Genomic DNA, 72,089 nt, shown 5'->3' with positions numbered 1-72,089 from the left:
CTGGCACCAATGCATCTATCTGTCCTGGAACCATGACAATACTTAGTGGGTAAAAGAGCTTTCAACTAATCCTGGCAGTCTAAGTCTGATCCCTGGCATGCACTGAGTGGAAAGAGAGAACCAGCCCCTGCAAGCTCTCCCCTGACTTACACACAAGCACACATATGTGCATACATGTACACATGCACATATAAATAAATGTAATTTTCAAAAAAATTAGGTTTCTCTTTATTTTACAAATATGTATGTTTTACCTGTATGCATGTTTGTGCACCATGTGTGTGCCTATTGCCTGAGGAGGCCAGAAGAAATTAGTTGTCCTGGAACTGGAGTTCCAGATGATTGTGAGCTGCCATGTGGATGCTGGGATTCAAACCTGGATTCTCTAGAAGAGTAACAAATGCTCTTAACCATTGAGCCATTCTTCCCAGCTCCATTAATGAAAGAGAGAGAGAGAGAGAGAGAGAGAGAGAGAGAGAGAGAGAGAGAGAGAGAGAGAAATTTGATCTCTCCCTGCTTTACAAGAAAACCACATTCTGCCACCAAGGCTGACAACCTGAGTACAATACCAAAACCCTGTGTGGTGAAAGGAAAAAAACTGACTCCAGTAAATTGTCCTCTGACCTCAACACACACATGTATAGTCAAGAATGTTTGCTAGCAAACGCGCGCGCGCGCGCACACACACACATACACACACTAAAGCAAAGAAGATAAATCTAATAAACACGATAAGCAAAAGGCTCCCATTTGTTTTTTAAAAGAGAACACAGAAAGTCTCTGGTAGACTTCATATATCTCCTTGACTAGAACAGGACCCAGTGGACACTCTTGACTGCAAGGGAAGCTGGGAAAATGAAATGAAGATTGTCATCATTTTGTGCCTGGGGTGGTGAAAACTGTTGCCTTGAACAATCTCTGAATTAGTGCAGAAAGTAGGGACAGATGTGCCATGAACAGTGCTCTGCTCCAACGCTGACTTCTCCAAAAGTGTCTGAATGACAGCACCTAGACTAATACTCCAACAGCCCCATATTCCTGGACAGTGGGCTATTTCCTACAGTACAGTACAGTAATGAAATCGTCATAGTCCACCGTCCTAATTATACTGTCTTTGCAGGCTGAAATGCTAAATATGTCATTTTGGGCGTAGAGTCCTATTCCTGAGGGCAGTCAATAGTTCCCCACAGGCTTCCTGACACCAGGGATTGCTTCTCTTATTTTTCTTCATCAGTCTTACATTGTGGGGAGAAAAAAAAGACCTTGCTTTCATTTGCATTTTTATTACTTTTTAGTCATCATGTTTATTCAAGGTATTTTTTTCCTTTTGGTTGTGATTCAGAAATGGAAATGATTTCAGCCTTTGGGGAATGACTGAGATACAGTGTTCTGCTCCTGTGCTGCAAGGGTTAACCAACTAAAGCTAGTCAAAAGCATGAAGTCTATTGATTAATAATAGTGTCTCTGTGCAAGCAGGCGCCCAGAGTGTGTCAGGGCAGTTTGACCCAGCTTGTCAGCATTGTTTATTGATAACAATGAGATTAAAGAGTTGCACCTGGGCTTGAAGCACTGCCCCCCCCACTCCCGCTCCCCCCACACTTGCCTCTCCTTCCTCAGAGATGGAGATCTGCTGGTTTCACAGCAGGAATCTGCTTTATATGACCAGCAATACACAGAAACAACCTCGGCAAAGCCTTCATTTGAATCTTCCACTTCCAAAGGATGCTCTCCACACATCAGTGGGTCCTAATCCAGGAGACATCTGGCCAGGCCTTTACAGATAACGAGTCTGGGAAGGGCACCCCCCACCCTCACGCGCATCTGGCCCCTCCAGACCCCCCGCTGGGAGTTGTCTGCTGTGATGCCTAGCCTGACTTTCTTACCATAATGTGCCCTTTCTTTGTATAGATATTTGAGGGGTTGTGAACATGGAGCTTGGGGGGGAGGGATCATTCTGACTTTTTGGTGCAAGGATTGAAGCCTTGTGTATGCTAAGCACAAGCTATGTCTGCAAGCTACACCTCCTGCCCTGAAGTCTGTTTAGGCACCAGTGCAGAGCAGCCAGATTCGGGTTCTGTAAAAGCTACGTGACTGGCAACCGGGAAAAAAGGCATATTGTCTGCTAGATGAGTTTCTTTCAAAGACGCTATTAAATAAGACAGACAAACCATATTATTAACTGAATTCCCATCATACATTGCCTTTGTGCATTGCAATGACATTTTATTCAGGTTGTTTTGGTCTCAAATTATACCAGTTTAAACATTTTGACCTTTGGTTTTGTATAATTTGCATCTGTTTTGTATATTTTCCCATTCTCTTACATTGACCTTTGTGTGACAATGTGATTCTTTCAAATATCACCGAATTGACTATTCTAATGTAATCCCTAAGATGTTATTTTTAAATATATTACATGCATTTTTAATATAAATTGCATTTATATTTATCATCAAAACTACTACACTGAGTTCACTATGTTTTATCCTTTTAGTACTTTAAATGATTCCCTGACCTTTCATTTGATGAATTTTTTTCTGCTATTTGTGGTTTTTCTTTGTTTTTATCAATCATCTTCATTACTTGGGAGGCCTTCTGAGTATGGTCATTAAGCATTCTGAACCTGGGAAGAACATATACAAGATTTACAACTCTGTGCCTGTGTTTTGTGAGTGCATGTGTGCGTGTATGTGTGTATGTGTGTGCATGCGTGCGTGCGTGCATGTGTGTGCGTGTGTAAAGGCAGGTATGCATATGCCATGATGACCCCTTCAGGTAGGTGTCTATCCCCACCTTCTACCCTATTTGAGACAAGTGCACCTCTCTCTCCCTCCTCTCTCTCTCTTCAATTTTCAAAGACTTACTGATCAATAGAACAAACTCCAAAGAATCAACATGATATACATTTAAATGAGAATTATTTCTTGGTTAAGTGGCTTTTGAAATCCCTGAATTATAGCAGTTTCGTGGTGAAATCTGTAGTTTGGAAGTTGGAACCTTCTTCAGTTTGCTGTAGTCTACATTCACCAAGCAGAACTTAAATTGCTCATAGGGACCCAGTTTGTTCCAAGGGTCTTATTCTTCCTATCCCAAGTGACATCTGGATTGAACAATGCCACATAGTGTGCTGCTCCAGTACCTCCATCTCTAACAAATACAATGAGGGGCATCAAGCTCGGATGCTTCTTGGCCCAACTGATAGTCTAGAATAGCATGTTTGCAGAAGAGGCCAATATCCACAGACAGTAGAACAAGGCCAAGAGTGCAAGCCAAACAGTTTCTGTAGAGGCCGTATCTCGTGTTCGTCACTCCATATGCATTTGGCTTTATGTGGGTTCTGGAGATTTGAATTCAGGTCCTTATACTTTCATAGAAAGTGCTCCACCCACAAAGGCAACTCTACAGCTCCAGCTGGTTGGTTTTTAAAAACAGCATTGCCGTGCAGTCCAAGTTTCCCTTCATCTTGCAATCTTCTGCCTCAGCCTCCTTCAGTACTGGGATAATAGAGATATGACTCCACTCTAATTAAAAGTTCTTTGATAGCAAAAAAGCTATAAAAACCTACTATATCATGGTGAAATATCTCAGGAACCAACATAAAGAAGTTTCCAGCAGTTACCAGTGCAGCGAAAGGAACATTAGTGGACATAACTGGAGTGGGTCAAGACACAACCAAGTTAGAATCTGCGAGTTGATAATATTACCAAAAAAGGAACCTTTATTGTTTACTTTTTAAAAAACTAACACCATCGCTTTATTTTGGGGAAGTTTATGACACTGCTAAATAAAATATTTAATCAGAACAACAGTATTCTTTGATGCTGGCAATCGAACCTAGGGCCTCACATGCTGAAGCACAAATCTACCATTGCACTATACCCCGGCCTCGAGCAACAACAATTAATTTTTAAAGCATCCACCAGCCTATATTGCCTGCTTGTCAGCATTTAAAAATTGAAATAATACCCTTTAGTTCTTTGCTATTCAGCCAAGTTGACTTCCTATTTTCTTCCCTCTCTCTTCGTTAATAAAGTTTTAGATTTAGATATGGATGAATTATTTGAACTCTTAAAACTGCCTTTGTAATTTTCACATGACTTCCCCAAGTTTTGGACATTTTTTGATCCTTCATTGTTGTAGCTGATTTTTGCTGGATTCTTTTCAAGACTTGTGAACCAATGTTGGTTTTTAACCCTGGCAACAGGGACAAGTAAAGGACTCAGGAGATCTGACTACCTAAGCTTCCTCGTGGCTCTGAGTTAAGTTAGTCTTGTCACCTCCCTGGCCTTTGGCTTCTCATCAGTAGGACACGAATAGGGTTTGAGTTGAGAGTAGGTGACTCTATACGTGTACAAACACTTGCCATCAATGCCTGTCACACATATGTGTCTAAAACAGGCAAGCTATTATGAAATTGTGAAAGATAATTTGACAGGCCTTACAAATCAGCACCAGACATCTTTCTCCCTAAAGATGTGACTCTGTTTTCTTCTGGAAACTTCTACTGCAGAGAAGTACATGAAAGCGACTGTGACTTTCGAGCAGAGTATTTGGTGTGTTGGAGCCCACCTGCCTTTGTTTGCATGATAGCTCCCTGACTCACTAGCCATGTGACATTAGATCAGCTGTTGGTCCTTTCTCATTCTGACTGTCATCCCTGGATCCCACACAGTGAAAGGTGAGAACCAATTTCCCCAAATTTGCCTTTGACCGCCTCATGTATTTTATGGTGTGCATTCATACACACACATACATAAATAAAATTTAAAAAGTGGCGCGTGTGTGTAGGCCAGAGCACAACTTGCAAGAGTCGCTTCTTCTGCCATGTATGTCCTGGAGATTGAACTCAGGCTGGCAGGCTTGATGGCAAGCACTGAACCATCCCACTGGTCCATTAAAAAAATTTTTTAATGGTAGTGAAATGTAGCTGCGCATAGGCAGTCGGGTTGCCCTGGAGTGGCAAGCCTTTTATTCTGGAGATACCATCTTCCGAAGCTGAGAGCTCTCTTCTTTGTAAACTGCCATTGTTCCTGCTCGGAGCTGGAACAGCAAGTGCCCCTATCTATGCAGGTGCCAGCTCTGCGTTCTCGGTATCGCTCATCTCTTTCATAATCATCTCTCCTCTGCCTCTGAAGGCTGCAGCTCCTCTGGGCTTAGCCTTGGGCAAAAGTATTCATCACAAGGGTGGTGGTGGACTCCTTGTGCTGGGCCCAACATTCCTGGGCCTCTGTGGCATAGGAGAGGAAGCAGAGCCGCCCCAGGCCACCTGGGGGAAGGGGCTCTGGCCTTTTCCTGGCTCCCATTGTCTCTGTAGCAGCAGCCTGGCAGGTAAGTGCAATGTGTGACTCACCAGTGACAAGACTCCATGTTAGGTCTGGTGGGAGAGAAGCCAGACTCTGCCAGATCCCAGAACCCTGAGCTGCTCAGAGCAGCAGCAACCTGGGGTCTTTCTGTGAGAGCTGGCTACAAGGACAGACCCACCCTCAGGCCCAGACCCAGCCTGTGTGTTCAAAGAAGCGTGTTCAGAGTCCCACGACTGTGTGAGCATCGAATTGTGCGATGCTCTGCTCCAGAGCACAGGCTCTGCCTGACTTTCTGTTCCTAATCCTTGTTTTTCTACCCAGCCAGTTATCTCCCGGTAAAATCTCCAAGTGCCTCAGCAGATCTCTCTCTCTCTCTCTCTCTCTCTCTCTCTCTCTCTCTCTCTCTCTCTCTCTCTCTCTCTCTCTCTCTCTCTCTCTCTCTCTCCCACCCTCCCTCCCTCCCTCCCTCCCTCCCTCTCTCTCTCTCTCTCTCTAATTTTCATGTGAAATTCTCCCTAACATAGTGCTACTATCAAAAGCCGATCGGTTGCCAGGCACCTAGGAGACTTGTATGCACAATTCAGACTTCATTGGAACTTTACCTCTCTTTGAGTACCACCCAGGGCTTGCCCCACATTCATAAGGATTCCCAAACTCAGCAGAGCTCTGAATGGCTTCTGTTTGTTCTGTACAGGAGAATCATAGACTTGAATATCTTCCCAGATTTAATACACAAGTCACTTTGTTCCTACTGGCTCAGCCTGGTCTACTTTTCTTCTCCAGTATGTGGTCAATATTACCCAAGAAGTAGTCATGGTCACTGCTAAGCATCGGCCTAACTGATCTCATCTTAAACACACCATGATTCCCTGAGGCAGGTTCCAAGATTTTCACTTAGCAGATGAGAAAACTCAGGTTGAAGTAATGAGATGTTTCTTTTTAGTACGGTACTAATTTTTGTTGTCTTTTTTTAGACAGGGTTTCTCTGTGTAACAGCCCTGGCTGTCTTGGAACTCACTCTGTAGACCAGGCTGGCCTTGAACTCACAGAGATCCACCTGCCTTTGCCTCCAGAATCCTGGGATTAAAAGTGTGTACCACAACTGCTTGGCCTAGGAGAATACTATTTTTACAGTAAAAGAAAAATCACTTGTGGAATGATGGGTAATGGGGAGATACGTTACACTGTTTTGTGTACTGTGTTACTCCCCTTTCTGTTCCTGTCACAAACACTTGGATAATCCACTTAGAAAACAAAATGACATTGCTTCATGGCTTCAGAGGCAGCTGTCCAGGACCACACAGTTACTCTGCTTTGGGGCCCATGAGGAGACAGTTCACCATGCCAAGAAAGCGACTTGCAGCCAGGAAGTAAACAAGGGAAAAGGGGGAAGAGAGCAGAGTTCCACAAGTCCTGTTGAGGGGAGACCCCAATAACCTACCTTCCCTCACTAGGCCCCAATGCTGAAAGGCTTCATCAGCTCCCAAGGACCCCAGGCTGTGGAGCAAACTTTACCTTTGGATAATATTCCAGGCCCAAACTAAAACTCCTATGTGGCTAAATATAACTTTGAGCCTCTGATGGCCCTGCCTCAACCTTCTTAGTGCTAGGATTACAGGCATGGTTTATGTGGTGCTAGAGATCAAAGCCAGGACCTCATGCATATTAGGAAAATACTCCACCAGCTGAGCTACAGTCTCAGCCCCAGCAATCTTAAAGACAGGATTTCACTCTGTAGCCCTGGAACTGGCTATGTAGACCAGGCTGGCCTTGAACTCACAACGATCCATCCGCCTGCCTCTTTCTCTCTAGTGCGGAGATTAAAGGTGTGCATCACCATATCCATCCTCAGCTATGAATCAGTTTTGACTTTTTTTCCGTCTTGAAAAGTGAATAGTTTTCAGGATTTTTTCTGAGTCTTCCAAGTTTTTCCCAGTTCCACGTTGATGGGCACCACTTCCAGCCCACATTTTGGCTGCCAATGCACTTTCCCTTAATTGTTAAGTCCTCGGAGTCTGGTGGCAACATGCACTTTTCATCTTGTCTAGTCCTGTGATGGGACACTACTACTTCTTGTAGTCTAGACTCTCACTTCCCACAAAGTTCATCATTGGGATGATCTAAAAGCTATCGAGCGGGCGGGCTGGACAGATGCTCATCAGTTAAGAGCACTTTTTGCTCTTGTAGAGAAGCCTGGGTTCAGGTCCCAGCACCCACGTGGTGGCTCACAACCATGTGTAACTCCAGTTCCAGGGCATCTGATGCCCCTTTCTGACCTCTGCAGGCACCTGGCGTACACATATGGGCAGAGAAAACCCTGACACATTAAATGGATAAAATCAACCAAACTAAGAAAAAGAGAAAAAGGTATAGGTGCAACAAGAGACACATCTCACAGTGTGACTTCTGGAATGTTCAGTCTAAATGTTCAGTCCTCTGCCCAGGGAAGGCCCAAGTCTGAAACAGAGCACAGTAGTTGGAGCAAGAATGACACACCTTACAAAGCCTTCCCCCCACTCTTTCCTTTTATGATGTATTCTTAAGGTGAAGCATGGATTTCTTTTTCTACCTAACTCCATTTGCCTTCGTATTCAAGGCTGCTGAGGATTTCCTATTGTTTTCTGTCAATCTCACTATTTTGATGGGCTTTTAATATTTTCCTCTAAGGTCATGGATTATTTTAGTGAAAGTTATGAAGTGTTACTGGGAGGTGTAAAAGCCAATTTTCCTCATTTCCTCTTTTAACAAAGTCATCTGTAGCTCCATGGATTATTCATGAATATGTTTTGTTGTTGCTTGTCATCTGATCCCATAGTTCTGGTGAGAAATCCATCATTCCCAGAGCAATTCAAATGCATCTCCACTGGCATTTACCCATGCAGTTCCCTTTGGCACACATTCCCTTCATGTTTGTCTTTTAGCAATTCAAGAACACAAAGTTTCAACCACACTGCCTTGTCTCAAGCCAGAGGACACTGACTTCATATTTTTTGACACAAGGTTTCATTCTGTTGGCCTGACTAGCTTAGAACTTTCTATGTACACCATGCTGACCCTGAATTCACAGAGATCTGATAGACTCGCTGCCAGAGTGCTGGGATTAAAGGGTATATGCCACCACATCCAGCTTGACTCCATTTTTTAGTACAACGAAGTTAACCTCAATGTAATAATATGAATTTACTTTTGGCACAGGTTCTTGCTGTGTATCCCAGGATAGGCTCAAAGTGGCAACGACCCTGCCTCAGATTCTTAAATGCTGGGACTACGGATGTATACCACCATACTAAGTTCCACTATGTATGGAATTTTATAAAGAATATATTCCTCTTGAAGGCCCTGGGGGCACACTTTTAATCTCAGCACTTGGGAGGTAGAGGAAGGCAGATCTCTGTGTTGAAGGTCAGCCTGGTCCACAGAGTGAGTTTCCAGTTCAGCCAGAGCTACATAGTGAGACCTTGTCTCAGAAAACAAAAACAAACAAAAGAATAAACTTCTCACAAATTCAAATCCATGTGTTATCAGTTCAATGCAAGTAAACTGTTTCTAGTATTTTTCTATCATTTGAAAATTTTACCAAAATTATTGTAATCTGTAAACTTCCTGTTCCTGTAAATGTTGCCAGGAAGATAAGTTTTAAAACTTGCCGAAATTGTGCTGGGGGTGGTGGTGTACAACTTGAATCTCTGAAGAGCCAGGCAGAGTTCCAGAACAGCCAGAGCCACACAGAGGAACCCTGTCTTAAAAATAAAGCCAAAAGAACCAGCCCAAATACCTTTTTTTTAAACATTTTTTATTTTATTTGAGAGAGGGTCTCTATGTTGCTCTGGCTGTTCTAGAACTCGCTCTGTAAACCAGGCTGGCCTGGAACTCACAGAGATCTGCCTGCCTCTGCCTCCTAAGAACTGGGATTAAAGGCTTGCACCACCATTGCCTAGCTATTTTATTTTTAACTAATTGTTAAACTTTTTATATTGAGTTAATTTTGCTGTCTCTAATTTTCTGTATTTGAAAAACCTTGTCAGCCTAAATTTTGTCAAGATATAAATCTTGACAAAATAGAACAAACGGTAATGGTGCTACCATACCTGCAAGGGAGGGTGGCTCACTTAGAGTGGGTACGGGACACACACCCAGACACCAAGTTCTCAACCCCAGAGGGACAAGCAGTGGGCGACTGTCAAAAAGGCAGACAGTAAGCAGCTGCTGCAACTGCATGCAAGCAAGCAGCACACAGCTGTTTTGCATAGTGGATTTTTGAGGAGGAAAGTGGGGGGGTCTGTGCTATGGTGAGTTGGTAAATCCCGATTGAACATGTTAGCCAAATACTGAATTTTGATTGTTGGACCTTGGTGTTTTGCCTCAGGAATGAGTCAGTGGCCAAATAATGGACTAGACCCTGAGGGCTAGCTTTAGGAACGTAATCTAACAGTTTAGCAAGGTAGGGAAGGGTAAAAGGTAAAACCTGGCAGTACCATGTTTGCCATGCAGTGATCTGTTGGATAGCCCTACAATACCTCTATCCATCTGGCCCTACCTGCAACTGTCCACTTGAGGGTTGCCTCAGCCCACAGCTCTGGCCCAAAGTGCTGTGGTGTTACAGTTGGAGGAAAAGTATCCTAGCTTCCTACTCTCTCTGATGGGATGATGTTAACGTATGTTCTACACTGACTTCTAGTTCCCAGGGAGGGAGGACTGAATCCAATTACACCCAGAAAATAATACATGATAATATAATTACAGACTCCATTCCTATCCTGTAGTCATTTTAGAATAAATAATTTGCAGGTTGGTCAGATGGATCAGCAAGTAAAGGTATCCCCTCTCCAAAGCTGGTCTGAGTTAGCGCTCCAGAACCAACATGGTCGAGAGAACTGACTCCTAATAGCTGTCCTCTGTCCTACACACACACACACACACACACACACACACACACACACACACACACACACACACACACTGGCAATAAGCCCATACACAGAGATAATCAATACGTAACATTTTAAACGTTATTTCTATGTGTGCACATGCACATGCTGGTGTACATGGCTGTGAGCATTCATGTAGGGCAGAAGAGGATATCAGGTATTGCCTTCTGCCTATTCTTTTTTTTTTTAATTTTATTTTCCAGTTTAAATTTGGATAAGAAACAAGGTTGCTTCACAAGTCAGTTCCAGGTCCCTCTCCCATTCCCTCCCTTCCTCCCGAGCCCTTCCCCCCCCCCCCCCGCCCCGTTATCCCCTCATTTCCCCAGGGAGGGTGAGGCCCTCCATGGGGGTGTGCATAGTCTGTCATTTCATATAGGGCAGGGCCTAGACCCTTCCCCAAGAGTTTGGGTGAGAGTGCACCTCACATTGTTCTATGGGAGTCCAAAGTCCGTGTGTATACTTGGGATGGGTACTGATCTGCTGCCCAAGGCTCAATAGATTCCCTAGGCCTCCTCACTGACACCCAGATTCAGGGGGTCTTGAACAGTCTCATGCTGGATTCCCAGGCTGATGCCTGGGATTCAAGAGTTAACCTTTGTCTGGTCAGCTGTTTCTGGGGGTTAAACCAGCCCAGTCTTAATCCCTTTGATCATCAGTCCTCCCTCTCTGTTACTGGCTTTCTTGAGTTCAGCTCAGTACTTAACCAAGGGAGTCTGCCTCTTCTTCGATCAGCCACTAAATAAAGTTTCTCTTTCCCAGACTCTCTGGCCATAGGATTGAAGGCTGGCACTCCCCAGATCTATGTCTAAAATCCATATATGAGAGAGTACATGCCATGTTTCTCTTTTTGTGACTGGGTTACCTCACTCAGGATGGTTTCTTCTAGTGTCGTCCATTTGCCTGCGAATCTCATGATTCCCTTATTTTTTTCTGCTGAATAGTACTCCATTGTGTAGATGTACCACATTTTCTCTATCCACTCTTCAGGTGAGGGACATCTAGGTTGCTTCCAAGTTCTGGCAATTACAAATAAAGCTGCTATGAACATATTGGAACATTTTGAGCTGAAGTTTCTCCCTAAACTTAGGGCTTGCACTTCTAGGACAGGCTGGAAACCAGTAAGCCCCAGAGTTGAGGTTACAGGAATACACGGAATGTTGGGTTGTTATGTGAGTTCTTGGATCCAAATTCCTGTCCTGATTGTGAAACAAGCTCTCCTAACTGGGGAGCCATCTCTCCAGCGTCTTCTACTGCATCTCCTGTCCCACTCTCCGACCTTCCTTTCCTGGAATGGTGTCACAATTAACCATATTTTTCAGTTCTCTTTTGAAGGGAGTCCAAATTAAGATTAGACATGCAATTGTAGTCAGGTGGTGGTGATGGATGTTGGTGACGCATGCCTTTAATTCCAACACTCAGGAGACAGAGGCAGGCAGATCCCTTTGAGTTCGAGGACAGCCTGGTCTTCAAAGAGAGTTCCAAGACAGGCTCCAAAACAATACAGAGAAACTCTGCCGCAAAAAAACCAGCAAAAAAAGAGAAAGAAATGCAATTGTAGGCTGGGTGGTGGTAGCACATGCCTTTAATACCAGCACTCTGGGGAAAGAAGCAGGCAGAGTTCAAGGCCAGCCCGGCCTGCAGAGCTAGTTTCAGGACAGTCAGGGCTACACAAAGAAATAGTCTCAAAAAAACAAACAAAAATGCAATTGTATAGTTTTGCCACTGTATATTTTAATTTTTATTATTTGAAAGTTTTATACATTTACAATGTATCTTGGCTATATCCTTGTATTGTCAGTTTTATTGTGTTTTTTTTTACCAACTCAGTAATATTTCCCATTGTCATTTATTTTTAAATTCTTAAACACTTGAGTTAAAATGAGCCCAGACATTTTTTTTCATTCAGAACAAATTTTGCAAGGCATTGTCTCATGTTATTTCTGCCAGCAGTAGAATCCATCAGAGTCACAGTCTGAAATGTTCACCAAGCAGGATAAAACACAATAGGGTCAGGCGCATGCTTTATCAGAGCTTCTTGCCTTGTCTGACCTCCCTACGCATGTTTCTCTTTCCTCCCTTGGCAGCCCCTTTTCCGTTATCTTTCCTGTTGAGAAATCCTATTTAATCTGCATGACCTAGTGAAAAGTCAGTCCTGTATGACCAAGTAGAGTCAATTCTTCCATGAAACTGGTCCTCATCTTCCTCAATGGCAATTAAAACCCTCACACCCCCACAACAGGTGGCTTTTGCAATCTAGCACTTTTTATTTTCAGTGATTTCTTGTTGTTACTTACACTCCCTCATTAGCAAAGTGGATCTTACTTGGGTTGTGGTGGCAGGTGTGTTAATGGGAACTGAACCTTAAGTCCTTACTCATGCTAGGCAAGTGCTTTACCTCTGAGCTACGACCCCAGTCCTTTTTGTGTTTTGAGAAAGGATCTCACTATATTGCCCAGGCAGGCCTTGAACATGCAGTCCTGATGTCTCAGATTGTTAAGTAACTGAGATCACCACAGTTGCCCTCTCCCTGAACCTGACATTACGCCTTTAATCCCGGCACTCAGGACACAGAGGCAGGCAGATCTCTATGAATTTGAGGCCATCAGGTCTACACAGAGAGACACTGTCTCAAAAGAGAGGTGGAGGGAGGGAGGGACAGAGTTGGGGAATGAAACTAGAATCAGAATTAAAATATAAATTTCATCTATTTGGTATCTGATTATTTCTTTTTGAACTATAGCACTCAGTACCAGTGAGGATATAGCAGTCAAGTCAGATCCAATACTAATACACATATAATGCTCTACAATTTTCTGGACCCAAATCCAGCAATATTTGTGAGGGACTTTGAGTTCCTTCTGGACCATAAAGATATGGTCCAGTGCTAGAACTCTTACTTGGTACACCTAAGGCCCTAAGTTTGATTCCCATCACTGCAAAAATAAGTAAATAGTGTAGTATGTTTTGTATTCCATCTTCAGAAAACTACTTTAGGGAACTACTTAGAAGTTAGGATGCTGTAAGTATAGACAGAAATCAAAAGAACTTTAAATTTATGACATTTGTGTGGGGGTGTGCATGTGCCATGGTACACATATCATGGTATACCTGTAAAGTTAAAGGACAACTTGTGTAATTAGTTCTTGTCACCATGTGAGACCCAGGGATTGAACTCAGGCTGCCAGCAAGTGTTTCCCAGCTGAGCCATCTTACATTATACTGTAAATTACAGTATATATTTCAGAACATCAAACAATCATTAAAAATATTTTCAAAGAAATTTAAAGTCCTAGGAATTTGCTTCTAATACAATTTTATGGGAGGGACTTAAATTTTTAACACACATTCATTGTAGCAGCTTTTTGGGGAGAGGATTAACTTAGCTCCTGGAAGTCCTACTCCTTGCAAGTTGTACAAATTAATTATACAAATTCTTCTCCTAGAGGAAGGTAGGACCCTCCTTGTGAAGTGAAACCCTCAACATGGTGTCATCTTGGCCAAACATTGGTGTCACAACCTAGAATTCGACTGGGCCTGCAGGGAGTAGTCCTACTTTATTAAGCAGAGTGCCTACACTAAAGATTATACTCATTTTCTTTGTAGTTCTACAGCTAAGCTTAAATTTTTTAAAAAGGATTTATGCATATGACTATTTTTCTTGCATCTATATCTGTGTAGCATGTGTAACCTACAACTGGAGTTATAGATGACTGTGATCCACCATGTGGGTGCTGGAAATCAAACCCAAGTCCTCTGCAAGAACAAGTGCCCTTAAGTCCAGTCCCTTTACTCCAGTCCCTTAACTAGACTTTTTAAGAGTATACTGTGATCAAACATTTAGTTTATATGAATATAAACAAAAATCAGAATGAGTCAAGTGAACTTCTCAGAGCCTTTAGTAATTAAAATGTTAACCTAATAAGATGTTTCTCTAAGAAAGAAGAATGGTATCCAGTGAACATTTTCTTACCCCACATTTTGTGAGACTGATGTGCTGCCAAGCACCTTTTGGTCTGTTTTACTAGGTATTTTTGGCCTGAATCAAGAATACTGAGATGTCAAGGGAAGCATTTGTTGACAACTATGACAACTATACACACATCAGCCTTCCAGACATGAGAGCAGTGGTAGTAGAAATGAATGGAGGGAAGCCCTCAGGGAAGTCAATCTTGGCAGACAAGCTCTCTAATACAAGTCTCCCTCCTCAATGGGAGCATTGTGTTGGTACTCCTCCAGTTTTCTGGGTTCTATTTTTATTGAGGACATACCATGTGCCAGATATTAAGTCAGATCCTTGGAAGACAAAAAAAGGACAGTATCTGTCCTTAGTGTACAGTTAAGGGTACAGTGGAGAAAGCAGTTATCACGTATCAGAAGAGGTGAGGTGTAGATAGATATCCACAAGGTGCTATTATTAAGACTGAAGGGTAAAAGGTTTAAAACAAGAAAATGTGTTACCAAGACTGGTTTATGAAAGCCAAGAAAGGATGAGCTAAAAGAGGATGTGACGAGGGGTGTGGGTAGAAAGGCAATGAGGCTTCCGAAAGCATGGCCTATTCAGAAAGCCATATAGGATGTAAGACACTGACCAGGAAGTTGGGGGTGAAGCTCAGTCGTAGAGGTGTTGTCTAGCAGGTGCAAGCTTCCATCCCCAACAGGGAGGGCAGGTCAGAAAGACAAAAGGGATTACATGGCACACCAATGAGTTAGGACCTTACTCTCAAGATGAAGGGCAATTATGGAAGAATGTTCAAGTTCAGGGTCAGTTTAGCTTTAGAGAGCTCTCTCTGGCAGCAGTGTATAAAACAGAATATGGAACTGATCACAAAGATAATTCAGAAGTCTAGTAGGAACCAGGCTGCAATGAAACAGGCTTGGACTAGACAAGTATGGCTTAAGATGGTGGCTGAGAGTTGAAAGTGGCAAAAGACCAGTGTGACGACAGACCTGTATTCTCTACACTAGGAAGGCTGAGGTAGAATCACCCAGAGTTCAAGGTCAGCCTAAGATACATATTGAGACTGTCTAAAAAAAAAAAAAACCTCAACTCACATGTTGGGTAAGGACAATGCAGATTTCTGCCTTGAACTCAAAACCGTGTGCCAGATGTGAAAAGAAAGGATGCAGTAATTTGAAAAACATATGTCCCCCAGTCTCAGGCATTTGAACACTTGGTTCTCAGTTGGTGGTGCTGTTTGGGGAAGTTAGGAGACATGGCCTTACTGGAGGAATTAATTGCTCCCGGGGTGGGCTTTAAGAGTAAAACGCCTATCCTACTTCTAATTTGCTCTCTTCTACTTCAGGCTTGCATCTGAGGATGTGAGCTCTTCCTGCTACTACCACCACGACCCTTCTTGCTGCCATGGCCCTTTGCTATCATGGACTCTCATTCTTCTGGAAGCATAAGCCAAAATAACTTAAGCTGCTTTTGGTTATGGTACTTGATCACAGCAACAAAAAGTAACTAATACAGGAGATAAATATGTTCAGTTTACTATGCCACTGTAACACTGAGGAATGTTCAAGAGCTGGCTGGAACCCTGAGTTGAGAAATGTGGACTTGCTGGATGGCAGAACTAAAGTCTGAAGGGAAGCTATAGGTGTGGCTAAGATTATGTAGGAAGAGTGTAGATACAGAAAGCAGAGCTAAAATCCCAGGAACTATAACCTCTCACTCATCTAACTCCCTACAGCACTTGCCTATAACCTACAATGGAATCTGCCATGCTTGGGATTTACTGTGAACATAGTAACAGGCTAGCCCTGAGGGTCTTTTCATTCAAGGCAGTAAGAAATGGTGTCTGTTCCCAAGGAAATTATCATCTAGCTACGGAGAAAGAATTCTGTACTACGTTATTGTGCAAAATGAATGAAATCAAGAGATACAAATGAGGGGGGCATACAAGAGGCAACTAATTCACTGGGTAGAAATACAAGTTTGGGGGGGTACTATTTTTCTATTGCTGTGATAAAATACCATGACCAAAGACAGTCCCAGAGGATTAGAGTCCATGATGGCAGAGCAGAAGTAGCAGGCATGTGGGTGGAGCAGAAGCTGAGGGCTCCCATCTCTGTCTACAAGCAGGAAACAGAAGGCTCATTCAAAACAGCATGTCTTTTGAAACCTCAAAGCCTGCCACCACTGACATACTTCTCCAACAAGACCACATACCCAAGCCTTCCCTAGGGATCTAGTGGTCAAATGCCCTAGATTATTGGGAGACATCTCCTTCAACCAGCACAGGAGCGTCTAAGCTGGGCTTCATAAATTAAGTGGACTGACAGGGAAAGGGAAAGACAAGAGGCTAGAAACGAATACACCAAAAGATGAAAGAATGTAGGAAGGACAGAAGAACACAGTGTGGGAAGGGATGGAGAGAAAAGCTGGAAAATTATCTGAGTGAGTCAGGTCCTTTGGGATCCTGCTGAGGTTTCTTAGGACTTCGTGTGAAAGAAGGTATATGTATGTATGCATGTACACATAGCCAAGACTTCTGCCACTTTCTAAGCGAAGGAATACCTTTAAGAACAATGAAAGAAATGCCAGAGAAAACTTAAAGCTTACCAACTGAAGTTGATGACCATATATGCCTTTTCTGGTTGTAGTAGTTCTATTTTCTAAAACTGAAAAAGTTTTGTTAGTGGACCTTTAATTATTCGGCTTTGTTATATCATTTTCAATGCATAGAAGAATATAAGTAATTTTGCTTTAATGATCTCATTTTAATATTCTGCTAAAAATATTGGAAGAAATCACACTTTTCTTGTCATGTTGAAGGGTAACAAAGTATACTATTTATTAAGTTATTAGTGACTTGAATATGAAGGATTAAAGACTAAATAATCAGATAAAGACATAATTTTAAAGATTAAAAATATTTTATTTAAACTTTTCTTCATAAACACTTTTAACTTTTTTTCAATTTAAAAACAGAATGGATAGCATAAACATGTTGAATAGATTATATCCACGGCTTGGGAAAAATTACCTGACAAAAAAATGTAAAGGCTTTTAAAACAGATATAAAAGGCAGACCTTAAATTATTCTACGATTTTACTATCGGCCCTAGGATTATTTGACTACTGGCCCCAAAAGTACCTAAAGGTTGAAATATTTTTTCTATAGACAAAGCATGCCCAAGAGTATAGGGCATGCACAAGTTAGGTAGAAAAGAACCTCTCTGATCACCTCTTAGGAACATTCCTTCAGAAAGCAAACACCCAATCCTTATTGAGATACTGATTAGTAACTTTTAATGCACTTGTTCCCAAAGAAGCCAAAAGCAAACCTAAGAATTTTAAGAGGAAACAGAGCTACAGCATTCTCAATGTTACTCACATGATATTGGGAATTATACTACTATAGTGAAAGGATGGGATTTCCATGGATTATCTATTCCAGTCCATGCCTATGGGGTATTTGAAGTAATAAACTCTCAATAAACTATTTTAGGACTTTAATTTTTAAGATAAATCTCTTTTTAGAAGATATTTATTCCCAAACCGACTCTAAATGTAGCTACACACATGTATGGTCTCTCAAAAATGTTCAGAGTACCAAACTAAACAACAAAAACACAAACAAGAAAACTGGCACTAGCAGTTTCACTGCCATATAGCCCTCGGTTATGTCTAATTTACACTATTGTCTATGTGGTTTTACTTCAGTCTGAAACTTTAAATTATGGATTCTCAAAAGAGCTAGTTTCTTCTGAGAGATAGCTTATAAACTGAAATAACGATTTATATTATAAACTGAAATGTTATGACCTACACCCACATATACATATATAAAAATAGTCCCACAAAACGTTTGACATGTTTAGATTATGCAGCTCAAATAATTTGTTATAAAATATTTTAAAGCTTAGTTTCATGTAATTAAGACAAAACTCTCCATTTTACCACTTCTTCCCCACACAAGTGTGTGTGTCCTTTACTGTGTCTCAAGCAAGCTTCCCAGAATGAGGTGTCCAAAGGTGCTGCTTTAAAAGAGATGCGAGAAAGGCTCAGTAAGTATTTCACAATTAGAGTAACATTCACACAAGGTAGAACAATGAGAACACAGAAAACGCTATCAAGAAAAGTTAACCATTCTATAATGCTTTGCCTTTTAGAAACCAGTAGCATTTCTTCTAATACAAAACCTTCAACATGAGAATCTTGTATTTTATGAAAAGGCTGTAGTGCAAGGATTTTCTTTAACGTCACAACTTAGAATGTCCAAGACACGTTAAGAAAATAAGTGGTGCCAACTAAAATGCAATTAAAGAAAATTGACTATTTTTTGTGAAGTCTAATACTTAAAATGTAAAGTGGAAGATGACACATTTAAAGATTCTAACAGTTAAACCATATAGCTTCAAACCACTTACTGAGTTTTTTCTCAGAATGACAGTCTTGTTCATATACAGACAAAGCGGTTCCAAATGAAGCACAAAAAAGCTTGGAAACTCTATGAAAAATTTTTCATAGTTTAGTATAACAAAAATAAATCTCTTGCAGCTATTAAACCATAATTTTAAAAGGGAATGTAAGTTATTGTGGATTTATAATCTAAATTAGAACTACAGTTTCCTCATACATTCAAAACCCAAGCAATAGCAACTAGTTTTAAAGCTCAAAACTGATTACTGCTAAGATTATAGTCACACATGACTTACGTGAAGCTGAACCCAGAATTAGTTCAAGTTACGATTTCATGAATTTTCTGAGACAATCGTTGACCTTGGCCTTGTATCTTCAAAATGGAAGACCAAGAATATTCAATGACATTGTGTCAAAGCAATTAAGAGAACTGCCACTGGAGTGTAAAGCCTTTGATATGGGTACCCTGTCTGATATCCTTTTCTTGGCTATTTCCAACAAAAGATATCAAGAAAAATAATGAAGACATTATTTTCTTTAAACAAACACACATAAACTTCTATTAGAAAAACATTAGATGGCTAACCTAATTTATAGTTTCCAAAAGCAAAATTATTAAACTTATTTTTAAAATAAAAAAACCTTTACCCACATTCTAATGGAAACTCAAATATCAACTTTTATTTTCAGAAATCAGAAATAAATGAAAGGCTACCTAATATAAATGGAAGGATCACATACAAAAGAAGCTAGTATTTTGATTCCTGGAAGAAGAGAAATCGGTTTTCTTTAGAAAGTGTACCTGACACTTTCTAAAATTCAAACACCTCTGGATTTACAGTTGTGAGAAATCAGGCCTTATTCACACTATGAACCGCGGCATGGAGTAAGGGGGAAAAGAAAACAAAATCTTCACATTTCCATTATTTCACACTTGCATTTTATGTTCAATGGTGCCAGCAGCAAAAATAAAACAAAACAAAGTAACTAGAAAATTTATATAACGGCAGCCATATAGAAGGCATTGCAATATTGCACCAAAATCCACAGATCTGGAAAGCTATGCCAGTGCAAGATTTAATCAGATACAGACTGCTCATGAGAAAATGGCATCAATTTGAATGATCCACTCACAGATCACTCTTAATTTTGTCAGCTATATTTTCTTCCTTTGCATTTGAAGAGTTGAAATACGCAGTTAAGCCTAAACTATTAATTATAAATGCCTTTAAAACAGCTATTCAAGAGTCATTCCAAACTTTCTGTTGACTATCTTTCATGCTAGTAGCTTCCAGAAACTAAAAAGATGTTGAGGGTTGACATATCTCACTAGTGCCACTGAATACTTTGCACAAACCTATCAAGCAGATATAACCAGTAACATTATAGCTCATTTCTCACCTCGCAGTCAAAACTGAGCTCAAACTGTGTAAGAGTTGCTGCCCCCTATTCATCACCTACAGCAGTCTTACTGAATAGAAACAATGGGACTTGTACTTACTTTTAAGGGGATTTTACTTAGTATGGCATTACCTAACTTTTCTTTAAAAGTGCTTGCACGCTGCAGGGTCAGAGCTTGACACAGACCACTCTGATTATCACTAAAACAGGGTAACCAACATCAAACAGACTGCAAAGAAAAACATTTTCAAACGAGATAAAACATACATTGATATGAAATATTAACGTTTAGCTTTGAAAACAAAATGTAAAACATTACTTTTTTAAAATCCATACATGTTTCTGAAATATGAGTGCAAATTTTACTGAACCAGTATGGACTGAAGAAAGACTACTTTGATCCCAAATGAGTACTCCAGTTATTTTAACTTTCTAAAAACATTAATACATTAAAGACGTTACACCTAAGTTTCAACAAGTATGGCAAACTGTATGTGCAAGTGCACTAGCTTAAAAATATAGACTCCTAACCACGCATAAAAGGGGTGTGCCTTATATATTTATAGGATGTATGTGAGTATGGATACGCTTTCACTAACACAATGCAGATAAGAGAAGGCAGCTTAGAAATAGTGTTCTGATATAAAAAACTTTTGTAGAAAATTTAAATTTTTGCATTTTCAGCAAAAAGCCATGCACAAAGGTCAAGAGTTTTATACTTTTAAATAATAAACCAAAACATATAGTGGACTAAAATAATGTCCAAAAAGAGTTCAGCTAGAGGGACTGAAATCACATCCAGTGACACTTACTGGGTCTTCTCTTAGAAGATGCACAAATCCTATACTAACATCTGAAAGAAATGTTTAAAGCAGAAAATCAACTTCCCAGGTAAGTAGAGCAGTGTATTAACTGCTTTTGGAAGTAGTTTCAAGAGCTAGCGCTTTAAATGAACTTATTGCATGAGTTTGAGGCCACTGAAAGGAAAAGAAAGATGCTAGCACAGAATGAAAACTTACAATATTAGACCAATGGCTTTGATAATAAAACTGGTGAGGTTTTTCTTTATGCTTTTAAACTACTTTATCACAAATGCTTTATTTGCCTTTTCCTTTTTTTAGGGAGAAAGATTTCATCAGTTGCAACGTCTAACCTCATCTAGTACATAGTCCGGAAAATGTAGGTTGCATACTTGTAAACCATCTAGCTTGCAGGGCATCCGAGGGTACTCATCTTCCTTCCACTTATTTTCATCTGGGTCAAAGGTGAGAATAGAATCACTGTAATGACCATTATAACAAAGGCCTCCAAGGACCATTATCTGTTTGTCCAGTACAGTCACACCATGGCCACTTCTACCAATTGGCATCGATGCCAAGATGGTCCACTGATCAGTATCTGGGTTGTACACCTCTGTGGAAGGGCATCCCTGAGATTCAAAAGAGGCCCTCAAGATCACACAGACACCACCGAAGACATAAAGCTTGCCATTGTAAGATATCATCTTGTGAAAGCATCTGGCATAATTCATCTTGCTCTTATTCTCCCAGCAGTTGGTGACCACTTGAGTTCTTCTGGTCCGCTGTTCTATGGTCCCTTCTTTACTGGGGTCAAATACACACACTTGTTTAGATGTGGAAGATGAAGTGATTCCTCCAGTGATAAACAACTTATTATTGAGCACTGTCCCCTCATGTCCATATTTGTTGACTGGATAAGGATCTACAAATTCCCATTTATCATTAATGATATCATATCTCTCAGTTGAGTAGAAAGTTTCATCTCTTGTTCTGCCTGCCACAGCATAAATAAACTTTCCAATAACACCAACAGCAAATTCTGAACGGGGTACAGACATGTCTGCCATGCGCAGCCAAGAATTTTGTCTTGGATCATACCTGAACACTTTCGAAGAGGCATGGAATTCACCATCTGGGCCTAGTTCTTCTCCACCTAACAGGAATACAAAATTATTGACAATAGCAAGGCAGTCTGGCCTTAGAGGTACTTGGGGGCCCTCCAGTTCCCACCAGACTCTTGGTTTCTTCAGAAGTAGTATTTTACTGTTAACCATGCTATGTCCAATCATTCCTCGGAATACTGTAGTTTGGGGTTTGGCAGAACGAATACGGCTTGATTTCATGTCTAGCAAGGGTTGTTGGTGAATGTTCTGGAAGTAGCTGAGTGCTTGGTCAACTTCATAGCGTAGCTGTCGAGAGTATCTATAAAATTCTGATGTTTTAACCTAGGAATACAAGTGAAAGAATTTAATCAAAAGAAAAAGCATGAGAGTAAAACAAACTATCAATGCTTACTAAGATGATCAAGATATCACTTTAAGACTCCTTTGGTAAAACTGCTTTTCCTGACAAAATTATTTACTTTGTTTTCTACAAAGCTTTTCATTGTATTTATTATTGTAACTTGTATTTATAATCACATATATATGTTCCCAAGCCTTTAAAAGTAAACACTCTCAGCCAACTGGTGGTGGTAGTTATGGTGGTGGTGGCAGTGCATGCCTTTAGAGGCAGAGGCAGGCAAATCTCTGTGAGTTTGAGGCCAGCTGGCCTACAAAGAAAGTTCCAGGACAGCCAGAGCTGTTACACAGAAACTCTGTCTCAAAACACAAAGGGGGAAAAAGTAAACACTCTCCTTTTCAGGTACAAGTTAATTTTTAAACAGAACAGGATTCATGAAAAAGTCTACCATCAGACACTATTATATGTTAGACCGTAGGCTACAAGTGGGGATCAGATCAAAAACAGGGCTTCACTTGCAGTTTTCTTAACCAATGATAATATATACCATAAAACAACCTCAAGAGAATGTGGAGAGTTATGGTACTGAGTTAGTGGAAACTTTACATACACAATTTCCAGTAGATTTTTAACATGAAGACTTTTAGTGTGACATCAACAACTCCTATAGTAACAATTCAGCAGAAATAACATGCCAACTGTTCCTTTCTGGTTTTGGAAATACTACCTTAGGATGACTACTATTAAGGTCTTAGGAAACACTTTTAAGTGCTATACTAGGCAATATTGGTAGATATAAGGTAAGTGTAATAAGTGGCTTATTTCCTCAAAGATCCTCTATTGCATTTTTGTCATTAAAAACGGGGGTTTCCCCCCGATTTCCAACATCCTCTTCTACAAAGTATTTCTTGGGTATATTAGGTTGGTCTGATATGTTCTTACACCTACATTTAAAGTGCTACTATACAGATATGTGCCATACTACTTCAGATCTGTCAACTGATTCTCTTGGCCTATTTACTATGTTTTCGTTTTTTCTAAATACCAACCTGAAATACCCATGAAATACTTTGTAAAAGAGGATGCTGGAAATTATCAGGGAAAAAATCTTGTTTTTAATGACGAGGATGTAGTAAGAGGATCTTAAACATGACATGAGAAATGAAACACTATGGAGACAGACAAAAATCTCTCAGATAAGGGCTAGAGATGTAGCTAAGTAGTAGAGTACCTGTCTACCATGTGGAGAGGCCCTGGGTGCCTTCTTCAGCCCTGGAAACAATTCTACAAATGACTATGACTAATTTGAAACCAAGCAGAGTAGAAGAGCAAGAACTTTAATGTAATTTGACATTTAAACTTGAGGCATTATATGAGTGTTGGATTATCAATATAAGGAAAGCAGCTAGGTTTGGGGAGAGGTATTCAATTTCCTAGCAGGAAAATTGGTGGCAGTGTGAAGGAGGAAACTTCTAGGAGCCTTGTTAGAAATCCAAAAAGATAGCTCAAGAAAAAGTCAAAAGCATATATATGAGCTTCTCCTCCTCCCTTCTTAGGTTTCTTTATTAATCCATCCTGTCTGTCATTAATTCTCCCATATAAGTACAAAAAGATATCAGATATTATAAGCTATCAAAGTTAAATGTTTTCTTCACTGTATTTAATATAACTGATTTGATCTTAAATTCCAGGCATTTCATTTATGCAAATAAGACCTCATGTTGATATGGAGGTTCCCTCCATGGGCTTCATTAGACTAGCAAAGGTAGAACATCTTGTCTAACTCCAGAAGATGCAAAATAATAGTTGTGTTGGGCACTTCACATGTGTAAATCTTGTTAAAATTATTACACCTGTGAGAGAAAAGTAACAATTCTTGATTTCTTGCTAAGAAAATTGAGGCTTAGGATATTAAGTGACTTATTTACTCACTCAAATTATTTCATAACTAAAACTGGTAGATCCAGGATCTGAAGACGACTTTACTCTAAAGTTCATATAATTTCCAGTATGTTAGGAATACAGCTTCTATTCTGCTTTAGAAAAATCTGAAAATATTATGTTCATTGGTTAAAAAAAAACCCTAGATAGCTGGGTGGTGGTGATACACACTTTTAATCCCAGCACTCAGGAGACAGAGGCAGATGGATCTGTGTGAGTTTAAGGTCACCCTGGTTTACAGAGGGAGTTCCAGGACAGCCAGAGTCACACAAAGAAACCCTGTCTCAAAAAACCACAAAGATAAAAATCCTAGCAAGAGATTAAACCTAATGGCTTTTCTCAAAGAAAAAGACTCTAACTCTCCTTAACAAAACCTATCAGTAATGGCTGGTGGGCTGGTGCATGCTTGTAATTTTAGCACTTGGGAAGTGGAAACGGGGGATCAGAACTGCAAGACCATCTTTGACTACATAGCAAATTTGAAGCCAGCCTGGGCTACATGAAAGTGTATCTCAAAATAAAAAAATCAGTTGCTGGGATGACAATGATTATACATTCAGCTCAATTCTTTCTAGTAAAACAAGTATAGAAGAATTGAGCAAATAAAAACTATAAACTAATTATTGCAATAAAGGAAAATATGAAAAAGACTTTACTACTTTAGTTCACATATTTAAAAAGCTTTAATCTCTTAGGAGAAATAATGGGATAATAGTTCAGCAACTAAGGATAATATCTGATTATTTATGAACATGGAAAGATGCTCACAAAATATTCAGTCATTTGTTTTTATTATTATTTTTGTTTGCTTTTTTCAAGACAGGGTTTCTTTGTATACAGCCTCAGCTGTCCTGCAACTCACTCTGTAGACCAGGCTGTCCTTGAACTCAGAGATATCCACCTGTCTCTGCCTCCTGCCTGCCTGCTGGGATTAAAGGAATGTACCACCACCTGAATCAGTTATTTTATTGATACTGATGATTGAACTTAGGTCTTGAATGCCAGGTAAGCATCCCACCAACTGAGACATATTCCAAACTCCCACAGTATGTTCTGTTCACTTTCTGCAGAACAGCACCCTGGCACCACACCAATTAAATACATTTTTATATAAGCTTACTTACGTTAGTAGTGATTGTCTCTGAAATTTCATGAATATTTTGGTTCCTTATCATGTATCATATTTATAAATAAAAACTGAGTTATTTCCATTTTTAAAATGGGTCTCAAAGAATTGGAGGTATATAGCAGAGCACTTGCCTAGCACATGTAAGACCAGGGTTTGATTCCCAGCACCCTGAAAAAAAAAGTTAAAACCATCAAATGTCTACTTCAAGCTAGTCATGGTGGCAAATGTCTGGAATCCAGTCCACAGTAGGTTGCTGAGCAGAAGCCAGCCTGGATTAACCAATGAAATCTTGTTTTGTTTTGGGTTTTTTTTGAGGGGGCAGATACAGTAGTTTAAAATTTCGTAAGTAAAAATGAGTATTTTTCTATTTTCCTTTCCTATTCACTTTTTCTATAATTGCCTAATGGTGTGCTTTATTAATTTATCATTTTCTTATTGATGTGTTGGAACTAAAAGTTCATACTCTGTAATTATGAACTAACAAGAATTAATGTAAAATTAACAAGAATTAATCATGGTGATGCAAGGTATAATCCTACCAGTCAGAAAGATTGGAGTTTAAGGTCATCTTTATCTATATAGGAAGATGGATGCCAGTCTGAACTACATGAAACCCTATCTTGAAAGAGAGAAGGGAGGGAGGGAGGGAGGGAGGGAGGGAGGGAGGGAGGGAGGGAGGGAGGGAGGGAGGGAGGGAGGGAAGGAGGGTAGGGAAAAACTAAATTAACAGGGACCACAAACCTCAAATTACATATTTAAGTGTCTAATGTGCACAACCAGTGGTCTGGATGCCACACAAATTTTCCAATAATAGGATTTTGTCCAGCACAGTAATTAAACATCTTATCAAGCAATTCAGTATGGAGCTTAAGAATTCAATCTAGAAAATTTCTGATTTGGAAACACATTAGCTGTACCTTAAACCTTTTTAAATGTGCGTTGGTATTTGGCCTGCATGTATGTCTGTGTGAAGGTGTCAGAATCCCTGGAACTGGAGTTACAGACAGTTGTGAGCTGCCATGTGGGTACTGGGAATTAAACCCGGGTCCTCTGGAAGAGCAGCCAGTGCTCTTAACCACTGAGCCATCCCTCCAGGCCCAATTTTGGAATTTTAATCCTATTACCTCATCTGTTATTATTGGGGTAACAATAGCACCCATGCTTCTTAACTTTGTGGCAGAGATGACTGAGATAGACCAGGTGCAAAGGATTTAGTTTGGTGTCTGTCTTGTGCCCATGTATAAAAGTCATCAATTGTTACATTAAAAGTTAGTTTGTAGAGTAAGACAGAAATGAGAGGAACCTATTTCGGACCTAACCCTTTAGTAGAAACATGACTGGTGATATACTAATAGAATACTTATTTACAGAAAGCAGCCTTGTTCAGAGATTGTGAAAGGAGAAGTGTTTCAAAAGCAAATCAGAACTTTGCAAGGAAGCTTAGGAAGGCTTGGGGGTTCTGTGAAGTATAATACTAACTCAATTGCAAAACACACTGAGGAGACAAAAAACAAAGCTACTTGATGTGGCACACAGAGTTATTTGGAATGGAATGGAATACTCATAGAGCAAGTACTATAAAGTGGAATGAAACTGTAAGAATGCAGTAAAATGCCGAAACTTTACAAAGTATCAGATATTAAACAAAAAGTAGAAGAAAAAGTGAAATTTACCCATGAACTACTTAATGTATTAACAAACAAAGCCTTAGGTGGCACCTGCCTTTAATCCCAGCACTTGGGAGGCAGAGGTAGATGGATCTCTGTGAGTTACAAATATACATAATACATTCCAGGCCAACCCTATCTCAAAGAAAAAAATTAGTTGAATGAACTATGGCATATATCATTATATTTAATGACTGTATATGGCATATAAAATGAACCTAAAATGTACTGACGATGTTCAAAATGTTAAATGAGGAAAACCAAAGAACAGTACATATATTCTAAAATAAGCTGCTTTACAGTTGGAAGCACATATGGGGGGTCTGCATATGTGTTCAACACACAACTACCAGTGACTTCCTGGGGTCTATCCCATTTTGATTCTATTGGGGTCAGAATATGCGTTTTTCACAAGGGTCATAGCCTTTTTTGTAATAACCAGTAAAAAAAGGTAACTGTTAGTCCCAAACCTAGAGAGTTGGATCTCTGGAGTCAACAAGCCCTCTGCCACTGAAGGCAGTTCAGTTGTGGCTACCAGCAGGATAGGGATAAGGAGAGGCTACAGTAGATAGGGATCCCAGTGTCTCAGAAAACTAGGCTAGATGACCTGACATCCCCTCCCACATTCTAACCCTGGCTCTTACAGATCTCATCAAACTGGCCCAGCTCACCTGCTCTGGAAATCATTTTCCAGTCCTGCATTTTATACCCAATTTTCTAGTTTCTTTGTCCTCTTCCCCATTCGTTGTGTGATGCTCCTTTGAAACCTGGGTTCTAAAGAGCTAACAAGATTCACTTTAATTCTATGTTCAAGTCCAATCAAACTGTTCTACCTCTAAGCCTCCAATAATGGAATTCGTGCCCTTTGAAATAGCTAATTAAAAATATTCCAACCAAAGAAATTTAGTTCCAATTTCTTTTGGCCAAAGCAAGTTCTAGATCTGCTTCACTTTTCCCAAAGTTTCTTACTGCTGTGCTTTTTCTTAAATTACTCAGTATCAACAAGCACAACCAATTCCTTCTTTCATTGTGGAGGTAGAACTAATGCCTCTACTAAATCTTGGCCTAAGTAATTTTACACACACACACACACACACACACACAAACACACACATACACACACACACACACACCTTTTTGAGCATAGCAGTGAAACCACATGAAAGAAATCCTTGAAAGTATATTCATGAAGAGAGCTACCAAAACCAAAAGGGACTGTCTTTTCATAAAAATGGCATTTCTCCCATCATTCATTCCTCATGTAACAGCTTAGCCATCTGTATATCAAGTGCTATCAAAAGATAAATATAGGAAGAATGACACATCTTTCATGTTCTGAATTACTTTCTTTCATAAACATAAAAGACTGCCTTAACACTTGGGAAGATTATCACTTTTCCTACTTTCATACATTAAGAATGTTATTATAAAAGTGGCATCTGTTTTAAAGTAAAAACCTAGGGCATACATATTATCTCTTAAAAACAGTAGTCTGGGCTGGGTGGTGGCGGCACATGCCTTTAATCCCAGCACTCGGGCAGCAGAGGCAGGCAGATCTCTGTGAGTTCGAGGCCAGTCTGGTCTACAGAGCTAGTTCCAAGACAGCTAGGGCTGTTACACAGAGAAACCCTGTCTCCAAAAACCAAAAAATAGTATGAATTCTTAGTTGGCCATTTCCTCCTCAAAACTTTTCAACTTAATTTGTGTGCACACACATATGCATACAGTTAGGGAAGGAAGCAATACGACACAGGATTAAGTCCCAAAATATTATACAATCCATTTATTAAATAAGCAATTTTTTTTAGTTTTTTGAGACAGGGTTTCTCTGTGGAGCCCTGGCTGCCCTGGAGCTCACGCTGTAGACCAAACTGGTCTCAAACTCAGGGATCCACCTGCCTCTGCCTCCCATGTGCTAAGGTTAAAAGTGTGCATCACTACCACCAGGCTTAAATAAGCAAAATTTAAAGGTAACTTATTAATACTACTTGTAATTTTGAGAAGTAAAATAAACTTGTAACATTAACATGCATTTCACTACAATTTACTAGATTTAACTCAATAGCTATAATTTTAAATAGTTGCTAAAACTGACTACAGTCTAAAAGTTAAGTTTTTATGCAACAAATCTAAGACATTACAAGCTGTTTCACTTTTTGAATAGTCTTAGTAATCAACCTCAAGGCCACAGAGGCTAGGCAAGTTCTCTTCTACTAAGCTATACCCCCAGCCATGAAATAATTTTTAATGTCTAATATATTTCCACTAAACCAGAGAGAATCTTATATATTAATATTTCCTTCAGTGTGAGACTCTGAGCCACACTCTTTTAGATATTTTCTTCCTTATAGGAAACATTAGCTGCATGAACAGGCACTTCTGACTCTTCCTAATCCAAAAATGCTAAATCTCAGAATGATGGGTGCAAGAAGTATCATGTACAAGCCTGTATCTTGGTTTTAAGTTCATCCCTACTTCTCTACCAAGACCCAATCTTATCAAGAGAAAATCTAAAACTAAAGTACTACCAATGGCTTGTGCTAAAACAAATCTTATCTTTTAGAAATCACAACTGCATTTTAGTTTTATTTTGTGTTTTTGGTGGTGGTGGTGGTGGTTTGTGATGAGGCAGGTCATACTATGTAAACTTGGCTGGCCTTGAACTCATTATGTAGCTTAGTCTGGTCATGCACTTGTGAGACATCCTCCTACCATCAGCTTCCCAGGTGCTAGGCACCACATCTGGCTCATTTGATAAAAATTTTGATTGTCAGTAAAATGTGGGGCAGTCTTATGTGTAGTATTGGAAAACTACCATGTCAAAGTCTTTATTTCCATAAGGGTATGGCAAAGTCCTAGCCTAGCACTCATAAGGCCCTGATCAGAAAAAGCTTACACTGATTTATGTGAAATAAAGAACTAGATGCAAAATGCCTTTTATTAATCCCTTTGTCCTAAAAAATAAGCTAATGAAAAGTAAAAATAGACTAAGTGGAAATCCTTTTGGTAGCAATACTGCGATCAATCAGCTCTTAGTATCAGAGAGGGATTGATTCCAGGACTTTATGCTGATGCTCCAATCTCTTACTTAAAATGGTATAGGGTTAACAAATTTAGTGGACACACATGTTCCAGCATGCTTTATAAACCATCTCTAGATCACTTATAAAAATTAAAACTAAATGTGCTTAGAAAGTTTAATTTCTTTACAACTTCGGTATGACAGAGCACTGCTAGAAATGGTGCATAAAGGTAGGGAATTATTTTAAAATAGTTCTCAATATTTGAACTGCCAGATTATTAATGATAAATGATTTGAAAATTAAAAAATAAAGTTAATAGTTTTTACTGTGATTATACGGATTTTAAATAGCACAAGTAAGTTCCAGAATTCACAATTTATGTGAAATCTTTTATTTACAGAAATACACTCTACTATATAAATATAGTAAAGCAGGCAAGCCAAATAAAGGGTTTAATTCTAAAACTAACTTCTAAGTAAGTCACAGCATAGTGCTTACTTAGGGAAATGTGATTCATTTTTAGGTAGTCAATTGAAAAAGTAAGACTTCAAGCCAGGCAGTGGTGGTGTACACCTTTAAACCCAGAACTTGGAAGACAGAGTCAAGTGAATCCAAGTTTGAGGCCTGCTGGTCTACAAAGTACGTCCAAGAATGGCCAGGGCTACCCCTTCTTGAAAACCCAATAATGATGAGGAGGATAATACTTCAAAGCCTAAAATCTAAAAATTTCCCTTGTTCTTTCTTGCTCCTAACCTTTCCTCCAGTCATTTTGATATTTGATTTGGGGGGGAGGGTGTTTTGAGACACGGTTTCTCTGTGTAGCCCTAACTGTTCTAGAACTTGCTCTGTAGACCAGGCTGACCTTAGAACTCAGAGATCCACCTGCTTCTGCCTTAAGTACTGGGGTTAAAGGCATGCACCCTCAGCTGGCATTCAGTCTTTTTTCCTTCAAAGTGATGGAAATGAATTCATGTTAAGGAAAGCTCTCTACACCTCCAGCTCTCTTTAATCTTTTTAATTTTCTGTTTTTCTATCATCTTTCCCAACTTATCAAAAAGGGTTACTTCTCTTACACATCAGCAAAGAGACCCTTACTCTCTTGATTTTGTTTCATCTTTCTTATTGAAAAGGGGAATACTGAAACGTTTTTTCTTCAAAACATCTTATTATACTGTCCTGGCTTGCCTAGCACCCAAGGAAATCTGTCTGCCTCTGTCTCCTGAGTGCTAGAATTAAAGGTGTGCATTACCATGCCTGGCCCAAGATCAAACTTTCAAAGTCCTGTTTTCAATAGGTTCTGGTCTACTAAGTACTCCCTAACACAATGCCTTTCTCAAGGGTTTAACAGTAGTCAACATCTAGGCTTCTGACATTTTTGAAGAAGTATGAGCCTGAACTGAATCTAAGTCAGAGGTAAGGAAAAAAATCACTCTCTATACACAGCAGATTTCAAAGCCTAAGAAACACCGTGGATCAGTTTTTTAGGGGGAAAAACCCAAGTGCATATGCGTTAATTTTAAGCATCTTAGTCTATGGGGCATGGGAGGAAGGATTAGCAAAAAGGAGACTGATGTAACTGAGAGAATGTTTAATACTGACTTAGTTCCCCCTTTAAAAAACCCACCCATTTTTGTTTTCACTCTAAGGGCCAAATGAGCTAACTCGTCATTTAAGCAGTTTAAAGTTCTAGGTGCATGGATACTATTTCGTATCTGAAGAGGTTTTTAAAGCACAACTCAAGCTTATCAGAAATTCTGGTCAAATGTCTAATTTTCTTTCTTTAAAATTATTTTTACAGACTAAGTAGATGGCTCCATGGGTAAGAGCACTTGCTAGGAAAGCAAGAGACCTGACTTTAATTAAATCCCCAGCACCCATTTAAAAGCTCAGCATGGCCACAACTGGGGGTCAGAGAAAAGCAGGTTCCAGGAGCTCAAGGGCCAGCCAGCCTTGCTAAAATGACAAGTTTTAGATTTAGTGAGACTCTGGCTCAAAAACTAAGATGGAACGTCCTCCTCTAGCGTCTATGTGCATGTACACAGGCACTCTACATAAACACTTAATACACACGTGTACATACAATATACATGCACATCTAAGTACTACTGTCAGATACAGCACTGTTTCTCTTATACTTCTAAAATTGTAAGAGTTACAGACAAATTTCCACTCATTCTAGCTCTAATTGAAGTCATTAGATATAACCAAAGTCTTTTCAAGAAGATTTGACTAAACAGTGCTAAAATTACAAATAACAGTTTTACTTCAAGCAAGTACCAGATCAGTCAGCATGTTCCAAAACACATGAGGGGATTCCAGGGACCCATAATTACAGCATTTATACTTTATCGTGTGGGCTGTACTCCAGTTAATGAGAATATCATACCACAAGCATGACATAAGAAGAGTAACTGTTAACAATCCACTGTAAATGAAGGAGAAACTGTGTGGTTGATTAGGGTTTGGTGAAGAACACTGACAGTTACTATATTCTAAGGTACACCTAAGATACTCAAACCCTCATCCTTGAATTTTTCCAGTTTCTAGGTGACCTCAGGATGCTTTGGGCTTGTTTTAAAATGTAGCTTTGATTTTGGGTATGCATGCTTATGTGCATATGGTGGCCAGAGGTCAATCTTGGATGTCATTCTTCTGGCATTGTTCACATGTTTTTCAGACAGGATTTTTCACTGGCCTGAAATTGGCAAATTAAGCTAGGTTGGCCACCAGGATTCTGTCACCTCTGTGCTGAGATTATAAATATGCAACATCATGACAAACTTTTTTCCTGCATGGGTGCTGGGAATCAAACTTGGGTCCTCAAGCTCACATAACAAGCACTTTACCATTTGAACTATTTCCCCCAGACACCAAAATGTAGGGGTTTTGAGTGGGTTTTGTTTTGAGACAGTTTCTGTGTATCTCCTGCTGTCCTGGAACTCACTCTATAGACCAGTCTCAGAGACCTGTCTGCATCTGCCTCCCTAGTGCTGGGATTAAAGAAGTGTTACCACTGCAGGGGTTTGTTTTTTCGTTTTCATTTTTGGTTTGGGATTTGTTGTTGTTTTTGAGATAGGCTCTTAATATGTAGCTTTGGCTGTCCTGAAACTATACAGACCAAGTTGGACTTGAACTCAGTGATCTCCCTGCCTCTGCCTCTTGAGTGCTGAGATTAAAGGTCTGTGCCACCACAACCAGCTCAATTTGTAGTTTTTAAAGCCATGAACTCTAGGTGAGCATTATGACACAGGCCTGTAATCCCACCATTCAGAAAGCTGAGGCAAGAGGACTGCCACAAGTTAGGCCATTCTGGGCTAGATGAGATCCTGTTTTAAAATATCCAAATGTTAGAAAGCCTTTCTGAAGCATTATTTTCACTGACTCTTGAATTACTTTTCACTAATAAAGGTATACTTTAAGCTATCAAAATTGTCAAAGTGGTAAATATTCTATTACATGTATAATGGGTATGTGCATGCCACTGTGTATGGATTAAGGTCAGAGGACAACATTCTAGTTCCACCATGTAGATTCCAGGGATTGAACTCAGGTCATCAGGCTTGGTAGCAAGCACCTTTACCCACTGAACCATCTTGCCAGTCCAAAGTAAATAGTCTTAAAATAAGCTATTTTGAGTCCAAACATATTGTGACAGGAAAGTACTATTCTAAATTCTGTACATACAACAGATACACATTATGGCTTTTTCTCCTTAAAAGCATTAGCTTTGGACTTTAAACTGTAGGGACAGTCGGGCGATGGTGGTGCACGCCCTTAATTCCAGCACTCGGGAGGCAGAGGCAGGCAGATCTCTGGGAGTTCAAGGCCAGCCTGGTCTACAGAGTGAGTTCCAGGACAGGATCCAAAGCGATACAGAGAAACCCTGTCTCAAAAAAGAAAAAAAACTGTAGGAACTCATCATACAGCCCAGTGGTAGAGTACATGCCCTTGGGTGTTCTAAGCAGAAAAAAAAATTTTATTTTTATATAAATCTAATTTTGAGGTAAAACAGTGAATTATGCTTAACCAGTAAGGGAAAAAGCACACTATGAAATCTGAATATTATGAGGCAGTTCATAAAATATGTCTGGAATAAGCAAGATGGGTTTACTTAAAGCAGAATACATCTATATAGTCTGCTTCCTTAATAAACAGAAATCAAATCAACTATAAAACTCTAAATACAGAGCTGAAATAATCTGTTTTTCTATCCTCATAGGACTAAATAATTTTGAAGTTAATTCATATTAATTACAATATCCAGAGGGTCAATGGCATGCTGAGTCTTGTGTGTATTTATGATTTATAAAGATGCTCCAGGTTCAAAAATGTTAAAATATGGACTCAAGATTGTAGTTAAGTGGAAAATCATTTGCCTCACATGTTAGGCCCTGGCTCAAGCCCTAGCACCACCAAAATAAAAAAGTGTTAAGACTATGCCACTAGACTATGTCTTCTTATTTATTTTCTGGTTTTTTGAAACAAGATCCTACACTGTGTCTCAGGTTGATCTCAAACTCAAGGCAAAATCCTACCTCAGCCTTCCAAGTACGAGAATTATAGGAGTGAGCCACCATTCCTGCTGTGCCACTACATTAAAGAAATCAACAAATGTGTTCTAATCAATAATTTAACAATTTTACACAAATAAGGTCTTTTGCGTAAAGTATAATTTTGCCAAATATGCCATTTACTGGATAATTTATTATGCCTATTTATGTATATGTGACCATGTGCAGCCATGGCATATGGGAAGATCAGAGGACAACTTTTGGAAGTCAAATATCTCCTTCCACCATTTAGGTCCCAGGGATGAAACTCAGGTTGTCAGGCTTGGTGGCAAATGCCTTTACCTGCTCAGCAATCTGACAGGCCCATATTGTTTCTTGTTTTTTAAGCCAGGCAGTGGTAACACATGCCTTTAATCACAACACTTGGGAGGCAGAGGCAGGGTGATCTCTGAGTTACAGGCCAACCTGGTCTACAGAGTGAGTCCAGTACAGGGCTGTTACACAGAAAAACCCTGTCTCAAAAAGCAAAAACCACAAGACCAGCCAGGTACAGTGGCTCACAGCTGTAATGGTAGCACTCAAAAAGCTAACATGGGACGACTGTCTAGCCTAGGTTACATAGTGAGTTCCAGCCAAGCCTGGGTTACCAATGAGACCCTGTCACAAAAACAAACAAACAAACAAACAAAAAAACAAAGAGCATGGTTTAAACAATTTAACTCTTTACTGAAATTCATTGTGATAACAGGCCTCATCTTTGTTAGCAGATGCAAAGGCCATCAAAGCTAGTAAAAATACATGCCAAAGATATCTGCTTAAGTAAAAATTGAAATTATAGTCTACTTTCAAAACTAAGAATCTTACATAGATTAAAAACAAATCAACTTAAAAAACTGTTTCAAAAAGACAAGATTTAACTTGGAATGTACTGGAGTGCTTCCTTAAAATGTGTGAAGACCTGAGTCCAACCCCCAACCAGCATCAAAAATTTAAATTAAAAAAAAGACTCTGAAACTGTCAGATTTGATTTGACAGTAAAAACAAAAATGTGCTTTCATATCTTATATTCTTTCAGGGTTATGAATTTCTTAGGTTTTGTTGTTGTTGTTCATGCAAGCATTTTAGAATTTCACAATTCTACTAGCAACTTCTAAATGACTGAAGGTGAATCACAGGTAAACAGCATTCATCATGTTACCTCCAAGGGCTCTCATTGGTCTAGCAGTTTTAAGAAAGCTCCTGATGAGGCATAAGCAGACCTGGATTCCAGTCTAAACAGTGCCACTTGTTCTGGAATATGCTTCCTAACCTTTCTGAACCTCTTAAATATAAAATGAGGGTAACATTTGGACTCTTACCTATGTGGAAAGCACTTAGTGGACACAACCTGGCAAACACACATATGTATTATGTACACACAAAACAGAGAGAGAGAGAGAGAACTGAGAGAAATTCAGAAGGGATGGATTATAGGGAATGATAATGCAGGAAAATGAACCTAGTGATCCTAGTGATTTCAACACAGCTAGAGGGCCTTATTCAGATTCCTGAGATCGGATTGGGTGGAGCTCCTCTCGGAGAAACAGAATACTTCTTTTCCTTTTAAGATGCCATTGCTCAGATCTGATAACTACTGCTACAGGAAGAAGCTTCTTCCCAAAACTTTGTATAGGTGTTTATTTTTCTGAAGACAGAAAAAGGATCATGACAAAAAGAGATACTACACTCATTAACAGCTAATCTTTATTAACCACACCATGAATCTTTAGGACTGGGAGTTCTTTAACTGTAGGGGCTGGAGAGATGGCTCAGTGGTTAAGAGCACTGACTACTTTTCCAGAGAACCTGGGTTTAATTCCTAGCACCCATATGGCAGTTCACAACTCTCTTATATAACTTCAGTTCTAGGGGACCCAACTCCCTCACACAGACATACATGCAAGCAAAATACCAATGCAAATAAAAATACAAATAAAATCTTAAAGAAAAAAACACTAACTGTATATAAACATAACCAAAGGGTAAGAATTAGGGAGAGGGGCATAAATATTACTATATGCATATTCAGAGTTGCTAATGAAAACTCAGTTCCTTAACTTTAGAGCAATATTCTGCTATAATAATATAATCCAAATGACAAATGCAAATCAAAAGATGCAATTTTACATGTGCTACCACTACACTTTAAAAACCACAAAAGGTGAAATTTTTTTAACATATTTAACTCAATATATCCAAAGTGTAATTTCAACATGTAATCAATCTCAAAATTATTTAAGTCTAGGGATATAGTTCAGTAGTAGAGCACCTACTAGAATCCACTAAGGTCCTAGGTTTTATTCTTAGTTCTAAAGTAAATTTGAGATAAGAAGCATCCTTTTTGTTGCCTTTAAAAAAGATTTATTTATTTAATGTGTATATGTATTTTGCCTGAATGCATACATATATGTGCCCCACGAACATGCCTGGTGCCATGGATTCCCTTGGAAATTGAATTACAGACAGTTGTGAGCTGTCATGTAGGTGCTAGGAATTGAACCCAGGTCTCTGAAAAAACACCCAGTGCTCCTAACTGCTGACCCATTTCTCCAGCTCTGCTTTAATGTTGTCTTAATCTTTGAACAGTGAAGCTCAATGTTATCCTCATTATACAGGTAAATCAGTTATACCCGATTTGGGTAGTACTGGAAACTGAATATAGTGCATGCTAAGCTTATACTACAGACTGAAGGCCCAGGCTCATTTTTTTTTTCAAGAAGTACTCTTTCAATTTAGCCCTTCATATAATTTTAACTCCAATTAAACTGAAGTATTCTACTTTCTCTTTAAGGGAGAGAAATTTTATTACTCTAAAAGAAACTTAACACAGAACAGAGTGAATAAAATTTTTGGTTTTCATCACAGGAGTCATAATACAAAAAAATGGTGATTTCTAAGCCTAATCAGAACAGCCAAATGGTTTTCCAAGTTTTTCCTGTGACATTACAGTATTTTCCTGTAAATTGTTTATGAAAAAACATGATTCTAAAATATAGATGTGTTACTAGGAAACAAGGGGTATGAAGAAACTAAGTTAACAACACAAGGAAATAATCAGATACATCTAGAATATATCCAGAATGTGAAATGCACTGCGACAATCAATGAACAGTCAAGCTTTCAAAAAAAAAGAAAGGAAAGAAAAACAAAAGAAAGATGGAGACTACTGTGGATTAAGAAAGCTTAGATATACATAATGACCAAAAAGCAATGTATGAACACTGGATTCTAGTGGATCTTACAAGCAACTGCAAAAACTAGAATATCCATTAGCAATTTGATGATGGATCTTAGTATCACTTGTAAGGTAAAAATATAATAGTAATAATAATAATAATAAATAAAAATCCTTACTCATAGGAGAAATATAGTTAAGTATTTAAGAGTGAGGTATCTTGATGTTTACAACTTATTTTCAAAGGCTAGGAAACAAACGTGTCAAATGTAAGAGTTCTTGAATCTAGGCAATGGCTATACACTGTACAAGTGTTTATTACACTAGTCATTCAACTTCTCATGTTAAAATATCCTTATAACAAATGAGGGAAGGGGGAGACAATTCAAACTCAAAACAAATACAATCAAATGTACTGTGCAAACCTTGAATAAAATTCAGTTCATGAAAAGCAACCAAAAAAAGATACCTTTGAGCTAACAGAAAAGGGCCTAGATGTTGCATGACACTAAAGAAATATTGTTGACTCTCTTGGGGATGACAATAGTATTTTGGTTATGCAGGATGATATCCTTAATCTTGGGAAATGATAGGTGAAGCAGTTAGGGATGAATGGCCACAATGTCTACAACATTCTTTTGTTTTATTTTTTTAAACAGTTTCTCTGTGTAGCCCTGGTAGGCTAGCCTAATACTCAAGAGATCTGTCTGCCTCTGCCTTCCAAATTCTGGGATTAAAGGCATGCACCACCACTGCCTGGCTCTACAACATTCCTTGAACCAGTTCAGGGAGGAGAAAAAAAATCACATACAAAAGACTATACAATCTCTACCTATATAGCACATATGTTAACAACTATTAACTTGGTATGTTTGTTTCAAGTGATCACTCTATTTTTATGTTTAAGTAAATTTACAACAGAAAATGTAAAACACATAAAAGCTAAAACAAGGCCATAAACACTCCCTGCCAGATGTGGCATGTGCATATAATCCCTGAACTTGAGAAGGCTGAGGCAGAGTATCCTGAGTGTCAGGCCAGCCTGGGCTCTATAATATGTTTAAGCCCAGCCTGGGATACAGTAAAACCCTTACTTGAAGAAAAATATCCATTTTTATAAATTTCAGCAAATGGGGTAAAAACCACAAATCAAAAATAGTTACACTTCCTGCCCCTGGAGACTCTCTTACTAAAAAAGGACCAGCATGAATTTACCTTTACACTTTTATGCCCACTCTAGGACCAGGCATATATAAGCCATGTTTTTTTAATGCTCTTGTATGGGACTTGCAATGTTCTGAATACAAGGAAAATATATGGATACTATTTCTAACGAGTTAGAAATATAAAATGTATAATAACTAAACTCTTTGTTTTGAGACAGGGTATCTCTATTATCCAGCCTCTGCTTAAGTGCTGGGATCAAAGGTGTATACCACCATGCCAAACCACATCTAAATATGTATTTGCCAACCAAATTCTCCATATTGGTTTAGTTTCTAAAGTTGTATTTCTAGAGATAAGGTCTCTAATCTGCATAACTGAAGTGCATCTCAACATTTAAAAAGCCACAGATTGCTTTGATAAACTTAAATCTCACACACTATTAAGGCAAGCTTACTAGTATTACTAAAGTAAAAGTGAAAGATTTTATATTATAAAAGAATGAAAAATTTCTCAACTGGGTCTTAAGTCTTCCTAAGAAAGTAGTTCCAGAAAGAAGGCTTAATACAATTTTTATCCTGATAAAAACCACATGCTTAGCCAATGGGGATAACCACTGTTATGCCATAGGTGTAAAAGGAAATCAGCAAGTTCAACTGTTAAACAACTACCCAATAGCATTACCTTTTAGTCACTGTAACAACTGTCTACCTTGAAAACTGATAATTGAAATGCAGGCTAGCCTAGCAGCTCAGCATTTACAAATCATTAACTGCTATCAGTTAACCATTATAATGTCCCACAAGAGATGAAATTTTATTTTCTATTTCACAAATATTTTCTATTTCAATCTAGATCGAAACTAGGTGGCAGGGGGCTCTGTTTTAGTAGTGAGAAAGCATCCTCATTTAATGTATAAAGACAAAACATGAATCCCCAGGGAAAGAGAGCAATAAAAACAATAGTAAAGGTAGGAAAAAAATCAACAACATAATCAGCAAATGGTTTACATAGTTGATGTGGGGCTGGTTCTTACTGAACAAAAACATATGATTTAGTTTCAATTATGTCTGTCATATTAATACATTTTGAGAATAAAGATAAAATTCCATAAAATTCTCTATTAAAGATAATGACATTTAATAGCAGTTCAGAAGGGGGGGGGGAAACATGCCAGGCTGCTGAGTGTTATTCAAAGGTCCAAATTTGTTTATTTATCAAATGGCATAAACAAACCTCCTTTTCAGAGATTATTTTTCACACAGTCCGTTAGTTAAAGCTGAATGTTTTAACATGAAGGGTGTCTGTTGACCAAGTTTTGTGTGCTTTCTAGAAAGAAGAAAAGATGCAAGAGGTAAACAGAGCCCCAGAGGTAACCATGTGATTAGAAACCAATTAAGTTAAGCAATTACTGAAGCTGCTCTCTCTCCTTCGGGCAAGAATGGATCACAAGTGAGACTCTGATATAAAAATGAAGATGCTTGCAAAAAGGCCAAGGCTGTTTTAGAGACAGTATTTTAAAATAGAACCATTTAAATGATAAAATGTACATAGGGATGACTGATGAATGTACATAGAGGATTTATGGTCAACTAGTTTGGAAGCAGCAAAATGGTTTTAGATATATATCTTGGTTTCATGGATAAATTTAGTTAGTATTCACAGTGAAATGGGGAACCGAAATAAGCAAGAGTATGGAAGACTCAGTGGCCTACTAGTCATCAAGAGCTATTGTATATGCCCTTATTGCATTTTAAATAAAATAGATTTAATGTATATGTATCACGTAGAATTGTAAAAATCCTCAATGCCAATTCTAGCACTGAATTACTTAAATTAACTTTTAAAAATAATCTAGCCCAGTTCATAATAAGAAAAGCTAAAGCAAATATGTAATATTTGCATCACATTATCATCCAACCTTAAAAATACTTTAAAGGTGGAACTATTCTACTACCTACCTGGTTTACCCTTCACCCACAAAATGTATTTTAAAAACACCTAAATGCATAAGATATAACAACATCAGTTTCTTATATATAAAATATTCTTATAAACTACTCCTTTTTTTGACTCTTGACCAACTCTAGGAATCTTATCTATAACAACATCTTTAACTAATTGAGGAATCCTGTCTATTGCTTTCAAATGCACCAACCTTCTCAAAAACGCTGGATGGAGTCATCAAACAAAACCTGATGTTCTGAATGATAGTATCTGTATGTCTCCATCGTCGTCTATCATGTCGCAGCCAAGACTGCACAGCCTCGTACAGCTCTATTTCTGGAAACCTGCTCAGATGATCATTATCCAGATAAGACATGAGCTTCTCAAAGCTCAGATAGGACAGGAAGTCAGGCCTGGACATGAGTGGCACAAAGTTGTCTAGCAGAAAGGCGTCCAGCTTCTCCCTGACTCCCTCGATGTTAACACCGAAATCATCTAAGAGTCTCATAATTTCTGCACAATTTTCTAAGCAGATTTTGGCTAACAGAAAAGAACAGCAGAACTTCACCACTTCTATAAGCTGAACATACATTGCAGCCTGAAGGATTTCATGAACAGTATTCATACTCAGTTCTATAGTTCCATAATACATAAATTGAAGAACATGGCTGAAACCGGTAGCTGTTAGACCTTTCAAATGAATTTTGTCCTGATCGCGTTCTCTCATGTCTGCTGTGAACATAATTCTGAAGTAATCACTCTGGGTGGCCAAGAGTGCTTTATGGGCCTGGAACTGATGGTCTTCAATAACCAGAGTGACATCAAGAAGCAATCCCTCCTCATACAGTGCTCTGAACCCAGCAGAGACACTGGTGTCATGGATGGAAGAACAGAAACCTTCCACGTCCCCTGCCATGAATCACCTGTAAAACAGTAATTAAAGAAAATGGTATTAATCATGTTCATGCATTCAGAAGGTTATTATTAAAAGCTGTAACAGTTTTTATAATATCTTAGATCTACTGGCAAACTCTTAAAGTATACAAACCATTAGAGAGAAAGTAATCTTCTATGAAAGTTTCCAAGCTAATGCTTTTGGCTTCCTACCTGGTGAAGAGACTCTTCTAAAGATATATCTATCAAACAATGGTAACCTGTTAACTTACAAACAATACACACCCATCTGACTTACTTTAGGCAATTCATCAAATATATATATATATATGCCCCAGAATTAGGAGTACAAAAGATTTCATAAGCAAATTATACAAAAAAGCCAAATTTGAAAATTCCTAGAAATTCACCCAAAGAAAGTAATTGGATAAACATGCCAAGTTGTGCAGATAAATTCTTAGAACTATTTATAATAAACTACTATGAAGTATCTGGCACAGCAGCATGCATTTGTAGTTCCAGCTCAAGAGGCTGAAAGAAAAACATCACTCTAATGCAGAGTTCCAGGCCAGCCTGCACATGATGGAGTAAGAAAAGGAAGGAGGGAGAAAAGGGTGTAAGTGGGGGTGATAAGCAAAGCCTGCTGAGAATTCAAAGTCAGCCTGATTTACACAGCAAGTTCCAGACCAGCTCCTGTCTTGGGCTACAAAGACAGACCTTCCTTGTCTACAAAAAAATGACTTAAAAGCTTGACACTTGCGGGGTATATGACACATACCTATAATCTAAGCAGTACTCGGGAAACAGAGGCAGGAGGACTGCATTAAGTTCTGACCAGTCAGAGCTACATAACAGGACACTCTTTAAAACAAAAACAAGTCTGACAACAGATTAATAAGTAAATATGGTACAGTCTAATGGTAGATTACTATAACAGGTAAGAGTGGTGGTAGCAATCTGCCTATTCTGACAAAAGATGTTTATTGGATGTTACCACGGTATACTGATTATACCTTCAAAAGTAAATTAGATATGTATCTGTTCAGATGAGAAAAAATCTAGAAGGACAGATAATAAAATGATGAGCCCGGGTTATAAGTTTTAAGAGACATTTCTTTTATACTTACCTCATTAACCTCATTTTTAAAAAAAGATGAATGCTTTTATATCTAAAATATATAATCTTTAAATAAAAGCAAACAAATTTCCACATAGTTAAGAAATTAAGACAGGTATGGTGGTGCATATCTTTAATTCCAGCACTTGGGAGCCAGAGGCAGGTAGATCTCTGTGAGTTCAAGGCCAACCTGGTCTACAGAGTGAGTTTCAGGGCAGCTAGGGCTGCTACTTATAGGAAATCCTGTCTCAAAAGAACAACAACAAAAAGAAATTAAGCTAACACAGTACAATTAAAATTAGATACAGGAGGCTGGCATGGAGGCATGTCTTTAACCCCAACACTCAAGGAGGTAGATGCAGGTGGATCTGAGTTCAAGGCCAGCCATGCCATATATCAAGTTCCAACCAGCCAGAGCTACAAAGTGAGACCCTGTCTCAAAATACAGGCAGATCTCTGTGAGTTTGAGGCCAGTCTCGTCTACAGAGCGAGTTCCAGGCCAGCCAGGACTACACAAAGAAACCCTGTCTCAAAAAAACAAAAGAGAGAGAGGAGGGGGAAGGGAGGCAAAGAAAGAGAGAGAAGGAAAGAAAGAGATAGAAAGAAAGACCAAATTACATTTATGAGGGCCATAGCTTAGATGTAGAATGCATATTTATAGTATGCAGGCCCTGGGTTCAATTCCAAGCATTATAAAAATATGAATAAGAAAAATAAACTAGGCCTAAACAAAGAAAAAATAAACTGATTTAATCTATTCTGTTTATGAACTGAAATAATTTTCTTCTTCTCACTAAGATCTACCTCAGGTCCTTGTCTATCTTGTTTTTCTCTTTGTATGTTCACACAGTTCCTTGCTTCCCCTCTAATGATTTCTCCATCCCCAAATGCCCTCACAACTCCTTCCATTGTGCCCTGTGGAACCTTGCTTTGTTACACAAAAATATCCTTACATGTACATGTTGGTCCCAAAGTTCCTTCTCCATCCTCATTTAAATATTTTTCCTCAAATTCCCACCTTCCAGACATTCTGCTTCTATTCTCACTTTCACCCATCTTAAAAAATATTCTTCTAAGGCATACAGATATTCCTAATCCTTTCCTTAACTTTCTACCATCCCTTTCCTAAATAAAACTTGGGACTTGTGATAAGAAAAATCCATCCTCTGTTGTCTCTTGTTACATACCTCTTGATCAATCACTCTCCCACCTAACGAACTGGCATCTAGCTGAGTTACATGTACCTATTCAGCATTCACATAGAGACCCCACAAAAACCATGTCATAGCTTCCAGTATCCCTCAACTCCTATATAATCTCCCTTATTCCACTGCAAACCCTCAAGGTATGCCCTCATTCAGAACTAGTACACATCTGAAATCCAAACTATCAACTTCCTAATTAACATTGCTCCTTTTAAAGAAAGAAGCCATAATAGCCCAAATCAGTCAAAAACTCAGGCCTTTTGCCTCCTGTTGCACCCTTCCCCCATGGGGGTCTGTTGACTGTTTGTTACTAGGAGTTTTTAGCAAAACACTTCTCGGCCTCTCCTCCCAGTAAGGCCTGCATGCAAGTTCCTGTTTATTGCCTAAAAGCTAATTCCTGTTTTTGGCCCACCCTTTGCTGGAGGTCCCTGGTAATCTAGGCTTCTGACCTTGGGTGTTTTTCCACCATACCTGACTTTGGTATATAAAGCTCTACCCTTGTAATAATAAATGCCATTCTCCTTGTAAGAATGAGCCGCTGCCTTTGTCTTTATTTTTATCCTGCGCCTCGGATCATGAAGTATGCTAGCACTGTAGCTGCGAACACACTGGCAGCTCGCTACAGCCTCCCAAGTATAGGATCATAAGCCTCTATCTACCACCACAGCTACTGACATTCTTCATTTGTCATATCATATCTAATCTTCACATCTTATACTTTCCCATACCAAATCAACAACTCCTGCAGAGCTTCCATTTTTTCTTGCCTCTTTGTCTTACATACCATCCTGCTAAACAAAAATTATGCTGATCCATCTTTTAGTTTTAAGGTAGACCTTCAGTGTCTACAGACAGTTATTTCTTTGAACAACTATAGGCCATTTCCTACTGGTGAGTACTGATACACAATCAAAAGATGTTATCAACCAAGCATAATTTATATGAACAAATCTCTGAAATATTATATTCATTGGAGGAGGAATGGTTGTGAGACAGGGTTTCAGAGTCTCACTTTGCAGTCTAGGCTGGCCGTGAACTCACAGCATCTTCCTGTCTCAGATTAACATCCTTCTCAGCATAATTAAGAAATGAAGCCAAGCATGGTGGCACATACCTCTAATCCTAGCACTTGGGAGGCAGATGCAGGTGGATCTCAGTGAGTTCAAAGACAGCCTGGCCTACAAAGCGAGTTCCAGGAATTCCAGGGCTGTTACACAGAGAAACCCTGTCTGTATTCCAGAGAATTACAGATGTACACCATAAGCCCCACAGTATAGCCACTTTAAAAACAGTCTAGAACTCCTTGAATTTTATGTTTGAGCTATCATATCAGGCTTGGAGAACACAATCAGAAGATGTAGCAGCCAACATCAGTGGCTCTGAAACCCTGCCAAGTGACAATGCTGGGACCCAATCTCCATTCTTTTTTCCTCTGGTTGGGGGTTTTGAACAAGAGCCCTTCCAACAAAGCAACTGGCAACATATCTGACTCCTGTCACCTGCTCTATCTCCTCCTTCTGGAGACAACACCTGCCAATCTCACTGTTCTATTACCATTGTTTCCCTTTTATTTACTAAAGGAAAAATACCTGTGTGCCGGGTACTACATTATGTGTACCAATCAGGAAACCTCAAGCCAGGCGGTGATGGGGAATGCCTTTAATCCCAGCACTAGGGAGGCAGAGGCAGGTGGATCTCTGTGAGTTCGAGACCAGCCTGGTCTACAAGAGCGAGTTCCAGGACAACCTCCAAAGTCACAGAGAAACACTGTCTCTAAAAACAAACAAACAAACAAAAACAAATCAGGAAACCTCTCTGTACAACGGATGCAATTAAGGGGAAAAAGACAGTGTTCACACACACTAAGGCACCACTCCTCCACTCTCCTGTGAGGAGGTGATCACTAGATTTCCTACTGCTTCAATATGTTGTCGTTAACACTATGTTTCAGCTTCTTTGACTTTTTAACCTATTTAATCAGTACTGAACCCAGCCTAAGTTCATGGAACAAATGAATGTTAATAAGAAAAAGTTCTGAGTTAGATGTGGTGGCATATACCTGTAATCTCAGTGGAAGTCAGCGTCAGGAGTTCAAAGTCATCCTTTGCTACAAACTCATTATGCAAACCAGGCTGGTCTTGAACCTGCCTCTGCCTCCTGTCCGAACATGGCTATGCGTTAAGACCTTGTCCAAATATTAAAAATAAAAAGGCAAAAACAATCTTTAAAAAATATTTCTTAAATATTTTTTTAAGACAGGGTCTCTATGTAGCCCCAGCTGTACTGAAGCTTGCTATATAGACCAGGCTGGTCTCAAACTCACAGAGATCCTCGTGCCTCTGCCTCCCAAGTGCTGGGATTAAAGGTATGCACCACCATGACTGGCTAAAAGTGTTTTTAATGTGAAATTGTGTTTGAAAAACATAGGACAAAAGAGGGCTATCTTTTGTGTATAGGGGAGTATTCTAGACAATATAATACTTATCAGATTTTAATTTGCATATTAAAGATCAAAGTAAGTAAGCAACTTAACAATTCTAGTGTTCAGAAAGCTGAAGCAAGAAGATTGAGTTTGAGGCCAGTATGGTTACAGAGGGTTCAAGGCCAACCTAGGCTACTTACTAATATAATCCATCAATTTTGTCTCCTCTGAATTTTTGTTTTGTTTTTGTTTTGGGTTTTTTGAGACAGGGTTTCTCTGTGTCACTCTGTGGCTGTCTTGGAACTCACTCTGTAGACCAAACTGGCCTTGAACTCAGAGATCCACCTGCGTCTGCCTCTGGAGTACCAGAATCAAAGGCATGCGTCACCATCGTAGGCTTGTCTGAATCATTTTTAAAAGTTAATTAGCTCAGATATTTATAAGGTATATGTACAAAAATAAAATATTAGAAACAAAAGTAACCTCAAACAGCATGGGGTCTGGATAATCACTGTAGTAGGAAGCTACCACTATATTACCAAGTAAAACACCATAACAAATTTAACTGGATGAAAATTCTGGTAGGGTCTCAGGGTCATGGTTACCAACTATCATTGATCATCCATATATACCAATCACATTCAATGAAAATTTAACATCCAAAGCCTAGACATTACCATTCATATACTATGAATAGACTGTTTCTGTTATTTTGACATTGCCTAAATTATTATATATTTTATCTCATATCAGAAAGCTCATCTCTAAGGGCTGGAGCTCAGTAAAGTCCTTGCCTACCATGCACAAAGCCCTGACATCAATCTTCAACACTGCTTAAAAATAAAGGAAGGAGGGCTGGAGAGATGGCTCAGAGGTTAAGAGCACTGACTGCTCTTCCAGAGGTCCTGAGTTCAATTCCCAGCAACCACATGGTGGCTCACAACCATCCATAATGAGATCCGGTGCCCTCCCCTGGCCTGCTGGCATAAGTAGAAGCAGGATGTTGTATTCATAATAAATGAATAAAAAAAAAGATTAAAAAATAAATAAAGGAAGGAAGGAAGGAGCCAGGTGGTGGTGGCGCACGCCTTTAATTCCAGCACGCAGGAGGCAGAGGCAGGCGGATCTCTGTGAGTTAGAGGCCAGGCTGGACCGACAGCCTCCAAAACAATACAGAGAAACCCTGTCTCGTAAAACCAAAAATAAATAAATAAATAAAGGAAGGAAGGAAGGAAAAATGATCCAGTGTATGCAATAGTTACTACTACATAGAAAGGTTTCAAACAGGTATATTCACCTTTATGAAAAAAAACATTATCTAAATGAAAAAGACATTTTAAGGTTTATTTATTTTGTGTATACTAGTATTTCGACTGCATGAACATGTGCATCATGAGTATGCCTGGTTTAGAAGATGGCACTAGACGGGTGGAACTGAGTTACAGATGGTTGTAAGCCACCATATGGGTTTTAGGAACCAAACTCATTTTCTGCAAGAGCACAAGTGCTCCTAACCCCTGAACCACCTCTCCAGCCTCTAAATGAAAAAATTTAAAGTAGATATGTAGACTGCAATACACATCAGCAATACAGCTCAACATGTACAAGGCCCCAGGTTCAATCCCTATCCTGACTCAATCCCTATGCACCAAAAATAAAGCAGGTACTGAAGTTGTTTTGGAGGGTATTTTTGTTTTCAGACAGGCCATGCACTTCAAGCCTGCCTCAGGCTTACGGTTCCTTTGCAGGAGATATTAAAAAGTAATCCAGCCCCAAGTGTGGTGGGTCATGCCTATAATTCCAGCTACTTGGAAAGCTGAGACAATAGGACTGCTACAAATTGCAGACCATCCTGGCCTATAGTGTTGAGAAGTGGTCTAAAAAAATAATCAAAACACCTAACTATGGCAGAAAACCATATGGCAATAAAGGAATAGGAAACTCCCTGTCCCCCCACCAAAAAAACCCACTAAAGACATGAGCAGGCCCCCTGTCTTGAACACTAGGTACATTCCTGTTTGCCTAGCCTGCCTAGAATTCCTAGCAGGTAGACTCCACTTTGGTGATAGCCCCAATCACATATGGTAAGATCCACTTGGGAAACATGAATCAAGATGAATACCACTTTGTCAAGAAATCTAGAAAGGCAAGGGACAGGAGAAAGGGAAAAGGGGATGTACACTATGTATGACTAGAATTAAAACATGTCAAAAAGCAGCTGTAGGCATCCACCTGTGGCCTAATTATCACTAAAATGCAGTCAACTGAGAAGGAAGAAAGCCTAGACAAGAGTACAAAGAGTGCTTCTTCTAAGCATCTTCATTTCCCAGTCCCCATATTCAGATCTGAAAGAAATCTTTATGTTCTTGAAATAAAGTCTCTTTTTATTACCTGAGCTGACGTCTACTTATAGCCAAGCGTCCTAAATAAGTCTTAGAACAGAAATACCTGTTAGTTACTTAAGATTTCTTAGCCTTCTGTCTCTGTAAAAAAAAAAAAAAAGAAAGCATTAAACATAATCTCTGAACTTTTGAGGCATAATTCTGCCATTTGTTTTTCTGCTTTTTATATGATTGTATAGATATGCAATGCTCTTACATACCTATTAAAACTAAAGCTGGGTTGTGGTGGCTCACACCTTTAATCCCAGCACTCGGAGACAGAGGTGATAATTTCTGAGTTCAAGGTCAGTCTGTTCTACAGCGCAAGCCAAGGTCACACAGAGAAACACCATCTTGAAAAACAAAATAAATAAATGAATAAACTATAGATACTTTTAAAGTTCCATTAATACTTTTGTATTAGGTTTACCTGATCTAAATCAACTTCTAAAAGTGATTTCTGACAGCTGCAGCATATGAAGTAATTTCTTTCCTACCTGGGAAAACTCAATGAACATATCAGTAAGACTAACAGCTATAGACCAGGATCAGTAGCTTACACTTGTATGGAAAGCATGTATGGAAGAAGAAAACTATGAAATACTCCATAATGAACTGACAACACCATACCATCTCTCAATGAAAGCAGGAGTCAAAGTCTAGATCCAGAGTCACACCAAGAGATGAAACTGTGATTCTACCTCTACTAGCTCTGTAACCTTAGAGCAAGCTATTTAGCTTCTCTGGGGCCTAATGTCCTCATATGTAAAATGAGGGTACTAATAGTAATAGAAGCTAAATTATTGGATACTCTGAGAATTAAAAGACTTAATACACATTAAGCACTTAGCATGGTGTACAGACCTGAAATACACTATTAGTACTACACCCTTTTTCTTGGTGCCTACTCAAACCCAATAGTAAACTTGACACTTTTATGTAGGAATTGAATAATAAATCTAATCCTGCTAATCTCATAGAAACCTTCTCTCTAGCAACAGCATTTTGAACCACAGCCCAACTTCTCAGAACCCAGACCAACTGTAACTTACTTGATAGATGAAGACACTAAGGTTTACAGATGAACAGACTTTACTCAAGGTCACACATCTAGTTAAGTGCTAAAAAGACAGGGAAGAAAGGGCAAAAAATAATGTAAAAGAATCTAAGTTTTTATATTGAGTTTATGTTATCTTAGATATACTATATTGAATAAAATATTTTAAAAATAATTTTACTTGCTTCTTTCTCTTGTGATTGAAAAAACTATGGCTAACAAAATTCTAAAATGCATTATGTATCTGGCATAGTCTACTAAATAACATGAACTTAAAATATCAACATAGCCCAGCGTTGGTGGTGCATGCCTTTAATCCCAGCACTAGGGAAGCAGAAGCAGGCGGATCTCTGTGAGTTCAAGACCAGCCTGGTCTACAGAGTGAGTTCCAGGACAACCTCCAAAGCAATACAGGAAAACCCTGTCTCAAAAAACCAAAATAAGTAAATAAATAAAAAGATCAACATTTGCGGCATCAAATAACTAAACTTACAAATGACCACGTGAAACAAAACCAACTTGTTCACAATCCATACCCTGGACACTACAAAGAAAAAGAAAGACTTAGAATGGCAAGGTTTAAACACAAACAGAAAAAAAACTGTAACACAAAAACACACATTTAAGTAAATTAAATAACTAAGAAAAGCAAAATTAAGAGTATAAAAAAGGAAATATAAAAAAATCTTACATAAAAATTCTCTACAGAATTATACCAATTTTAAAAAGAAATAATTATAAGAAGTATAGCACTAAACCTAAATATTTAATTCTATGATCAATGAGGACTGGGAAAATATCCAGTAAGGGACTTTTGAGAAAAAAAAATTACTAACATAAAATGTTAAATGTTCAGAAATTCTATATCCTCATTTCCCATAATGTATCTTCAGATTAGGGTAAAATTATGGCTTATAAACTTAATGTGTACATATTCTATACTTGGCCTTCAGAATTTAAAATAGATTGTTTCCAAAAGAGGAATAAACCTAAATCAGACAAAATTACAAGGCATGCTTATACTCCTAGGAAAGAAATACTGAACAGTGTATCTGCTTTATCAACTTGGCATTGACAAAGGCTAGGGGAGCCTAGAGATGTAATTTATACCTCAGTGGTGGAGGGCCCTGGATTCAGGGTTGAATTCCCAGTGTATACATACACAGGCACGCACACACACACCCACACGAGGGGGGGGTGAAGGGATGGGAGGGTGGGGGAAGAAAGAGAGACACTGATTCATGTCTTTGTGCATATGATATGGTCTAGAGAGAACTAGGGTCACAGTCACCTGAAAGGCCTTATCAAGGTCAAAATTATTCTAAAAAGATTTCAAAAGCTTTGGGGTTAACAAAAAATAGTTCTAAGGATTAGGATATGTAGCTAAGAGCTAACTCACTTACCTAGCATGTATGAGTTTTTTAAATTCAATGCCCAGAGCCTCCTCTCTCAAAAAGTTATTTCTTTTACCTTCCCTCTGTGATTTTCGAAGTTTTGTTTAAGGAGAATAAAGAATGTGAATATCAGTCATGTTTTTTTTAAACCAAATGTTACAGAAGGAAAAATATGATCAGCAATAATCTAATTATCAAGGATTGTTGTTCTGTGTTTTTTGAGACAGGGTTTCACTCTAGTCCAGGCTGACTTTTAAAACATTCTTTTTCAATCTCCCAAGTGTTGGGATTACTGGCATGAGCCACTATACCTGACTTTAGGATCTTAATTTTCTAGAAGATGTGTATTTTTCATTCAAAACCGTAATTTATGTAACCTTAAGGGGGACAACTTTCAAAAGAATTACAAATACTTCTGAATTCCCTAGCATCAGTTTCTACATAAATCAATACAACCCACATAAACCAACGTTGTTTAGAATCCAACTAAATTTTAAGAGATATAAAGAGGTTCTGGGGCTGCTCAAGTATCAGTTAAGGGAAGATAAGAGATAAGTGACAACACAAAACACACACATTCACACACACACCTCTGCCTTGGAAGACTATTTATATCACAAAAATTTCTAACAATTCAAACTCTCCAGTGACTAGTAAAAAAATTAAGTCTTGTGGGGGTAAAATTGTAAGGAAATTAAAGGCACAGAAATTAAATGCTTCCCCTTTAATTAGAAGGCTACCATTCTAATCTGAAGACAAAATAAACAACTAAATAGAAGATGTTTCAAAACCAGCTAACCTCCATGTTTATGACATAAGCAGTAATTTATTGCTTTCATATTCCTCCCAAAGCTGCCGAACACTGAAAGAAAAACACCTGTAAGCTGTTCAGTATAAAAACTAGACACTCAAAAGGTTAATGTTTATCCTTAATGAAAAATGTAAATGATTCTATACTGCCTTCACTATCAAATTGTTCTACCAAAAATGGCATCTATACAGGAAATGCCAAACTTGCATATTGAAAGGAAAATGAAAAGCTTAGTATTTTTTTAAGAAATAGAATTTGCAAATCATAAAATCTTATACAATTTCTATAATCTATCCAATAATCTTAAATTCAACAATCTCAAAGCAGCCACTTCTCAATATTATTGATGGTAAAAGAAAATTTAGAAATCAGGATTTTTTCTGAACTCTAATAGGCATTCCATTTACCCTCAAATATATACTACACTCAAACTGGAAAAGAACACAAGCTGAATGTGGGAGAAATGACTGCATATTTGTTTAATACTGAATCTCATGTCACCAAAATATTTTTATAACTCAGTACTAAATTGTGAATAGCAACTTAAACTAATAAGAAAGATCTAGTCCTCCAGCCTCAAAACTGGCACTTATTATCCAAATTACTTCAGTTTGCAGGTATGTTTAGTATTTACTCATCCTATAAAACCCATCTGTTTCAATGCTATTTTTCATCTTTAATTCTCCCTTACTTATTCCTTACTACAAGTAGTAGTCTAAGAGTGATGTCATGGAAAACAGTTTCCCTGGCCTTCAGAGATTGGATCCAGTGAGAATTCTAGGAAAAGTCTCTATTGGGAAATAAAATCCCAAATCTTCTAAGCTGCATTTTAACATGAAATCACAAATCATGTGCTGTTCACATTTTCTTTCTCCCCCAAGAATTATATAACTAACACAAATCTTTTAGAAGCTCCTGATGTTATAATACAGATTTCCTGCAAGTCCATGATGCAGTATTAACTAAATTCAAAGATATTATCAAGGACAAAAGATACTTTTTCTATCTGTTATTTGCTTCAATGATTCAGCTAGATTCCCCCACCCCCACACAACCATGCTTGCAGATAGAACCCAGGGCTTCACACATGGGATGTAAGTGCTTATGTCACTGAGATGTATACCCCAGCCTGATGAGCTTTAAGGATCTCATATTAAAGAGAGGAAACTGAGCTTACTCAGTGGGTAAGAGTGGCTGTAGCCTGATGACCTGAGCACCATCTCAGGGACCCACCTGCTAGTACAGAACCTACTTCTACAAGTAATTCTCTATCCTCCACATTCATGTCGTGTAGCTTGTGCACACACACACACACAAATAAATAAATACATAAATAAACAAATAGATAAACAAATAAGTAAATGTATTTGACTATCCTACGGCCAGTAAGGTGACTCAGTGTGTAAGGAGCCTGCTTCATCCCTAGGCACACATGGTGGAAGGAAGCTACCAACTCCCACAAGCTGCATTCTGACCTTCACATTCTTGCTGTGGCTCACATGCATTTGCACTCGAATACACAAAAGAGAGAAAAATATGAAGGCCTGGGGATACAACTTAAAGGTGAGGTGTTTACCTAGCATGCACAAAACCCTGGCTTCAACCTCTACCCCCAAGTACCAAAAAGAAATTCTAGGAATGTATTTTACTTTCCAGTATTCCAAAATAAAAAGTCCTGGGTTGAGCATGTCATTCAGTCATAGAGCAGTGTATGTGAGGCTCTGGGAAGAAGTTCAATCCTCAGCACCCTCTTCCAAAATACAGTTAAAATTCCTAATTCTGGGTTACTAAGATGACTTAGCTGGTCAAGGCATTTGCCACCAAGACTGACAACCTAAATTCAATCCTTGGAGACTAAATGGTGAAAGATGAAAACCAACTCCTGCAAGTTGCCCACTGACCTCACATACACAAAACACAGACAAAAAATCATTTCTGAAAATTCTAACTTGAAAGGGTATCTACTGCTGCCTGTGGTGGCGCACACCTTTCATCCCAGTACTTGGGGGCAGAGATAAGCAGGTTTCTTTGAATTCAGCGTTGGGCTATGGCTACTCTACAAAGTGAGTTCCAGGAGAGCCAGGGCTATGTAGAGACCATTTTTTTGTTTTTGTTTTTGTTTTGTTTTGTTTTGGTTTTTTGCTTTTTCAAGACAGGGTTTCTCTATGTAGCCTTGCCTGTCCTGGAAGTCTCTTTGTAGAGCAGGCTGGCCTTGAACTCACGGAGATCCACCTGTTTCTGCCTCTGCTGGGATCAAAGGCATGTACATCCACCCCCTGGCTGACATCCTGTTTATTTGTAGCCCTGGAGAGCTTTGAACTCAGAGATCCACCTGCCTTTGCCTCCCTCATACTAGAATTAAAGATCTAGGGGACCATTCCTGGCCCTCTGGTCATCTACAGTTTAAATTTTCTTATCATTTTGTGGTACACGTGTTTTGGCTGCATATGTATGTGTACCATGTGACTGCCTAGTGGCCATGGAAGCCAGAAGCGTCTAGGGTCACCTGCAACTGGAATTACAGATTGTTGTGTTGTGAGATGCCTTATGGGTGCAGGAAATTGAACCCTGGTCCTCTAAAAGAACAACCAGTGTTCTTCACCACTGAGCCATCTCCAGCCCCACAGTCATCTACTCTGGAGCCAGCAGTAGTACAAACCTCTCTACTCCATCAACCAGAGAAGCTCCATCTCTGCTTTATTTTTTCCTGAGGTATGTATATTTAAGCCTGAAGTCAACTTTTTCAGACAATGTCTCATATTCCAGGCTGCCTGCCTCTACTGAGGAAGATCTGCAACTGACCCTCTAGCCTCCACATCCTAGTACTACAACTACAGAAATGGGCCACCATACTTTCATTTTTAATTTTCTGTTCAAAAATGTCTGTTTTGTGCCAGGCGTGGTTAGTTACACATGCCTATAATCCCAGCACATGGGAAACTGAAGCAGGAGGATGACTCTGGCTTTAAAGCAAACCTGCGCTACAATGAAAAACTGTCTGGGGGGATTCAAAACAAAACAACAAAACTGTTAAAACTATTAACACTAACTTGAATCCACAGCACCTAGAACAGTATGCAAACATAGTAAATACCTGATCTATGTTGAAATTTATTTCACAAACCTCTCTGTTCTAGCCGGGCGTTGGTGGCGCACGCCTTTAATCCCAGCACTCAGGAGGCAGAGGCAGGCGGATCTCTGTTGAGTTTGAGACCAGGCTGGTCTACAGAGTGAATACCAGGACAGCCTCCAAAACAATACAGAGAAACCCTGTCTCGAAAAAAACAAACCAACAAACAAAAAACCCCTCCCTGTTCTATACTACTCTCCAAACTAGGAGGTCAAGTTACTTGCCTAAAGCTGCGATTTTTTTTGGAGCTAGGGTCTTCCTGAGTTCTATACCTTCCTAAATTAACTACCATTACTGCAAGCCCTCACCAATGGCCTGTAGCATGAGTTCTAATAGGTCTTAATAATAAAAACCCAGAGTCAGATATCGGGTTATATGCTGAAAGATCAGAGAAGCAAAGGAGCCAATCACTAGAGACTTCTTACCTCTACTAAATCCTCAAACCAAAATGTGGGTGATCCTGGATCTAGGAATCCTCAGACTGAATGCCATGAGCTCCAGCCTTATAGTCACTCCTGTCTCCACCCAGCCAGTGCTAGGAAGGTATGTGCCACCACTGCTTGGCTAGCTCTGCATTCTGATCTTCAGGCAAGCTTTGCTACATCAGTAACAAAATGTCACAATGGCCAGCTTTTGCTGTTGTTCAATTTTTAAAGCCCAAAGCAGCTAAGGCATTCTGGTTCTGAAGAAATGTCTGGTAATAAATTAATCTACAACACGCCCCCAACCCAGACCAAGGTTCATTGTCCTCACTTAACATTCAGTCATGAAACATTTGCAATTCGAAAGCTCAAACCTGATGAATGCCCACCAACATCATAGGGGCAGAGTCAAAATCAGGGAGAAATTAAAGTTAATAAAATAACACTTTTTCCTTTCTCCCATCTCACTTGACTTGGCATGATGTGTTTTTATTTGTTGATATGTTATCCTAAGTAAAGAAAAATTAAGATTTGAAATTATTAGCACAAATTTTACTATTCATTTATATTATACAATGCCAGTTTACACAATTATTAAACCAAGTATGGGACCTCTCCCCATCTGAACACCCATGAATTCAGTCAAGCCAGCCTTGGTTCCATGATTTCAGCCCCAAATAACCCACAAGACAGAGGTCAAACTCTGAAATTCTCAATAAAGTAGTAATCTGCCAATATTATCTTCAAGACAAAACAAGGGATAAATCCAAAATATTAAAATCAGCCACATTAAAGTTGGCTGTTCCTTTTCCAAGGTAAGCCTGCCCACCTCACATTATTCTGCCTTTTTACAAAACATACAGCATACTGTGAAAGAGACCTGGTATTGGATTAGGGAATTAAAAATTTAACATCTAACTACTCAGAAAAAAGCATTTATTACCAACTAAAAATATATTCCAAAATGATCCTTTCACCTTTTATTGACTATAAGCTAAAACATTCTATAGTTTTGAAATTCTAGCAAATAAACTCTATTTTCAAACCACAAATACTACTATCTTATTTTTCTGCCAAATGAAACTGTAGTAAAGAGTGTTAATTAACATCCTTTATCACTGACAAACTGGGACTCAAAGCACCTACTGAGTGTTGGGATTGAAAATGAGAATTGCATTACATAAATATTACAGTAAGTGCTAAAAAGTTGAAATCCCCTATACATTTCTAGCTCTATTAAGCATTAGAGAAACATGAATACATCTGTAATCTCTCCAAAACAATTTCCAAATGGGTAGAAGCATTCAGTCATCCTGTTCCCTGAATATGAAAAGCAAACATTAAAATTAGAGCATACACAGCTAAAAAAACAACGCTTTTAAAATGACAACGGCAAATCAGATTAATAAATACTCTTAAAAATATAAAAAGACTAAATAAATGTAAGGTGCTAAATATTCTGTGTAAGAAAGGGGCCTAAGAGGCCTAGAAAGATGAAAAGCCCTACAGTAACATTAAATTTGAACTGAAGAATACCGTTATTTTAAGTAAGCAGCATTTTGTAGGAGGAAGGACACCAACGTGACTATTAAACAGCTATCGATCACTGCACTGTTTTGCTATTCTGTATTTACTTATAATATAGAAATTAAGAGGCAGCAACAGTTAGCCACGTTAACCACTCCAGCAAAGGTTACTTAAAGAAATGACCTTACATTTGCTACGACACTTTACACCTATAGATTATTTTCACATATATGACCTCATATAGTCCTCGCTAGCTTCTGATGTGGCTATTACTGACTACGTTTCACAGATAAGAAACTGAAGATCCGTGCGAGATTTTCTCAGTCACCCAGTCAGACCCAGACGTTCTGATTCCATGCTTTATACCTCAATTTCGCATAGGCCTATTTCAGGAACAAATAGGATTTTTAAAGGGAAGGAACCGGTTGGGGGGGGGGAATAATCATGGTACCTGCAGCTCTGTGCTGCAAAAAATGGCTGAATTATGCTTCTTCCTTTTTTCCTCTCTCTCTCCCTCTCCCTCTCTCTCTCTCTCTCTCTCTCTGTCTCTCCCTCTCTCTCCCCCTCCCCCTCCCCCGACCCCCCCCTGAAAAAATTTACATTTCAAACAATTTAAGTAAAGTCAAAGACAAACAGGGTCCCAGCGTCTAGCAAATGTTTGAGTGTGGCCAGTGCGGTGAGGGCCACGGAACCCGTGCCTTCCCGGGAGCCGCGGGCAAAGCCTGGGCTCCGCAGGCCGGCGGCCAGGGGCGGCTACGCACCTCGGGGGTCCTGTCCAGCCTCTAGTGGACGGCAGTCTGCATCAGGAAGAAGGCAGCCAGTGGGCCGAACGGTGGGAGGGTCGGGCGCCGGGACGGACCTCGGTAGGCTCCTTGGACCTCTACAAGGGGCCGCTCCCTGGCCGGGCCGGATCGCTCCGGCGGGGGTCGACCTTACGAGCCTGAGGGCCCCTCAGAACCAGTCCTGGGAAAGAAGACAGCGCTTGAGTAGCGAGTCCAGACAGTTGGGCTAGGCGGGAGGCGCACGGCGTCGGGGCCGGGGCCCAGACTTGCCAATGCCAGGGAGGGAAGGGGGGGCTCGCGGCACCCCACAAGGTTCGGCGGGAGAACCGGCTTAGGGCCACGAACCGGGAGAGAGCGGAGGGGGCCGAGGGCAACAGCAGAAGCGCCTGCGGTAGCGAAGTCGACGACGGCGTCTCCGGGTTTCTGCCCCGAAGCGCGCGGAGCCTCAGGATCACCCACGCCGGGGGTGGAGGAAAGCGGGAAAGGGGCGGGAAAGGGGCGGGGTTTGCGGGGCCACGAGCCAGGGGCCGCTCCGGGCCTCGCGCCCCCTGCGGGCCGCAGAGCCGCCCGGGGCCCGCCCAGGGAGGCGGGGCCCGCCTGCAGGGGGCCCGGGCCACGGTGTCGAGGACGCGGAAGCCGGCCTCTCCGTGAGAGAGGGCGGGAACGGGAAGCGGCGGGTTAGAAAGTAAACCAGGGAGGCACCCTCAACCCCTGAGGGTGCCCCATAGGGGCCGAGGCGCCGCCTGGCGGGTGTTTACCTTCACCCTGGTCAAGCGCCAATGCCGCCATCTTTCAGCCCAACGCTCGTCACTTCCGGCGCCACGGAGCGGGAGCTGGTGTGGGAACCCGGTAGAGGGAAGATTGTCCCGCGCCCGCTGCGCGCCTTGCACCTAAGGCCGGCCTGCCACAGTACTGCAGAGGGTGGGGGCGGGAGGGGACCGAGGAAAAGAGATGCCGGGCGCTGCAGGCCAGATCCGGCGAGGCTTCTCCTCGGAGCACCGCCGTCGGGGCTAGAGAGGATCGGTTGTGCACCTCCCCCTGTGACAGTGGCACTCCGCCTGCCCAGGAGGTGGGCCCCGAGGCGCTGCGGCGAATACTCAGTGCGCTAGTTGAGGGCTAGGAAACCCAGAAAATTCTATTTTTGCATCTTGCACACTATGGGATGAGGGGAGCTTTGCCAACAATACCTGTTTTAAAACTGACTAGATCAACACCAAATGACATCATTTTTGTAAGGCAATTTGCAATGAATTGTTGCGTCACGCTTCCACTCGTCGTATTGCATAGCAATTACACGTTTCACATATAAATTTCCCGGAGATGGAAAAAGTCAACGATAATGGCATGATTCCACCACAGGGAGAAAAGCGTGATCTAAAAAAGCGAGTTTGTTTTACGTCAAAATAGGCAAGAATGAATATTCAGAAGACAATGTCTGTTGTTCGTTGGTCGGCGGGGGGGCCGGGGGATGTTTACAAGTCTGCTATAGAATTTTAAGTCATGGCCATTAAATATCACCCTTTCTTGATTTAAGAATGGAACTAGCCGGGCAGTGGTGACGCATGCCTTTAATCCCAGCAGAGGCAAGTGGATCTGTGTGAGCTTGAAGCCAGCCTGATCTACAGAGCGAGTTCCAGGACAGGCTCCAAAGTTGCAGAGAAACAGACCCTGTCTCGAAAAACCAAAAAGATGGATGCATGGATGGATGCATGGAAAGATATGGAACTATACCACAAGACTGTTTTGTAAATGTATTGTGGTTCTTTGTGAGGAAGTTGTAGAGTTGTAGATGACAGAAATACTCAGTGGAGGACCAGTTCTACGACCAGTTTAAAATTAAGGCACTCATTGAACATTTCTGATCTTAACATACTTTTTGTTTCTCCCACCTCTACCTGCACTTTACCAAGGAAAATAACTTTATTTTTATCTTATCTAAATAAACTTATCTAAATAAACGTATCTACATAAACTGACACCCACAGCAGTAATTTCTGTTTTCAATTACAGCCAGGCATTGCTCAACAACAACAGTGATGTGTTCTGAGGAATCAATAGGCAGGCAATTTCACTGTTAGACAAACCTAAATGAGTGCCTAATGTGGTGATGGACACCTTTAATCCTAGCATTTGAGAGGCAGAGGCAAAATACCATTGTGAGTGTGAGGCCAGCTTCATCTACATAGTGAGTTCCAGGCCAGCCAGGGGTTACCTAGTGAGACTGTATCTCAAAAGAAAAAGCTATGTGTATACTCTTTCTTGGATACTATGGTTTGATATGACTGGCAGCACAATAGTCTGTTTATACCAGAATCAACCACAAAAAGAGTAGTGTTTTGTACTACAGTGTTAGGTGGTGGGGATTTTTCAGCTCCACTATAATCTTTTGAGAACATTGCCATAATTGCAGTATGTAATTTAAACTGCATCCTTTCTGGGGCTGGAGAGATAGCTCAGAAGTTAAGAGCACTGACTGCTCTTCCAGAGGTCCTGAGTTCAATTCCCAGCAACCACATGGTGGCTCACAGCCATCTATAATGAGATCTGGTGTCTTCTTCTGGCCTGCAGACCAACAATGGAGGCAGGCTGTTGTATTCATAATAAAAAAACTACATCCTTTCTTTTTATTTTATTCCTCCCCCCCCCCCCCCCCCGCATTTATTTACTAGGGGAAGGAGCCATGGAAATCAAACAACTTGCAAGAGGTGGATGAGATGGGTCCCGCTTTCCACCATGTGGATGCAGGGGATTGAATTGAGGCTGTCAAATTCCAGTTGCAATACTTGGTAGCAAATGCCATTACCTGCTGAGACTTGTCACTAGCCCTAATTTGTTTTTTGAGATGGCATCTCAAATATCCCAGGATGGTCTTGAACTCATTATGTGTCTAAGAATGACCTTGGTCCTCATGCCCCTACCTCCTGAGTGCTGGAATTACAGTAGTGTGTAGTGCAGTGCTTCACAACCTTCCTAATTTTTTGACTCTTTAATACAGTTTCTCATGGTGTGGTGACCCCCAACCATAAAATGATTCTGTTGCTACTTCATAACTACTGTTATAAACAGTAATGCCAATGTCTGATATTCAGGATATGAGAACCGCCGGTGTAGTGCTTGCTTATCACACCTCAGGGGTCAAGGATTGAACCCAGGACCTCATACATGCTACACAAGTGCTCTATCTACAGAACTACATCTCTAGCTCTGAAACAACATCTTTAGACAACCCATGGCTACTTTTCTCATCAGGCTGGGAAGTAACTGGAGTTCCTTCATTCTAGAAGAGACCCGAAAGGCAATTCAAAGCTATCTCTGCCTCCTGAGTTTTAGGATCACAAGTGTGAGTGCCTGCCTGTGTTGTCTTTTCTTAGCTCTCTAGCCTAAGTGTTTAAGAATATAATACACATTCCTCAGTCTGTTGATGTCTGGCTGTCTGACAGTCCTGAGACATGCTAGAAACTTGGGCTAGAATTAGAAGGTGCTCTCTACCTTGGAATTGTAAGAACTGACGACATTATATTTCCCTTGCCCCCTCCCTTTGTTTTGTTTTGTTTTATGTTTTAAGAAGTTGAAAGTCCACAGTGGACTTGTGTACTTGCCATGTCAGAACTAACAAGGCTAAGGCAAGAGAATGCAGAATTTGAGCCAGCTAGACCCTACCTCTGAAAACAAAAGAATACCTTGAGCTCTTATGATGCATGACTAATGGGAAATTGGGATGCATGTGAATGAAGGAGGATTCCTGATTAGTGTTTAAGCATCTGGCTGTGAGAGGTTACCTTTCACTAGCTCTGGCTCCTCCTCTTTTCTATTTCCCCTGGCCTTCTGGTCTCTCATCACTTCTCCCAATTTTTCCAACTCTCTGCCCACCTGTTAATTCATGAGCCTGACCCACTTTTCTAGGAAAAGTAAAAACTGTAAGGGACTTGCATCAAAACTCCCATCTCTTTAAATAGGCCAAGGAGATGTCTACACAAGGATTTTCCTCACTTGTCATCCCTTATGTCAAATCTCTAGCTTTTCAGTAAGAATCTATATTGTTTCCCCTATATTTTCTCATATCATGAAGCCCAAATCCCTCCCCAGGATCCATATAGGGTAAAGCCAAGTCCTTAAATACCAGAAAGGGTCCTGAGTACGAAGACAAAAAAAATTCTGAAAGGTAGTGCCTAGAGTATGTACCTTACTGTTTTTCAGCAATATAGGTTCTCCACCAGCAAAACAAGTTCACAACTCATAGCCGGAATGACTCATCCTGACCTAAGTAACCCACCCCCCAAAGAGAGGCATCTGAAGTGTGTACATTTTATGAGTTCAGAAACCCTGGGAACTACTCAAGGAAAATAAATCAGTAACCTGACTTAAGTCCACAGGATGAAAATGACTCAGCAGGATCTTTGTGACCCCCGAGAGACACGTGCCTAAACTATGTACATTTCAAAACTATAGAGAGCTATCCAAGGAAAACGAATTAACAACTTAAGTTTACATGACCAAAAGAGAGAATTCAGCATGACCTAACCTGAAATCAAGCAAATGCTAGACTTCTTTAACTTCTACCCTTCAGTTCCCACCTAGCCCTTTTTTATTTGGGGGGAGTGGGCGTGCGGTAGAGGGTAGAGGATGGAGATAGAACCCAGGGCCTTGCTAGGTAAAGAAAGGCTCTAGCTTTGAGTTCCATAAGCCCCCAGCCTCATTTCCACCCTTTAAACTCGAAGAAGCAAATTATCTCATAGCAGTCTTTAGAATAACAGCACAGCCCCTATCGGTAGCCATCAGGGTTCAAAATATTCAAAGCTGTCCCCAGAGCAATAGTTGGAGGTGATATGGGGTATTCTGGTAGAACCCAGGCTTTGAAGGATTGAGCAAGGCTTCTCAAAAGGGGGTGAACTGTAAATGCAGAAGGAGGGAGAGGGAGGAGAGAGAGTAAATAAGGCACCCACAGGCTGTGTGTAGGCCTAGGAGAAGCAGAAAGCTCTTCAACAACCACTGGCAATTGAATAGGGTGAAAATCTAGGCCAAAAGAAGAGGAGGAGAAGCCGGGCATTGGTGGTGGCTCACACCTTTAATTCCAGCACTGGGGAGCCAGAGGCAGGTGGATCTCTGTGAGTTCAAGGCCAGCCTGGTCTACAGAGTGAGTTCCAGGCCAGCCTCCAAAGCCACAGAGAAACCTTGTCTCGGGAAAAAAAAAAAGAAGGGGAGAAGAGAAAGGAGCAAAAGGCCACAAACAGTAACCTATGTTGTCTCTTTTGTTGTTGCTTTGTCACACTTTTTGAGTTTGTCTTTGACAATTTCATATATGTGTAACATCCTGATCGGTATAACACCACCCTCTTTAATGTTTCAGGGAAAGGTATCCTGTCAAGAGCCAGGAAATAGCACAGTCACACCCCACAACAAACCTCACACAAGAGATATATTGGGAAAGGCATAGGAAGGAAACGTCTAGTTAAGAGGGTCTAGAGGAGTTGTGGGATTATGACAGGCAGCTCTGAAGGGAAGACAGGAGAAGAAGGCAGGCAGGAAGGGCACAATAGCCTGGCCGGGCCTAAGGAAACTGAAGAATTACAGCTTCAAGGGTAGGAGGCCAGGGTCAGGAGAAGACAGCCAGCCATAACCTTAAAGACCATGGCTGGGGGTACCTCAACCAGAGAGGTGCCAGGTACTCAATGGTCACTTCCTCAGACTCACAGAAGTATTTACACCAATGAAAGGGAAATTTACCTAATTGCTACTGGTGGGTGGGGTGTCACGCAATTGGTAAACTGGAAGGTGAGTCTGTTGTGGGTGGACCAGAGATGAGGCATAGGGTCCCAGTGTGGCTCAGACCCTGAGGGAGAGCACAGGCACCAGGAGAGCCTATGTGAGTCACATCACCAATGTAAGTGTTACAGCTCTGAGGCAAAAGGTATCTTGACAGTCGGGAGCCAAGGATTACCTCAAAGTCACACTGCACAACAAACTTCACACAAGAGATTTACTGGGAGGGAAAACTCTGGGAGGTGGCAGCCTCTGCTTGGGTGAGAGGCAACAGAGAACAGAACGAAGACAGCCCTTATATAGGGTTTGTTGAGAGGTGGGGTTGGAACTTTCCAGAGTGGCATGGGATTTGTGGGATTATTGTGGCCTGATCTTGAGGCAAACTCAGGGATTGGTTGGACTTTTTTGTGGGGCTTGGTCACTCTCCTGACTCGAGGGAAAGGGTTGGGAATGGCATTATGGCTGTTAGAAAAGTCTAGGGAGGTGGGATCTGGCCAGTGGAGCCCCTCAGGGGTAGGGCCTGGCTGTTGAAGCAACTTAGGGTTGGGGCCTGGCTATTGGATCTCCTTAGGGATGGGGCATGGCCATTGGAGCACCTCAGGGGCAGAGCCTGCCAGTTGGAGTTCCTGGAGATGGGGAGGTCTGGCCACTTTTATGCCTCAAGGGGCAGTCTGACTTCCAGATTAGTCTGGGGGTGAAGCCTGGCAGCTGGAGGTCTCCAGGTGCAGGGCCTACAAGGGGAGTCTCTGTGCAGCCAGGAAAGCTGCCTGAGTGAGTATGAATAGCCCACTCCTCCCCACCCTTATTATCCAGCCCTATAGTCTTCACATTAAGTCCTTGTTTTGTGGTTGTTGTCTTGTCTTTTTTTATGAGATTCATTTTCACCTGGACCATATGTGGATAGTTCCATGGGTTTGGAACTATCCACTGGAGCCTGGTGAGTACCTCAATGAGTACACAGCTGAAGACAATAATCACTGTCCCTCCCCCAGAGTCCAACAGTTCAGCAGGAAGGGGTAGAGGGTCTGTGAGCCCTCCCCAATCCATAATTGACTGTTGATAGATCCAGTCTTCTTTTGGCCCATTGTGTGTGGCCACAGTTGCAGTAAGGTACATAGAGTGTATTGGCTGTGCCATACCCAGAAGATAGTACTACGTGGCTCCTCCCTTATCTTCCAGGTATTCCATTCTTCCTACCCCTGGAGCCTTAGAGAGGATGGCATAAATGTCCTGCTGAGGGCTGAGATCTCAACCATGACTTATTCTCAGCACCTTGACATATGTGTCTCTGCATTTACCACCATTCATTGCTGTCTTAGTTGGGGTTTCAATTGCTGTGGTAAAACTCTATGACCAAAATCGACTTGTAGAGGAAAGAGTTTGCTTACACTTCCACATCACAGTTGATCGTGGAAGGAAGTCAGGGCAGGAGCTCAACAGAGCAGGAGCCTGAATGCAGGAGCTGAAGCAGAAGCTACAGAGGAGCGCTGCTTACTGGATTGCTCCTCATGCCTTGCTCAGCCTTCTTTCTCATAACACCCAGGACCACCAGGCCAGGAATGGCACCACTCACAATGAGCTGGGACCTACCACATCAATCACTAATTAAAATGCCCAGTGATGATGGCACACACCTTTCATCCCAGCACTTGGGAGGAAGAGGCAGGTGGATCTCTGTGAGTTCAAGGCCAGCTTGATCTACAAAGCAGTTCCAGGATAGCCAGGACTACACAGAGAAACTGTCTGGAAAAAACAAAACAAAAAAGAAAGACAAAATGAAACAGAAAACAGAAGACATAATGACTATTTTTATGTTAACCGAACATTCTTACTTTGAAACGTTAACATAGGCAATGTCTTCTAGTAATGGAAATATTTAAAATGAATGTGCCAGACATGTTGGAGCAAGCCTGTAATCCCAGCACCAGGGAGATAGAAGCAAGATCAGGAATCCTAGGTCATCCTCAGCTAAACAGGTGGTTCAAGTCAACGTGAGCTACACGTGATCTTGTCTCAGAAAGCCAAAACAGGGCCAGAGACATGGCTCAGCAGATAAAAGTGCTTGCCACTAAGCCTGATGACATGAACTTTTTCCCTGGGACCCACATGGTGCAAAGAGAGAAACTCCAGCAAGTTGTCCTCTGAGACACACACACACACACACACACACACACACACACAGAGAGAGAGAGAGAGAGAGAGAGAGAGAGAGAGAGAATAAATAAATAAAAATAAAAAATCTAAAAGTCAGAACAAAAGGAATGTATTTGTTCTTTATTTGGGGGGCTTTTTAGGAGTCAATGAGAATAGCAATGGGCTTCAGAACTGTAAAATTCCAGCCTGTATTCCAGAGATGTTTAGGAGATTAACAGAGGGCTAAGTACAAATGGGGGCAGAGACTGGATCCTGCAAGAGTTCTCTAGACAAGATAGAAAGAATAACCAGCTGAGACAGCAGTAAGAAAAAAAAAGATGGTGTACTACGTGCAACAGAAGAATGCTGTAATCGCTAACCAAACAACATCATTAAAAACAGAACATGAGCAGCACCATTTTAACTGAATGTATTTACTTTGAAAGACAGCTTGGACAATATGTTCCTTGTAAATTAAAATGTTGGAAAAAAACTATCCCTTCCAAAGTTAATCATTTTAATGCAGTTTCTGAAGTAACGAAAAGTAACCCTATACTTTAGAAGTCTCTTTGAAATTTAAGAGTTCGAGGGGACTCTGGTCAAGAATACAAATAAGAACTGGGCAATGGTGTCTCACACTTTAGTCTCTGTACGCAGGAGTCAGAGGCAGGTGGATCTCAGTGAATTTAAGGCCAGCCTGATCTATATAGTAAGTTCCAGTACAGCTAGGGCTGTTAGACAGAGAAACCCTGTCTCGAAACAAACAAACAACAATACAAATAAGATTGAATGCAGGCTCTTGGGTTGTTTCTAGGTTCTAAAACTAAAGTCATTTTAATTTTTTTAACAGGATCTCACTATGTAGCCCTGCCTTGCTTGGATTCACTGTGTAGATAAACTAGCCCTTAACTCAGATACCTGCTTCCGCCTTTTAAGTTAAAGGTTTATTTTCAATGGGGCTGGAGAGGTTGGCTTAGAGGTTAAGAGCACTTATTGCTCTTGCAGAAGACTGAGTTTAGTTCCAAACTCCCACATTGGGCAGCTTACAACCTCCTGAAACTATAGTTCCAGGCAATCTGTCACCCTCTTGTGGCCTCTGAGGGTATTGCATGTATATGGTATACAAACAGACAAGCAGGTGCTCTTAATCACTAAACCATCTCTCCAGCCATCATCACCCCCTTTCATATTTTATTACTCATTTTGAGACAGCATCCTGTAGGTAAGGCTGTCCTTGACTTTCTATATAGCCAAGAATGGCCATGAACTGCCGGTCACCCTGTTTCCATCTCCTAGGTGCTGGGATTCCAGTTGGGCACCAGCATGCTATACGTTTTCTTCCTTATGAGACAACATCTCACTCTGTGGCCAATGCTGGCCTGGAACCTGTGCTCTTCTTTATTATTTTTATTTTTACATGCCAATCCCAGTTCCCTCTTCCTCTTCTCCTCCCGCTCCCCACTCTCACCTCCCATCTGCTCCTCAGAGAGGGTGAGGCCTCTCCTAAGAAGTCTACCAAATCTGTCCCATCACCATGTTGAGGCGGGACCAAGGTACCTCCCTCTCCTTCCCCCACACCCCTGTGTCTAGGCTGGGCAATGTATCTCTCCATACCTGTGCTCTTCTTGTGTCAGCATCCCAAGTGCTGGAATTACAGACATGTGCCACCATGCCCAGCAGAAACTAAATTCTGTTTTGTTTGTTTTGTTGAGACAGGATCTCACTATGTAGTTTTGGCTGACGTAGAACTCACAACAAAGACCAGACTGGCTTTGAAATCCTGTTGGGAATAAAGGCATGTACCACCATGCCTGGTTGTAACTAAATTCTTTTTTTAAGTAATGGCAGGCATTTTCATGCTCAGAGTATAAAGATGCCTACCTCCAAGTCTGGCAACCTCAGTTAAATTCCCAGAATTCACACGGTAAAAGGAATGAGCCAACCCTTCCTCCTCTGGCACCCCTCCCCACACAATACACGAACACACAGACACACTGAGGTATACTCATGTGCTACTCACACACACACACACAAACAAATAAGTGTCTAACAAATAGAAAGCCACCTATGCAGTGGTGGTGCACACCTTTAATCCCAGTGCTTGGGAGGCAAAAGCAGGTGGATCTTTGTGAGTTCGAGACCAGCCTGGTCTACAGAGCAAGTTCCAGGCTAGTCAAGACTAGGCAGTGAAACCCTGTCTAAAAGCCAAAAAAATTAAAAACTAGTGATTGCATAACTATCTCAACACAAAACCTCTTTGTAGTTTCCAGGACAGAGAGGGACTTTAAGTCATTTCTGACCCTGTCAGCTTTGAATTGGGTTGGTGACTAGAAAAAAGGGTACCAGAAAAGAAAAGAAATCAGGGTACTTGTTATGGAATATTCCTTTACACTGTGTGCAGATACTCCACTGTGGTTGATTTAATAAAAACCTGGACAATCAATAGCTAGGCAGGATTTTTCAGGCACAGAGGACACTGGGAAGAAGGACAGAGTCACGAGAAGATTCGGAGGAAGCATGACGTGTAGGAGAGGAGGTGACAAACAATGAGCCACGTGGCAGCAGGTAAATTAATAGAAATGGTTCATTTAAGTTATAAGAGCTAGTTAGAAACAAGCCTAAGCTATCAGCAGAGCTTTCCTAATTAAGAAGTGTCTTTGTCATGATTTGGGAGCTGGTGGGCAGGGCAGAGAAAGACTCGGAACAGGCACCCATATATGAACACTGGGCTCAGACTTGGCCTAAAGGAGCAATGACTTTTATATTGCCTCCAGACATGGGGAGTACTGCCTTGGTGACAAATGACAGAATGCTAAACATGGGTGAAGCAAATCCCAGAAGGGATTGGAAACCTATATACTGTCAGATTCTAATTCTTCCCAAGTTGATATACAGATTCAAAAGAGTCTCAACCAGGCTGAGGGTGTGTAACTTAGTGGAATAGTGCATATAAATGTATGATACAGTGTGTGCTTAGCTATACAGGAGGCCCGAAGTTAAATCAGCAGCATAGAGAAAAGGGGGGAAGAGACGATGGAGAGGAAGAGGAAAGGGCTAAGCAAGTTGCCTATGTGAGAGAACACATACCTGTCATTCCAGCCTTAGGGAGGTTGAGGTTGAAGGTCATGAGTCCAAGGCCACACTGGACTGCACAACAAGTCCCAGGCCAGTCTGTACAGCATAGCAAAAGCCTGTCTCAGGAAAAAAGAAAGCCCTGTAAGCACAGATATAGAGTTCCTGTTTTGCAAGATCGAAAAGAAAAGGTTCCAGCAATCAGTTGTCCAACAATACGCATATAGTTAACACTACTATATTGCACACTTAATCAAATATATGTTCTCTCTCATAGGCTGATTCTAGCAAATGTGGATGCTTTAAAAATTTTGGCAAAAAAATATGGCACCAGAGATCAAACCTACAACCTTGGGCATACTAAACAAGTATTCTACCACTGAAATACATCCTCAGCCCAAGACAAGGTCTCACTATGGGGTCTTGGCTAGCCTGGAACTCACTATGTAGATCAGGCTGACCTGGAATTCATAGAGATTGCTGTGGGATATCTGTACACTGTGTGAAGATGTGTTTTCTGTGATTTGGTATAACAAAAGGCTAAACGACCAACAGCTAGGCAGGAGGTATAGGTGGGATTTCTGGGGCCAGAAATGAAGAGATGAATCTAGGTGCATGCGAGATGCCAGGAGACACCGAAGAAGGTGGAGCCAGATGTAGAGGAAGCAGCATGAGCAGTACAGAGAGATGAGGTAATGACCCGTGCAACAGAGCATACATCAAAATAAATGGTTGACTTAAGATTATAAGATTTAGGAATAAATGTAAGCTAAGGCCAAGCTTTCATAACTAATAATAAGTCTCTTTGCCATTATTTGGGAGCTGTCTGGTGGGGCAAAAAAAAGAAAAAAAACTCATTACAGAGATCTGCTTTTCTCTGCCTCCTAAGTTCTGGGATTAAAGATTTGTGTCTCCAAACCTGGCTGGCTTTTGTTCTTATTGTTAATAGGAATATGAAGGGCCTTTAGCCAGGAGTCTCTCCTACTGCTGCTGGCTCAGGTTATCAGTTATCATTGCTGCCACTGCTGGTTGTGATCAGTCCTTGCTAAGGGCTCTTATGGCCCTCATTATTGTCAAGACAACTTTTTTAAAAACAGAAATTTTAAAAATTTTTATTTATTTTTATTTTTTATGTGCATTGGTGTGAAGGTGTCAGGTCCCCTGGAACTGGGGTTACAGACAGTTGTGAGCTGTCATATGGGTGCTGGGAATTGAACCCGGGGTCTCTAGAAGAGCACTCAGTGCTCTTTAACTACTGGTCATCTCTCCAAACCTAAAAGCAGGAATTTTTAAAAATGGAAATTGACAAGTTGATCCTAAATTTGACATGGAAATGCAAAGGCCGTAGAATAAAAAAGCAATTAAAAAAAAGAACATAGTTTTGTTACATTTTAATTTATTTACATGGTGGGAAGGGGTGAATGAGCTATGGTGAGTATTGTGTTAAGTGTTACAGCTCTGAAGGGAAAGGTATCATGGCCTTTGGAAGCCAGGTATGTAGCAAATTCTCTTTGGTCTTAATAATAAAAAGTCAGAGTCAGATATTGGGGTTAAAGCTGAAGATCAGAGAAGCAAAGCAGCCAGTCACTAGAGAGTTCTTACCTCTACCAATCTGACAGCAAAGGGGTGATCCTGTCCTCCGACTTCTTAGACTGCACTGTTCCTCAGACTGCACTGCTTTCCTGTCTCCTCCCAACTTACATTCCTCTGTTAGCCTAGCCATAACACTCCTGTCTCCACATCCCTGGTGTTGGGAAAAAAGGTGTGAGCTCTGTTTCTCTTTGAGGCAGGGTAACCTTGAGCTAACAGATATCCCTCTGTCTCTGTCTCCTGAGTGCTGGGATTAAGGAGTGTGCCACCACTCCCTGGCCTCTAGTGGCTTAGTGTTGCATTCTGGTCTTCGGGCAAGCTTTATTTGTTAAAACACAAAGAAAATCTCACTATATGGGTATGCCTACAGCTCTGTTCTGCTGGGGAATGGTTTCCCCATAGGAATGTAGCAGTTCTGCTCCTCTCCAGGAGAGCTATTACTTCTCTGCTCCACTCTGCTAAGGAAGTTTCCCCAGCAGGGACGTCCCTTCTGTGCTCCTCACTGTTAAAGGGATTTCCTCCACAGAAATCTAGCAGTTTACTCCGGCTCCAGTGAAAGCTGTTACTTCTCTGACCCACTCCACTCTGGGAAAATAAGGTGTCACCCAAACCTCACTGAAGAGATTTATTGTGAGGGAGGAATCCAGGAGAGCGGCTGCCTCTGCCAGGGTGGAAAAAGGCAGCTCCCAACTGAACAGGTACAGGGCTTGTATAGGGCTTCTGAGGGGCAAGGATTTTCCAGGGTGAAGCTGTTCAGGTTGGGAATTGATTTATTTCAATTCCTGATTTTGAACAAACTCAGAGATTGACTGGATTTTGTGCTCAGGGACTGGTTGTCTTTCCTGCTCAGGGATTGGTTTCCTGCTCAGGGAATGCTTGGTTTTCATGCTGAGTTGATCAGGGGCAGTGTGTTTCTTTGACTCTGGTTCCAGGGCCAGTAAATTGTCTCTTCATTGTGGGAAGCATGGTGGTATGTAGACAGACATGGTGCTGGAGGAGTTGAGGGTTTTACATCTTCATCCACAGGCAACAGGAAGTGAACTGTTTGTCTACCACACTGGTTGTAGCTTGAGCATATAAGACCTCAAAGCCTGCCACCTCAGTGACATACTTCCTCTAACATACTTCGTCAGTGACATCCTCCAACAAGACCATACCTCCTAATAGTGCTGCTCCCTATTGGTCAAGCATTCAAACACTTGAGTCCATGGGGGCTGTACCACCACATTCCACTCTGGTCCCCATAGGCTTGTAACCATAACATAATGCAAAATGCATTTAGTTCAACTTCAAGTGTCCTTATAGTCTATCACAGTCTCAACAACATTTAAAAGTTCAAAGTCACTTCTGCAATTCATTCATTTTCTTAAGAGATTGCATACTGCCAACATGTAATGACCATTCCAAAATGGAGGAAAAGAGAAGATAGTGAGGACCAGAGCAAGAACAAAGCCAGCTGGGCAACTTCCAAACTCTGCATCTCCATGTCTGATGTCAAAGTGCTCTTCAGATCTCCAACTCCTTTCAGCTTTGTT

The 72,089-nt window shown here is 40.4% G+C and overlaps 1 protein-coding gene across 4 annotated transcripts; it reads right to left on the bottom strand.

Annotated features, from left to right (window-relative positions):
- Nucleotides 1-11,942: 11,942 nt before the first annotated feature.
- Klhl15 (kelch like family member 15) lies at nt 11,943-58,937 on the bottom strand. 4 transcript variants are annotated; one of them, XM_013126547.3, is made up of 5 exons: nt 58,345-58,494; nt 57,979-58,180; nt 49,929-49,997; nt 41,069-41,780; nt 11,943-22,245 (listed from the first exon to the last, which is right to left on the bottom strand). In XM_013126547.3, exons 4-5 carry the CDS (start codon nt 41,771-41,773, stop codon nt 21,136-21,138), a joined length of 1,815 nt encoding a protein of 604 aa, XP_012982001.1. In that variant the 5' UTR covers nt 41,774-41,780; nt 49,929-49,997; nt 57,979-58,180; nt 58,345-58,494; the 3' UTR covers nt 11,943-21,135. The 4 variants fall into 4 exon arrangements, with proteins under 4 accessions (XP_012982001.1, XP_012982000.1, XP_012981999.1 ...); XM_013126546.3 differs by lacking the exons at nt 49,929-49,997; nt 58,345-58,494 and adding an exon at nt 58,758-58,937; XM_013126545.3 differs by lacking the exon at nt 49,929-49,997.
- Nucleotides 58,938-72,089: the final 13,152 nt, after the last annotated feature.

This window comes from Mesocricetus auratus, unplaced genomic scaffold (assembly GCF_017639785.1).
Source record: "Mesocricetus auratus isolate SY011 unplaced genomic scaffold, BCM_Maur_2.0 Super-Scaffold_100003, whole genome shotgun sequence".
NCBI lineage: Eukaryota > Metazoa > Chordata > Mammalia > Rodentia > Cricetidae > Mesocricetus > Mesocricetus auratus.
The sequence above is the reverse complement of the archived record's forward strand: the minus strand, read 5'-3'. Positions and strand labels throughout refer to the sequence as shown.

Bases quoted from the DNA above. Each gene is read 5' to 3' on its own strand.
- Klhl15 (XM_013126546.3), bottom strand. From the start codon at position 41,773: ATGGCAGGGGACGTGGAAGGTTTCTGTTCTTCCATCCATGACACCAGT. The intron at 22,246-41,068 runs GTTGGTGCATTT...TTGTATTCCTAG, and splicing joins CATCCAGCGTTTTTGAGAAG to GTTAAAACATCAGAATTTTA.